The sequence below is a fragment of the Magnolia sinica genome, chromosome 3 (assembly GCF_029962835.1).
Source record: "Magnolia sinica isolate HGM2019 chromosome 3, MsV1, whole genome shotgun sequence".
NCBI lineage: Eukaryota > Viridiplantae > Streptophyta > Magnoliopsida > Magnoliales > Magnoliaceae > Magnolia > Magnolia sinica.
The window spans coordinates 55509158-55581246 of NC_080575.1; the positions used below are offsets into that span (position 1 = coordinate 55509158).

The following is a 72089-nucleotide window of genomic DNA, read 5'->3' on the forward strand; positions in this document are numbered from 1 at the left end:
TCAATTAAGAGAATAAGGGCCTATTTGATTTTTCATGTAACAGTTAATTACCTAGTAAATGGGTAATAATTACTTACCCAGGTAATTACCGCATCAGAAACAATGCAGATGTGACTGTTTAACTTTTGGGCACTAGAACTGAGGATGGTTGCCAAATGAATGTAGGGCCCACTGTGATGTATGTGGCTTATCAACACTGTTCATCCTATATGTCAGCCTCATTTAGGGTATGAACCCCAAAATGAGGCAGATCCAAAGCTCAAGTGGACCACACCACAGGAAATTATGATAAATCATTCACCCACCGTTAAATACTTCTTGAGGCTCCGAGATACTTTGGATGAAGCTGATATTTGTGCTTTCCTCTTATCCATGCCTGTGTGACCTTATGAAGGGTTTAGATGACAGATAAACTCCGATGTGGGCCTGGTGAAAGAAATAGCTTTCAATGGTGGACGTTTCACTGACACTATTTCCTTTGGTGTGGGCCAATTGAGTGTTGGATCCACCTTTGTTTTCAGATGATACCCCAAAATGTTCATCTAAAATGGATGGATGGCATGGATATGTCAAATATATCACAGCGTGACCCACAAATATAAGTCTATTTTTTAGTACGACTTTACAAAGCAGAAATATAGCCTGGTTATTAAACACGTTCAATAGTAATAATTAGTCATTTACTGTGTATTTACCATTACAATGGAAAAATCAAACAGGCCCTAAGTTCATATATCATGTTTTTCCAATGTGCTTAGTGAATTTCAACTTTCTATAAAAGTATTATTATTTCATAATGTTAGCCATGCTCATCACCTCAGGATTACTTGAATAATCAAGTGCTGATTCCGAACTAATCCTCTTTTCATTCTTTTTTCAGTTTTTGATTTTATATTGACAATATCTTTTTATTCATTCTTTTTAGACTTTATATTCTTTTCATTCTTTTTCATTATTTTCCAGTCTTATCACCATACATGACTTTTTTGTCGATCTCACTATTTTTTAACTGGCTCTTTTCATCTTTTAAGGTGGATAAAATTCTCCAGACTTAATTCTCAATATCTTTCAATAATATACATACCAACAATAAGAAATTCTAGTACTATTCATAGAAAGGAAATTGAACGTGTCTTGTGACTTAGATTAATATGATATTCAAACATCCTCTTAATTAATTAAATGCAAGAATTTTTAGACAATAGTTTACTTGGTTAATCAAGCTCCAACAATTCAAAGTTCAATCTCCATCTTATCATCATAGTCCAAGCATTCTTAATTCCACAAATTATCATTTCACAAATATGTTTTTAACTTGAAAATTTAAAAATTTTCACAAATTTTGCTCAAAACTAAGAAAACAATGATTAGTGTACTTAATCCACGCAACCAATCTACATGAATGCATACCTAGAATAGTGTGTGCGGCCCATCATACATAGCGATCATCACAATGTGGAATATAATTGATAGAAAAACCCAGCTTGCCCCGCATCCCATATTATGAAAATTCGTCGGCGTGTCCAATGCTATTGTGGATTTACTTGAATACCTAGAGGCGGCACAACATACGATCGGAAGATTTACGTGACACGATTTGTTCATGAAGCGACTATTTGTGCATCAAATCCTTGAAGTGATGTAACATGCATGGCGGTTTACTTACATCGATTATGAACCACTACTCAAACCTATGCAATTACGTGTCAACTAAGAGGATCACTACTTAGATCGTATTACGTCCACGATAAAATATCTGAATCACTAGATGTGAGACCTCTAACACATCACTTGTATCAATGGGAAAATAAATTAAACCATGTGAGTTTTGAAATTCCAAGACAAATGCCCAAGCCATAAAGGGAGGTAGCACAAGGCTAGCATAATAAAATAGAAGAGTAACATTAGGCTAACTCAACAAAAATAAGGGGAGAGGAGTAAAAACCAACTCAATATAGAGTACAAACACATGTCGCTTTCAAAATAGGCAAAGGGCAAGGATTGTATCCATCGCCCGACCTGAAGTCATAAAAATCATGATAATTAAAATCAAACCTTAAACATAATTCTCATAGGGATAAATATTCATAATGATCCATCAATCAATGATAATAAAATCATAGTAATATGAATGTATGAAAAAATAAGACAAATAATGTATATATCAACCCGAATTAGTGTAAACTTAAAGGAATCCTTCACATTAGCCTTAGATGCAAACCCTATGTAGATCTCGATGTAGGAAAACTTCCATATGAACCGTGGCGTAGCTAGAGCAAGAGGGAGACACCACATGTGTGGAGAAGGAAGAGAAGGAATGAGCATCTATACTTGGATATCTCTCTCTCTCTCTCTTTTTCTACCTTGGACATGAGAAGGTGGTGTGCGTGCCTCGAATTTTGAGTGAGAAGGGACGCATGCCCCATTTTTTAAAGGAGTGGGCATGAGAGAGGAGGTGTGTCACATCCCACTTAAATTGGGTTTCTCAAATTCGTCTTTTTCCAGTGATCTTTCTTTAGATATAACTCATTCACGGTGACGGGGTTGTCGAATAGGGCCAGAGTAAATAATTTTCTTGGTGATTCAAAATTTAGATTGGCTTATCTTGAAAATTCTCGTAGCGGGTGCTAAAATGGACTTGATCCCAATTAATGGTCCACACTTAATGATCAGGGCCCAATTTTGGGAGAAATGTGTAGTCAAGATAAACAAACAATCGGACAAAATTTTTTGGTTGATTGATGGTGGAAAAAGCCTAAATATGAAATTTCACCTTTTGCGCTAAAAGGAAAGAATTAGCTCTAAAGCGGTCAACATTCAACGGTGTAGGATTATAGATCGATGTCCAAATTTTATATGCTTTCGTAGTTAAATGAATCCAAAGTGTGGTCCAAGTTTGAGTTATGATTGACAGTGTGAAGTAGGTAAATCAGAAGGTCCAAATTTAGAAAATGTTTATAAGCCTAAAACGGATAACTTTGTGCCTAAGGAAAGGCCTACCAAGATAGGGTTATCACATTTCACTCTTGGTCCATATGGTGAGCAATCAAAGTCATTCATATGAAGGAAGATATCTATTATGACTACTCACGAGCTTTCTTCACTCGATGAACACCAAAATCAACAGTTAAGGAGTCGATTTATCAATTGGGCTATTTTGCAATGATTTAAGGGCTGAAATTTGAAATTTATGGTTAATTTATGATAAATAGGCATGATATATAATTTCACATAGAACGAATCATGAGAACCATGTGATTTAGAATTCAATAATCTATGTTAATGGCATTTTCGTAAGTATTTCTGATCTTAGAGTTTTAGAAAATTTAATGATTTTACATGGTAATAGGCACATTTCTAAGAAATTCTTATAAAGAAACTCATATATAAATCATTACAAATAAAGATTTATTCACCAAATAAGTTAAAATTATCATTAATTAAGGGGAGGTACATATAATATCAAACAACATAATGGATGGTCAGATGGCATTTTAAGAATAGTAAAACTTGATGGTTAGTATTATGACCATGTATGTAGGTGGATGTACGGTCAATTTCATAAATTGATGAACATGAAGTGATTTTTTTAGAGTGATCATATTGTAGTTCTGAGGATGGTTAAGTATATTCATAGGTGGTGAACAAGATAAAAGGATCAAAATCTCAATTTGATATGTGTACGAGCGGATATAGAGATCTAGTAGTTAGTTTACTATGATCAGATGGTCTAAACTCAAAGTGGATAGTCAAATATCTTTACCTGGCGGTGAATAATTGACTGAACGGTTGTTACAAGGGATAAGTGAGAATACTTGTGTTACAATCTACCCCCCTTAAACAAAATTTTATCCTCAAAATTTATATATATACTTCTACCATGTATACGGATTCATTATGTTGAAGTTTTCATTGTATTCCTCAAGATTTAAATATATATGTCTAGGTGTGCATATAATTAGCTACACGAAATCTGGATGCTTCATGTAGACACCCCACCTAGAAAGAGGAGAAGTCACTCTTTGAACTTTATCTTGACTTCAATAAATTATTTCCTACTGACTTAGAAATTATTGAAAATCCAAATGGGTCAAAGTAGGAGCATACTCGGCACATCCCGGAGACAAGTAATAAACTCGATCGGCTAGCGCCAAATCCAGTAGCGATTTGGTCACTGCTGTGTATCCGAATTCAAAAACCCCAAAAACTCTACCCATAGCAACTGATGTGCGAAAAAGGATAAATGAACTCTCTACCCAAAAATCACTCTCTGTACTACTTACTCTTCCTGAATAATGTTATGTTAAGGAGTGAGAGGTCATATCTTCAAGATTGAGGAAAGTACGGTCGTCCTTGTACACAATGTGGCCATGTTATTATTGAGAGCAAATATTGACCAATCAAGATAATTAATGATTTATTGAAAATGTGCTTAAATGATCTTCCTAACGAACTTAAGTTTTCTCCAATCCGAGTTATAATGAGGAAGATCCGACTTGTTTACTAAAACCATGTATTGTGGAGTGGTCAAAGCTGTAAAAATTCTAGCTGCACTTTAGACTAGTCAAATGGGATCAGATTGAAGTGATTTCAGTTACATTGAAAATCTTATCCAACGACATTTTAAATGAGCCTAAGATCATTAAAAACATACCATTGGTCAAATTACAGACAATCGATTTCATGTACTCATTAGTCGTACTTTCAACGGGTCAAATGAAGTCTGATCGAAGTGATTCTAGTCTTGTTAAGAAGCTTATCTGATTATCTTTCAGACGAGACTAACATTATCAAAAATGCATGGACAACGAATAAGATACAAAAATTTTAAAAATTTGTTAAAAAAAAGTAAAAACTAATCATTACATTTTTTATATATACAATAAATACATATAATAATAATAATAATAATAATAATAAGTAATGATTACTTTATATATATATATATAATTATTATAAAATAAATATATAAAAGTCATCATTATTTTTTACTTATATACATACACACACACACACACACACATATATATATATTATACTATATCTTACGGTTTAAACTACGGGCGTCCACAATGTAACCCGATGAGTTGCGGTCGTTGGCAGTAGAATGTGCCTACCAACACTTATATAAGGAACCCGAGGGACAAAGGACAGAGATAAACAAGGGAAGTATGCCAGAAAGGGAGAAAACAAAAGAGATAGAAACAGAGAGCGAGAGAGGAAAAAAAAAGAGCAGAAAGATAGAAAAATATGGAGAAGGCCCGAGGGTTGGAGTTCACTTGGACGTGCTTCCCAAGGTGCCTTAAAGACTTTCGATATGCTAACATGCTACTCAACATAAATGACAAAAACGGCCATTAAAGAAGTCTTTGAAGTTAAGAGTTTGTCTATCTCTATTTAATTTGCATTCTATTCCATACATTCCATGTGTATCAACTATATCCACATTTTCTTATATCTCATTATGTATTATTCTCACTCTTCCATTTTCTCTACTTTATTTGCCTGCCTAGAATTTTAAATCTTATGAAGCAAGGCTAGTTGACATTTCATTTCAGTCAATGTATTTTTATTTTATTATCCTACCCGGGGCTACTTAGCTCTAAGATGTAAGGCTAGATAGTTTTTTAATTATTTCTGCCTACCCGACCCTCATGGGTTATGCGAAGCACGACCAAATATAAAAAATGCCAAAACTCCGTTAAATTTTCAAATTTTATAAAATCTTATGAAGTAGAGACCGCACATTGTGTGGACGGACAATGATACTTAATCTCTTCCTTTTCCGTCACCAAGGTTCTTACTTAAAATCTACGCTCACGAACCAACCGTTGAATTCGCTTGAGTTAGGGAATTATAAGATTCTACCACATTTAAGCGATTATATAGTTTCTAGCCAGCTATAGATTTTGAGCTTTATTTGGCCTGTGGTGACTCCAAATTAAATTCATTGTTACACATGAGTCAATAACATACTTTGGATACACTAACAAATCAACACCAAAGTCAAGGAAGTGAGGGCACCGTTACGCTCACATGGGGGAGGGGGGATGCATTCACAATGACATTGATAAAATGCATAAATCACAGTGGGCCTCTCAATGTCTTCAAACCATGGTAAACGGTAGTGAGTGCCTCGATACAAAATGAGGCCGGATCCATTACACGCACCTGTGGGTTTTAAGCTAAACATACAAAGGAGTTATTTTATTTTTTCATAAAGAGAAAAAAGGATTTACATGCATCAGGGATTTAAGAGTCTTATTGAGGATTTAAATTGCCACTATTTTGTTCTTTTATTAATGATTTACCCCTGAAATTAGTGGGGCCTTTAGAAGGTTGAAATTTCATTAACCTTGGTGATCGACTTCATCCATCAATTTTACTATCTCTTTTTATATCATTGGCCTAAAAATAGGGATCAGAGAGGTAAGTGGGTCGTAGGTGTAAGTGCTATAGTTTATATCCCTGTCTGTTGTCAAATTTGTGGTGCCAAAATCACTGTTATATATAACTTGCATAAGTGAAGCTCTCTCAAGGATCAACATTCATGAACAAGCTAAGCCCACAACAAGCAAAGCTCACAAGTGCAAGGATCAATCTTGAATGCAAGAACTGCTCACAAGACAAGACTCAAGCTGCAAGACTTCAAGAAGAGTACAAGGCAGTTTGTAAAGAACTCAAGACACTTTCAAGATTGAGCTACATCAAGATTTCAAGATTGAACTACATCAAGACTTCAAGGCTCATACTTCAAGGTCACTAGTTCCTAAAGTTTCAATGTCCTTACTTCATGGTTGAGGTTTGACTGACCATAGGTTGACCTTAGAAGTAGGTCATTTTGGATACATAAGTCGAATGTTATTTTACATAAGTTTGGTCTGTTCTTCGACTAGTCCTAGGCCTTCTTCGACTAGTCCTAGAGTTGCTTCGACTAGTCTAAGAAATTCCTCGACCAGTCGTGAGTTTGTTACAAAAATTGGATAATTTCTGTTAGGCTTCGACTAGTCCAGGAATCTGTTCGACCAGTCGAAGGAACAGTGTCGACTGCATCTTCGACCAGTCGAAAATCTTCGACTCAAAATCCAGCGATGTTTTTCAGGTTCTTCGACCAGTCGAAGGAGACTTACGACCAGTCGAAGGTGACCTACGACCAGTTGAAGGATACCTTCGACCAGTCGTAGAACGGTCAAAGCTTATCGCGCCTGATTTTTCAAATATCTGTTATTGCTTCGACTAGTCGAAGAGCTCCCTAGACCAGTCGAAGACGCGATCTGCTCACCTATAAATAGTGCACGAATCTCAGAAGAAATCATCGAATTAATTAATCCATTCAAGCCAATCTTCGTCGAACTTCTGAGAGACAATTCTGTGCTCCATCTAAGCTAAGTGTGCTTATTTAATATTCTCTTTCCTTAGCTTTATTTAATTGATTTTGTTTCTGCTATTCCAATCTAATTTGATAAGAGGAATTGTTATTCCCTTTCTTTGGAATCAAAATCAATTAAGGCAAGCCCTATTTGGTTTAATTTAAAATCTATTAGAATTAGAACCATTATAATCGAGTACTGGACATTGAACTTGGACATTCAATCATCTACTCGACTTAGTTCTAGTCTGCTACAACGAAGGAGATAATCAGGTATTTTACATTTAATTGTAAATTCCTTTCTGTTTTGGTTTCTTTCAAGATTTGCCAGAAAAATCTTATTGTATTGGTTATCTGAGGAGAGCCAGGAAAACTCAGAAGTGGGGTTTTTTAATTGTGTAAGCCCACAGACAAAGACACAATTGTAAAGGTTTTGGGTGAACCTGGGAAAACCTATTTTGTTAGTGAACACTAATATCTCCTGTGTGAGGATATTAGGAGTGGAGTAGCATTCTGTGTGGCTGTTGTTTAACAGTTGGTGAACACACAGGCGAACCACTATAATCCCTTGTGTTGTGGTTGAATGACTTATACTTATGATCTTTAATTATTCTTTTGTGGGATGTATGTATGATGGTGAATGTTGTAATCATTTAATTCAAGCATTGTGAGAATGTTGTAATAGTTTAGAATTTATTTTCTGCTATTCCTTTATCAGCTTGATATTCAATTTCCTTTAAAAGTTGTTCCAGCAAGGTTGCCCTGCCATTTTTATGGTGTATGGCTGTCCCTAGAACAATACATTTGTGATTACAATTTATTTTAATTCAGTTTGTATTTATTTCTGTATTCCTCTTCGGTTTGAGATTTGATACAAAGATCCTTCTAGAAATAAGGTTGTCCTACCATAAACTCTGGTTTTTGGTGTAAGGTTGTCTTTAGAACAATATTTGTATCAACCTCTCAAGATCTGAATTTTGAGGTTATTTTACTTTCTTGCATTGTGATTTATTTTGGCTATCTTTTTAATTCCGCTGTTATAAGTTTTATTTGGCATTGTCCTATTTACCCCCTCCCTCTAGGACATATAGTTAGGCCTTTTCAAGTGGTATCAGAGCCTAATAGCTCTTTTTTAATTCTTGGATTTAATTCCTGAGCTAACGATTTAAGGTATTTAAGATGTCAAATTTTGATAGCCTTTCAGTCACAAGGCCTCCACCCTTTGATGGCTCCAACTATGCCTATTGGAAAGCAGAATGAGGATCTTCCTCAAATCAATGGATGAAAATATGTGGCAAGCCACAGTGACTGAATGGATACCTCCTATCATGGAAGTTACTGGGGTTGATGGTTCGAAATCTATGAAAATCACACCATATTACCAATGGACCACTCTTCAGAAAAGTGAGAGTAGTGCAAATGCTAAAGCACTAAATGCAATTACTTGCGCACTATCACCGGATGAGTTCAAAAGAATCATTTCCTGTGATACTGCAAAGCAAGCTTGGGATATATTAGAAATGACACACGAGGGTACTACAATTGTCAAAAAATCTAAAGTCCAACTCCTCACAACCAGATTTGAAGAAATTTATATAGAGGAAAATGAAATGTTTATGGACTTTTACACTAGATTAAATGACATTGTAAACTCAATGTGGGGTCTTGGCGATAAAATCCCAGAAAGTAAAGTGTGTGCAAAAATATTACGCTCGCTTCCTGAACGGTTCAATTCTAAAGTAACCGCGATCCAGGAACTTCGTGATACGGATAATATGAGGGTAGAAGAACTAGTTGGTTCTCTACAAACCTACGAGTTAAACTTTAAAGCTCCTAAAGGTAAATCTATCGCACTAAAATCTTCTAAATGTAATTCAGAAGAAAATTCTGATTCAGAAGATGATATGGCTCTTTTAGCTAAGAAATTTTACAAGATTTTTAAAAGCAAGAAAAGGGTTGATTTTCAAAAATCAAATGATAAAAAGAAGTTTAGACCCAAATCTCAAAAATCTTTGAAAGATAGTCAATGTTACAACTGTCAAGAATATGGGCACTTAGCAAATAGATGTCCTAAAAGGGACAAACCCAAGAAGAAGGGTATGTTGGCTACATGGGATGAATCATCTGATTCTGAAGATTCTTCTGAATCAGAAGATTCTGAAACTGAGTCGGGCAATGAGGTTAAAGCTCTTATGACTCTAGCCAAATTCACATTTTCAGATAATGACTCAACAAGTGAAGAAAATCTGAATAGTGAATGTGAAAATGAAGATGATCTTCAAGACGCTTACAATGCCCTATATACGGAAAGTTGTAAAATTGCTGTCAAACTTAAACTTCAAAAAGAAAAGTTTTCTAAACTCAAAAAACGTTTTGAATCACTTGTCTTAGAAAAATCACAAATTTCAGATTGTTTTGAAAAATCAAAATGCGATTTGGAATTCAAAAACTCCCTAATTATTGATTTAAAATCTGAAATTGAGAAACTTAAAACTGAAGTATCTTCTCTTCTGAGTCTAAAGGACACATATAATATGCCCAAGGTGATCCAAAGTTAGAGAAACTTTTATCTGGATCAAGAAAATGTGGCGATCTATCCGGGTTGGGCTATGATAAAAATCTACCTTCTAAACAAAAGTATACTCCTCCTATGTTTGTTAAAGGAGAGTCCTCAAACTCAAAAGAGAAAAGTACTTATCAAGATTTTTCTAGAAATTCAAAAACTTTTCAAAAACCTAAAAGCAGCCATGTCAACTTTAATTAGAAATGAAATCCACTAGCTGAAAAGATAGTTGATTTACTTAAGGAGCTCTTAAAATCTAACTCTATAGGTCATTCCTACAAATATACACAAAAGAAGACCAACTATATTCCTAAACCCAAAACAGTTATGAAATGGGTTCCTAAAGTTACCTGCTTGGTTGCTCACACTGCTTTCAAAGCAACAAGTCATTCAAAGTGGTACCTAGACAGTGGATGCTCCAGGCATATGACAGGTGACAAAGCTTTATTCATGGATCTGAAAGATATGACTGATGGTTCAGTCACATTTGGCGATGATAACAACTGCAAGATTATAGGCCAAGGTACGGTTCAACTTTTTAATCTTCCTGTATTTAAAAATGTTTTATATGTTGAAGGCTTAAAACATAACTTGCTTAGTATATCTTAAATATGTGATAATAACCATAGTGTTCGGTTTTCTAATCAAAGCTGTGAGATACTAAACAATAAGGGTTTTGTAATATTAACTGGACATAGAACGTCTGAAAATTGCTATATTATTAGCGAATCCAGCTCATCTAATCAAACATGTTACATGGTCCATACAGACGAGACTGATTTATGGCACAAACGTCTTGGACATGTACATTATCGAAATTTATATAGATTGAGCAAACGAGAACTTATAAGAGGTTTACCCAAACTTCAGAAATTAGATAAAATATGTGGTGAGTGCCAGATAGGCAAACAAACAAAGAACTCACACAAAAAGGTGAATTCAAATACTACATCAAGACCACTCGAACTTCTCCACATGGATCTGATAGGACCTACCAGAACAGAAAGTCGTGGTGGGAAAAAGTATATCCTGGTAATAGTTGATGACTTTACCAGATTCACTTGGGTAGTCTTCTTAAGGGATAAATCTGAAACCCTTGAAGAAGTAAGAAAAGTTTTCAAAAGGATTCAAACTGAAAAATCTTCTCATATCAGTAAAATTCGTAGTGATCATGGATCTGAATTTGAGAATAGCAATTTTGAGAAGTTCTGTACCGACCAAGGAATATTACATGAATTCTCTACTCCTAAAACTCCACAACAAAATGGAATTGTAGAAAGAAAGAATATGGTGCTTCAAGAAATGGCTAATGTCATGTTGAATAGCATGAAGCTCTCTAAAAATCTTTGGGCTGAAGCAGTCAACATAGCTTGCTATATTATTAACCGAGTCTACACTAGCAAAGATAATAATAAAACGGCTTACGAATTGTGGTTCAATAAAAAGCCTATTGTTAAATACTTTTGAGTTTTTAGCGGCAAGTGCTATATTTTACGTGATCGTGAAAATTTGGGAAAATTCGATACGAAGAGTGATGAAGGTATTTTTCTAGGATATTCCTTAAACAGTCGAGCTTATAGGGTTCTGAACAAAAGGACTGGTGTGATTTAAGAATCCATTAATGTTGTCATTGATGATCATTTAAACACGTCAATTTCTAATTCAGATAATGATGAAGTACTAATCATTGATAAACCTGATACTTCATCGAATCAGACTGATTCTGAGTTGAGGACTGTTAAAGATCATCCAACTACATAAATTCTTGGAAACCCTCTCACCGGTGTTCACACTCGTAGACAACTTGAGGATATATGTAATTATGTATGTTTTACATCCCAAATAGAACCATCTAACGTAAAAGAAGCTCTTGCTGATGAGAACTGGATTGTTGCAATGCAAGAAGAACTCAACCAATTCGTAAGAAATGATGTTTGGTATCTCGTACCAAGACCTAAAGATAAACACATCATTGGAACAAAATGGATTTTCAAAAATAAGTCTGACGAGTGTGGAAATATAATTAGAAACAAGGCTAGACTAGTGGTACAAGGTTATACTCAAATTGAAGGGATTGATTTCGATGAAACTTTTGCACCAGTAGCACGTCTTGAATCTATCAGACTATTTGTATCCATTGCATGTTTTAGAAAGATAAAGATCTATCAGATGGATGTGAAAAGTGCTTTTCTAAATGGCGATTTACATGAAGAAGTCTATGTTGAACAGCCAATGGGTTTTTAAGATTCCAAAAATACTGATTATGTATATCGGCTTAAAAAGGCACTTTATGGATTAAAACAAGCACCTAGGGCATGGTATGAGAAACTAACGAAATTTCTTTTAAGTCATAATTTTCAAATGGGATCTGTTGATAAAACTCTGTTTGTTAAAAAACATAATGATCATATCTTAATGATGCAGATTTATGTTGATGATATCATTTATGGATCAACTTGTACTGACTTGACTACAGAGTTTGCAGATTTGATGAAATCACAGTTTGAAATGAGCATGGTTGGGGAATTAACTTATTTCCTTGGATTGCAAGTAAAGCAACAACCTGAAGGAATATTCATTTCTCAATCTAAGTATGCTTTGAATCTAATCAAGAGATTTGGATTTGAGAATGGTAAGAATTTCGATACTCCTATGAGCACTACCCTGAAACTCTCAAAAGACTCTAATGGTAAAAATGTTGACTCAAAACTTTATCGGAGTATGATTGGTAGTTTGTTATATTTAACTGCTAGTAGACCTGATATTTCTCTAAGTGTTGGTATTTGCGCAAGATATCAATCTGATCCAAAAGAATCTCACTTGATTGCTGTCAAGCGAATTATTAGATATGTCGCAAGTACTGTAAATCTCGGTCTCTGGTATCCTCATGAGAGTGTCCAATTAGCTGGGTACTCGGATGCTGACTGGGCTGGTAAACTAGATGATAGAAAATCAACCAGTGGTGGTTGTTTTTACATTGGAAATTATCTAGTTTCCTGGTTTAGTAAGAAACAAAATTCTATATCACTTTCAACAACTGAAGCTGAGTATATCGCAGCTGGTAATGCATGTACACAACTTGTTTGGATGCAACGAATGCTAAGTGATTATGGAATTAAACAGGATTCTATGTTATTACATTGTGATAATTCCAGTGCGATAAATATTTCAAAAAATCCTATTCAGCATTCTCTTACTAAGCACATTGACATTAGATTTCATTATATAAGGGAATTAGTAGAAGAAAAAGTTATATCTCTGGAATATATTCCTACCGAAGATCAACGAGCTGACATTTTCACAAAACCTCTCGATAAAAGCAGGTTCAAAAAGATGAAATTTGATCTTGGCATGTGCATTTTAAATTGATTATTTATGCCTACTTGTATTATGGTGTATATATTTGCTAGATTGAATTCTAATTTTTGTATAATTTGCAAGAAATATGAATTTTTGGTCATTCTTCGATCTGTCGTGAGTATACTCGACCTGTCGACCTACGACCGGTTGTAGATACCCACGACCAATCATAGAACTCGGGAATCACTTAAAATTGGGGATTTTTGCTTTCTTCCTCATTTCAGTTTTCTTCTCAAAGGAGCCGTGCTTCGACTTGTCGAACCCATCTTTTATGTTCTTCAAGGTTAGTGTTCCAAATCTCGTTTTTCTTGCAGATTTGTGTCTAGATTGTTTTCTTTTCTAGCTTGAAGCTTTCTATTTTGGATTTCATTGAGATTTGGGGTTTGGATTTTGAAAAATCTGTTTTGAGTAAACCCACTTCTCAATCTTTTGCAACTTCTTATTTCCTTGATATCCTTGTTGCAAATGGCTTCTAGAGGTAGAAAAACTACTTCCCGTGGTCCTTCTTCTTCCTCCAGACCGTCCACTATCTCTAAGCATCATCTTCTTGTTCCCAATGATGATCCATCATATGTTAGGGACATTAGATTACGTAATGTTATTGTTGAACATCCTGTTGATGTTAATCATATTGCACCTTTTGACATCCTTCCTATGCTTGAAGCTGTAGGTTGGGTTAACTTATTACATTGGGGTGGGCCTGCATACCGGTCCATTGCCCAATCCATGTTTACATGTATTAGTGCTTTCTCACAGGATAATTTAACTTTTACAATATCTACTAGAGAAGGGCCTTTTGACATTGATCGTCATTTAATTTCAGCCCTTATGGACATTCCTGTGAATGATGAGGGTATTCCTATCCATAACTTAACTGATAAACCCTCAATGTCTGAAAAACGCATGCTCACTAGAGACTTGTGCAACATGGATGTTCAATGGACACAAAAAGGGAATGCGCTTCCCGCAAGGTATTTGTTACCCAAATACAGAATTCTCCACAAAATCTTTGTGTCTAATTTGTATCCTCGTTTGGGTAATAAATCTGACTTGACTTCGTTTATGGTTCGTGTTATCCATGCTATTTCCAATGGTACTCAGATTTGTTTACCATCCTTAATCTGTCATTTCATTCTTCAGTTTAGACTCCATCCTGGTCATAGTGACATTCATTTTGCCTATTTAATGACTGTATTGGCTACACATATGTTAGTCGATATGCCGGTTGATGAGGCACCTATCTATCATCTGATCTTCAACAATACTAATATCAATAAGATGAAGCTGGATCTACTTCCTGAACAAGGAGGTGGTGGTGGTGGTGGTCATAAAGAAGCTGGTGATAACATTAATATGGATGACATTTTTAAGGAACTAGATTCTAACTCAACAAATGATCCAGATTTTGAACCATCTGATGTTGATGCTCGTCTGAGTGCATTAGAGGATAAAGTTGAGAATATAAATGTAAAGTTGGAAAACATGTCTATTGCTCATGATTTACAATTCAAGTACATGCGCAAATATCTTAGGTGATTGAACAAAGGCATGCACCAACTTGATCCCTCTATACCTGCTCCGTCATCAGGTTATGGTTCTGACTAATTTATATGAGACTTCTGGTCTGTAATAACTTTATAACTTAGTACTTGGTTGACTGATTTTGAGTTGGATACTATCTATATTTTATGCTGGATATTTATTCTATGTGAAGCTATGCTGAGTATCTCTATCTCTGTTTTACTATACTCTCATAACTCCTCATGTTTACTCTCATATATCCCTTTATTTAGTTCTCCTTTATTGTTGTTTCCTTTGTCATATTGTGACAAAAAGGGAGAGAATGGTTTGTTCTTCACGATGTGATTGTGAGAGGAGTAGCATTGGTTATGTTACTCAGGGGGAGTACGTTTGAACTAGTTGAATGAAACTGGTTGAATGTTGAATGTTGAATATTGAATATTGATTTGCAGGTAAGCCAGTTGATATGACCTGGTTCATAACTCTTTAACCAGTTGTTTTACTTTATGTTTATCTTGGTTATGTGTTTTGTCACTAATTTGACAAAGGGGGAGATTATAAGTGCTATAGTTTATATCCCTGTCTGTTGTCAAATTTGTGGTGCCAAAATCACTGTTATATATAACTTGCATAAGTGAAGCTCTCTCAAAGATCAACATTCATGAACAAGCTAAGCTCACAACAAGCAAAGCTCATAAGTACAAGGATCAATCTTGAATGCAAGAACTGCTCACAAGACAAGACTCAAGCTGCAAGACTTCAAGAAGAGTACAAGGCAGTTTGTAAAGAACTCAAGATACTTTCAAGATTGAGCTACATCAAGATTTCAAGATTGAACTACATCAAGACTTCAAGGCTCATACTTTAAGGTCACTAGTTCCTAAAGTTTCAATGTCCTTACTTCATGGTTGAGGTTTGACTGACCATAGGTTGACCTTAGAAGTAGGTTATTTTGGATACATAAGTCGAATGTTATTTTACATAAGTTTGGTCTGTTCTTCGACTAGTCCTAGGCCTTCTTCGACTAGTCCTAGAGTTGCTTCGACCAGTCTAAGAAATTCCTCGATCAGTCGTGAGTTTGTTACAAATTTCGGATAAAATCTGTTAGGCTTCGACTAGTCTAGGAATCTGTTCGACCAGTCGAAGGAACAGTGTCGACTGCATCTTCGACCAGTCGAAAATCTTCGACTCAAAATCCAGCGATGTTTTTCAGGTTCTTCGACCAGTCGAAGGAGACCTACGACCAGTCGAAGGAGACCTTCGACCAGTCGTAGAACGGTCAAAGCTTATTGCGCCTGATTTTTCAAATATCTGTTATTGCTTCGACTAGTCGAAGAGCTCCCTAGACCAGTCGAAGACGCGATCTGCTCACCTATAAATAGTGCACGAATCTCAGAAGAAATCATCGAATTAATTAATCCATTCAAGCCAATCTTCATCGAACTTCTGAGAGATAATTCTGTGCTCCATCTAAGCTAAGTGTGCTTATTTAATATTCTCTTTCCTTAGCTTTATTTAATTGATTTTGTTTCTGCTATTCCAATCTAATTTGATAAGAGGAATTGTTATTCCCTTTCTTTGGAATCAAAATCAATTAAGGCAAGCCCTATTTGGTTTAATTTAAAATCTATTAGAATTAGAACCATTGTAATCAAGACTTGGACATTGAACTTGGACATTCAATCATCTACTCGACTTAGTTCCGGGCTGCTACAATGAAGGCGATAATCGGGTATTTTACATTTAATTGTAAATTCTTTCTGTTTTGGTTTCTTTCAAGATTTGCGAGAAAAATCTTATTGTATTGGTTATCCGAGGAGAGCCAGAAAACTCGTAGTGGGGTTTTTAATTGTGTAAGCCCACAGACAAAGACACAATTGTAAAGGTTTTGGGTGAACCTGGGAAAACCTATTTTGTTAGTGAACGCTAATATCCCCTGTGTGAGGATATTAGGAGTGGAGTAGCATTCTGTGTGGCTGTTGTTTAACAGTTGGTGAACACACAGGCGAACTACTATAATCCCTTGTGTTGTGGTTGAATGATTTATACTTCTGATCTTTAATTATTCTTTTGTGGGATGTATGTATGATGGTGAATGTTGTAATCATTTAATTCATGCATTGTGAGAATGTTGTAATAGTTTAGAATTTATTTTCTGCTATTCCTTTATCAGCTTGATATTCAATTTCCTTTAAAAGTTGTTCCAGCAAGGTTGCCCTGCCATTTTTATGGTGTATGGCTGTCCCTAGAATAATACATTTGTGATTACAATTTATTTTAATTCAGTTTGTATTTATTTTTGTATTCCTCTTCGGTTTGAGATTTGATACAAAGATCTTTCTAGAAATAAGGTTGTCCTACCATAAACTTTGGTTTTTGGTGTAAGGTTGTCCTTAGAACAACATTTGTATCAACCTCTCAAGATCTGAATTTTGAGGTTATTTTACTTTCTTGCATTGTGATTTATTTTGGCTATCTTTTTAATTCCGCTGTTATAAGTTTTATTTGGCATTGTCCTATTCACCCACCCTCTAGGGCATATAGCTAAGCCTTTTCAGTAGGAAGTCTCAATAGTTAGCAAACTATAGATCATTAATGGAATCTGACCAATGTGGTCCACTTAATTATTTGATCTCCCTCATTTTTTAGGCATGTCACAGTATAATATTTATATTTGAATGGAAGACATGGATCATTAAGAAAAGAAATAGTGGATCGTTACAGTGGGCACACGTTGATGTGTGAGTAATTCCTGTTGAGACTTAAGAGTTAGGTGAGAACCCCGCCTCACCCAATACCCTACAACCCTTTTCGTGGGGCCCACCTTGCTATATGTACGCTATATCCACGATATCCATCCCTTTTTCCATATCATTTTAGGGTATTATCCCCAAAAATGAAGTGGATCCAATTATTGGGTGGACCATAACATAGGAAACAATGGTTATTGAACGCTTTACCAAAGAATGGTCTTGATCCTAGTCATTTATCTACAAAATGCTGAACCGGAATCTTTGTGTGCTTTAAATAAAAACCAACTCACTAAGAAGATCCACAAGCATCTCCGAAGAAGGCAACCAAGTGGGTTGGACCATTCGTAAAAATATTTTTCAATAAAAAAACCCTCATACAGTATCACTCCCCAGGGTGGAGCAACTTTTAAAAATAGTTTTGAAATAAAGTGTCAGGTGTCTAAGACACTAAGAGGTCTTTCATACCTTTGAGTGGGGGTAGCATAAAATCAAAACAAGATCCGTTGCCTCGTGGTTTCCTTGAAGATATCGGATACATATACATGCAAAGTATGATTGGTCTGAACTCTAGTGTTAGGACGATCATACGAAACGCTCAATGCAATAATGAGTGATAGGCCCAGTCCTCATTGAAAAAAATGTTTGAAATGGTGGAAAAGAGGAGTTATAACCTACGTGCTAAAACCAAAAGATTGCACGAAAAAGAGTCACCCACACATACCTAGTCCTAGATGCTTATGGAACTTGATCGAGTCCAAGTTAGTGTAGTGAGTTCCCCATATGGTTGTGGAAAGCATAGGGAAGCTAACCACTTTGAAAATTAAGAAAAGCAAGTACTCCTAGGGTGATCATGTAAGCAAAGAACATTTTAGATCCAGTCAATAGGGGGATCCCCATAAGGTCGTAGAAAGCACAATGACACTATTTTCTAAATTAATTCCAATGCTAAAACTGATCAGGGGAGAAAGGGTTACGATTAGTTGCCCATAATGCCAAAGAAAGCGTTGGGATAATCGCAACATTGTCCCCAAACCCTCTTGATATGTGTGAGTTTTCTATTTTTGAATAATCAACTGACACAAACACCAAGGCAGGTAACAAATCTGGACCACATCCCAATCTGACTAGTGAGGGTGGGGTGTCCACTCGCTTTGACATTTAATTGGTAGCAACCTATGCTAAAGAGAAGCGTCTATAGACACCTCACTCGAGGCTGAGAAGTTAATCAGAGCATAGCAGGAACCCCCTTAGAAGCCCAAGTCTAAGCCTAGTCCAAGCGCAAGCCAATTAGCATTTAGGATTACAATAAAGCAAATCGAGTGAACCAGGAGGAAATACCATCCCAAGACCACCCCTGCAAAAGATGAGGGCCATCCACGTGGTGGGTGGCACATGATGTGTTGCTCGATAGGTGGACAACCACTATCTTTCACAATGGGGTTAGGTGAGGTGATGCATGCCAACATGTACTCTGTTCATGCTAAAATCTAGGTTACCCTCCACTAAGCCTTGCATGCTCGGAGCGAACCCTGATCCTGCACAAGATAGTAAATAAAGGAGACCCTGGCTCAAGTAGGGGACCCTCCGATGCCAAAGTCAGGCTAGAGAACTGGGTCTGAGTAGTGTAAAGTAGAGTGAGGGTGCTAGATATTACATACCTATTCCTGTAGAAATGATTCGTATTTATACCTTAGGGTCATCTTGAATGTGTCCGATAATCTCGGCATGGTAATTGCCACTACGTGAGAACTACGCGTGTGCGGTCGTTGGCAGTTACCCGGAGATTGTGCACAGAGCATTACTCCTGCCATGCTTTATTGGGTTGTCTATTAATGTTGTCATTGACCAGGTTTTGATCCGAGCCAACCTCATGGCTCGGATCTTACTCGACCACCCAAGCCCATGGATAAGTGGATCGTTGACATGCTAAGTAGAGAGGTTCGGGTTGGAGGTAGGATGAACGGGTGCGTGATGGCTACTGTTCTTCGAGCTTTCGTGAGAGCTCTTGCAAAGGACAGATCGACTCAGACATATTGTCACCGCTCCAAGGTTCTGCTTGTAGAAGGTGTGAATACTTTTTCCTAGTCCCAGGTCAGCGTCGTAGCTCTATAAGAGCCCTCGGGTCGGACGCTCACCTCAAGTCTGAAGCTTATCAGTCCGAGGCCTTGCTCTTTAGTGCCAGAGTTAGCCTCAATGTGGTTCAGTTCAAATTTACCCATAACATACTCCTTAGCAAACGCGCTAGAGTGTAAATGACCCTTATGCCCTCACATTTTTCCAAAATTATGCCCCTTACCACTCTATCTAACCACACATATTGTTGCGCCACATAGCGATCCCATTCCAACAATCAATCCTAGACCTTAAAGCCTTCTTTACCCCCTAGAGTTTTTAGTAATAATGAAAATACCACCAAAATGTCTATAAATACCACATTTCCTTTCATTTCCAAGCATTGAATGTCCTAACATTCACCACATTTGTGAGACCCATATCCTAGCTCGTACTGTTCCATAGGCTTCTGCGGTCCTCCCGGTCGAATTCCGGTGACCTGTGACGTGTAGATAACATTTATGCACAACCTTGAGTCGTACCCTGTCAACCAAAGTCGGCTCGACCCGAGACTTGTATACTTGCGACCGCGCCATCACCGTGGTTCCAACACCGTGTCTTGCATGCCGATTCGATACCCTGGCCAGGTGATGTGGGCCGCATTCGGTTCAAGGAAAACGCCGTGCTTTGCAAAAATTAAGAGAATTTCTATCAAATCAATCAAGTACACATTACCTCTCATGTCAAGTACATATCCCATCCCTCCCTTACCAAAGCAACCCCAAAGTCAAAGCAACACATACATGTCAAGTACACCTATCACTCCATCACCTTTCACCCATCCCTCTCTCCCATCACTTCCCTCCCATCTCCTCTCTCTCTCTCATTCTCTCTCCATTTTTAAGCAACCCCAAGGAGAGGAGAAAACTTCAACGTCCAAGGAAGAGAAGCTAGGTGTGGCCCACTCCCTACCACCCAATCCCCACCATCCAATCTCCATCATCCTCCGTTAAAGCCGAAGCCGAGGAGCTAGGGATTTCATCAGACCAAGAAGAAATGAAAATGGTGGGTGTTTCTGGAGTAGATCTTGACCTTTGGATCTTAGTGGGACCCATTTTGATGTATGTGTTGTAGATCCTAGAGGGGCCCATAATGGCGGGGTCCCTCCACCATCCGATCTCTCTCTCTCTCTCTCTCTCTCTCTCTCTCTCTCCCTTTTTTCTCTTTTTTTTTTATGTTGATGATGCTTGTGGCCCATCTGATGACGTGTTGGGGGCCAGGCCGTCTAAGGCATGGATGTGGCCCACCTTAATGTGAGATCCACACCATCCAGCAAACCTGGATGATGAGACCCACCTTGAAGTATGTATTCCATATCCACCGTCCATCCACCTGTCTGGACAGTGGACCACACCTTAATATATGTGTTGTATTCACACCGTCCATTTCTGGACGGTGTGCCTTATGAGGCCCATGTGTTATATCCACTCCATACGTCTGGTATAGGGACATGGGTTCCACATGATCTATGTGTTTTACCATCTGTCCATTTGGACATAACCCACCTGAGATGTGGATTTCATCCACGCCGTGCATCTATTTTGCTGCAACAGCAACAGCTACTGCTGATGTCAGCAGTTTGTGGGACCCACCTCTCTGATGTGTGAGATCTACACCATCCACTGCTGTGTGGGACCACCATGATGTATGGATCTTACTTGCACCGTCCAGCAGGCCTGGACAGTGGATACCCACTGTGATGTATGATCTTATCTACACTGTCCATCCATTTAACTGGAACGGGCAGGAGCTTTAAATAACCATCATGATTTATGTTTTGTATTCCAACCGTCCATTTGGTGGGACGTGCGGACCTCACCTTGATGTGTGTCTTGTATCCAGGCCATCCAGGGTCTGGACGCTGGATGTTAGTAAAAATTAAAAAAAATATAATAATAATAATAATAATAATAATAATAATAATAATAATAATAATGTAAATATTATATCCATATAATATATTATATATATAATAATTGATGGTGGGCCCCACGTGGGACCCACCTTGTTTGCAAACGGATTGGCTGGTGTGCGCTGACAGCAGCTATATTGTTGCTATCATGACATCAGCAAGTTCTGTGGGATCCCATCGTGATAAATGTGTTGTATCCGGGTCATCCATCTGCTCGACGGCCATCAGCCACGGATATTGCATCATGGCAGTAAGTTCTGTGGGTCCCATCTGGACCGTGGACATCACCATGATGTATTTAATTATTTCATTCACACCGTCTAGAGTGTGCTGGACGGTGCTGGACAATGTTTGAGCAGTGCTGATTTTCATGGACCATGTTTGGGCGGTGTTGATCATCATTAGAGTACCATGTGCCCCATAGAATGATAGTTTACAGTGATACACATGTTGCACCTGCAACTATTGAAATGATTTTAGGTGTAATCAACGCTCCCACTTGAGACCCTTTGTAGTGGATATAAGGCCCACTGGTGTGGCCTATCCATGAGGCCCACCTTGATGTACTTTGTGACCTATTCGAGAGGCCCACTTTGATATACTTATGGCCCATCTGTGAGGCCCACTTTTATGTATTTTGTGGCCCATCCGTCAGGCCCACTTTGATATTTTTTGTGGCCCATTCGAGAGGCCCACTTTGATATATCGTGGCCCATCTATGAGGCCCACCTTGATGTATTTTGTGGCCCATCTATGAAGCCCACCTTGATGTATTTTATGGCCGGTGTGTCAAAGCCCATTGTGATGTATATGCGGCCCATAGTGATGTGTATTAGGCCCTTGTGTGAGGTCAGGGGCCCACGATATATTTGACTCTATGTGGGCCACTCCTTAGGAGCAATGCTGGTTAAATGTCCATATTGATGGGCAATGATGGTTAAATTTTCACATTGATGGGCAATAATGCTAAAATGTCCACATTATGACCTTTCCTTAGGCCCTTTGTTAGACCAATTACCGATTTCGATTGTCGAGGTCGATTGTATAGGCCGATTATCAAGGCCGATTATCGGTGCCGGTTGTCGATATCGATTATGAGTATGTGACAGCATAGCATCATAACACATGACCATACGCATCATCTGCATGTTTATTATTAAATGTGGTTGACCATTGCATACCTCATTGGGCAGGTTGTTATGAGATTCCCTGATAGGCGGAGATTGTCTCACATGAGTGCACGGTATGCGTAGGATTGATGCATGACTGGATTGTATGACTCATACATCTTACATTGTATGTTGTGATTACTATATGCCCTAACGACATAAGGGCTGTAGCCTTCACAAGCATGTCGTGGATGACTAGATGAGATACCGAAAATGTTTGGTTCGAGCATCTGGGTACTTTGGATGTCCTTGGGTGAAAGTCCCTAAACCTCCATGGCTAGGAGACGCTCCAATGTCTGGACTGAGTGGATTACATGAGCACCCGATTGCCAAATGCTAGTAGGCCACATCTCTCACTGTGCCGTGGTCGGTTGGAAGGGGGTGTGGCCTTATCCGCCCGATTCGTAGGTATTGGCTGACTACTGGCCAGCGGATAGTGAGGTCTCTTCCACTCACCTGGTTGTGCACGATGGGGCGACAATCTGGTTTGGAATGTACTACACCTCGGTGATGATTCCAGAGATGTACATTACTGATACATGGATTTATTGAGCAGGAGTTGCATATTCATTCATTCACTATCCACTCTAGCTAGTGGTGCGCAACTAATTGTTGTGTACCTTCTCAATGGCAATGATTTCGGTTGAGGTGCGCGACTAACCTGAGGTCAGGGGTTTACCACATTGAGTCTGGCTATCCAAATTTAGGTGTGAGACAGGTTTGGATAGAAGTCCCTTGTGATGGACCCCATAGCCTGCAATACTACGTACTATCATCCCGACTTCATTCCAGCTTAGTCATTTCATTCGCACCGCATATTGCATTGCATTCATAACATTCAGCATTTTGGGTTACTATGTTTTTGCATTTATATGTCCTAGATATGACGGACAGTATTCGTGAACTCATCAGGAATTATATATTGCATTGCATACTCGGCATTTGATATTTGACTCTTTATGACTCCTCATTTGTATAGTTGATCTATATTGTGTACTCTGATATTGTATGACTCATGGACTTGCCAGTATTTTTGATATTGTATGATTATGGCATTGTACTGAATACTTAGCACTTACCTTGTGCACTTACACCACCCTTCTAAGCTTTCTATAAGCTTATGCATGATAGATGCGTGCAGGTGGCGTTAGGTTGCAGCAACGTTGAGCATGGGGTGCACAATGGTCTTCTGGAGCTTTGATTTCGATATATGTATTTCCCTTTCAGCATTGTATTCAAATGTTTATATTAGTAGATATATGATGATAATGTTGCCTTTGTGATTTGGGTAAACTTGTGGTTATGCTTCTTATGAGACAAATGTACGTTGGAAAATCCTCCTTGTAGGATCCAAGGATCGGAATCTGGCATATGGGCGCTGGGAGCCGAGAATGAGATACTACGGAGGCTGTTGGCACCGGACTCGGTAATCGAGAATTTTGTGAGTCCGATTTCCGGGTTTGGGGCATGACAACATCTTAAGTCTATCCATCCACCAAGGAGAGGGGGAGTGCAAAGAGGAACCTTATCTAGTCTTAGGCCATTCCAGACTAAGTCCTAATCTTAGCACGCGAGCAACCGAGAGGCTAATCTAGCCCACTTGACAAAACCCTTGTGACAAACCCATCCACCCATTCATCCAGCTCTGATAAACCTCATTCATGTTGGAATAGCATCATGTATCATTCTCCCCACTCCAACCCACCTGTTGGTCTAGTCAGTCAAAGTGTATGCTCTATGGCTTGCCGGTATACCGGATCTTGTTCATTAAAAACTCAGATTGACTAGGCTTCGACCGCTTCTTCAAGTGGGTGAGCTAGGAGGGTAGACTTGAGTAACCCAGGCCATTGCTTGTTAAAGGCACTGCATCGTCGCACTGCATTGTGCACACATTTACATCATTTATGCACAAGAACTATTCTAATTCTTGATAAGTCTTGTGAAGTAGAGACTATAGACTTATAACAACTTCTCTCTTTATAACCATGGTGCCTTACTTAGAATTTTTTATTATAGATTAGGAGTCATTTTACAATAGAAAATCTAACGATTCCTTCTCCTAAGGTATCTATAAGGTCTAGCTAACTGTGGAAATCAGAGTAATTGGCTAGTGGTGATTCCAGGCCATATATATTGTATCCCGAGCCACAAATATACCACGATATCCTTGAAAAGGCACCCGTGAGTGCGATCCACTCACGATCCATTGTCCACAGCATAAACATGATTTTTGAATCCCTCATGATAGCATTTAATCATTATTGATCATGGGTCCAATATTGATAAAATCCGTTATCAATAGTGATGATCGGATCCATATATTCAAGAATGATCATCCACACTAACGATCGAATCCATCATCAATAGTGATGATTGGTTTGACTTATAAGATTAACATTACGTTTTCATCGATTGGTGTAGTAGATAATTATGAGAACTATAATTGTCTTGATTTCTTTAAATCATTGCAACTAAATTATGCTTATGCTTACACACATGATACAGGGTTACGTATAGGTTATGCAAATATATTGTAGCAAAAACATCTTCTTCATCTTAATTTGAATCTTAGCAAGGATAATGGCAGTTAAAAGAAACAATATGAGCTCTTCAATTTGACAGGGTCTAATCCATCCAGGCCTGCTACTGTGACTCTCTTTGGAAAGCCATTAGCACATACTACTGCTACATTTGAGAATTCCCTAATTGTTATAGTATAGATAAAATTTGAATCTTAGCGAGGATAATGACAGTTAAAAGAGACAATAAGAGCTTGTCAATTTGACGAGGACGAATAATCCATCCAGGCCTGCTGCTGACTGTCTGACACTCTTTCGATAGCCATTAGCACATACTACTGCTACATTTGAGGACAGGATTTAGCCCCACATAGCCGCCCCCTAAAGAAAAAAAAAGACCAAGTTAAAATCCTTACGTTTTAGTACGTCCAAAACCAATCCATGTCAAGCTAAGCTGTAATGTCCCATTTTCTAAGACAAGCCAAAAGGTATGGGGTGAAGTTATCAAAGAAAACAACGAATAATTCAGCCTTGGTTTTAAATTATGATAGTTTTAAATTGGATAATCCCAATGCCTTCTGCCCAATCAAATCGCTTCTTCTATTTGTACCTTTGCGCAATGATGCATGTCCTGTTGCATGGCTGATTGGGATTCACGTAAGGGTGGGAAGAAAAACGCAAGAATATAAAAATGTGGGTCCCCTACCCAACAACGACAGCCTTGGAGGCCTTCCGTCAGAGCTAGGTTGGGCCATCGTAATGTTTATGAGAAATCCACCCCGTTCATCTGTTTTTCCATCTCATGGTAGGACACAAGCCCAAAATTGAAACAGATCCAAAACTCAAGTGGACCACCTGAAAGGAAACAGTGAGGGGCCACAGAAGTTTTGAATCAGGATAATACTTCAGTTCATCCCTGTAGGATTGACATTATGAACGGTCATATAAACATCTGGTGGACCTCAGTGAGGTTTCAACGGTAGCCATTTCCATTAACACTTTTTTCCCGTCGTGCGGCCCAGTTGAGTTTTGGATCTTACTCAATTTTAGGCTCGTGTCTAAACAAGGGCTGTAAAAAACAGATGGACGGGATGGTTCTCACAAACATCATGGTGGCCCGACCTAGCTTCCGACAGCAGCAACTCTGTCGCAGGCAATCCACGTGCGAGAATCTTTCCAAGGTCCGCAAATGCAAACCGAAGGAAACCCAATTCTACGGCGACACATGTTGTCACGCCGAATATGACACGTGTAATGCTAGAGTATCTCAAAAAAAATAAAAAATCAAAGGCTAACAGCCAAGGTGTCATATTCGTATATGCATCGGAATCAAAGGTAGAGAATTTGAGAGAAGATGCACTTGTTGGTCCCACTCAATATATACATATAGACTGAATCCTGCATGGCCATGGCTAAAACACCTTAAAATAAATAAAAATGGAAGTGCTCAAGGAGGAAGTGAAAGGAGATTCCGCCACAAAGCTCGGAGAAAATGAAAAATCCAAAAAGACCCAAGTATCATTTCGACGGATCTTTAGATATTCGGATTTCCACGACACGTGTTTAATGTTTCTTGGAACGGTGGGTTGCGCCGCTGAGGGGGCATCGACGCCTCTAATAATGCTTGTTCTGAGCAAGGTGATGAACACCTACGCGCTCCAGTCTTCATTTACACTTGACAACATTAATCAGGTTAGTTTGATATTCACTAGTTTAGTGCTCTCCGTTTCTCTGTTTTTTTTTTTCCTTTTTAATCTTTTGAGATGGCATGGCAAGTTGCAAGTTGCAAGCTACAAATTCATTTTAGAAACTCATTTTAGTTGAAGCCAATCTTGTTCGTTGCTGCTTCAAAATGATTTCATCTCATTTCATTATGTATTGCTGGTTTTGTTAGGGATAAAAATAATCTTGATTACATATATGTGTTTAGTTTCACCAAATATCATGAAATTTCTTTGTTCATTTTATATCAAGCCACAATGATGTAAATCCGAGCTAACAACAAACCGGATCAAACCCTTGGTATTAGAAATTCAAATCTAACACCACTACCAATATGTGCGCTTTGAGTAAGCGCAATAAATGAAGATAGAACAATATAATAATAAAGGATAAGCAAACTAAAAGCATACAATTCATATACACACGATATTTAACATGAAAAATTCTTGTGGGAAAAAACGATAATGGAGATCAATTATAATCAAAATTTTAAGTTGTACAGACTTACATTCTTCTATTACAGATGTACCTGATCTCTCCTTGCAAAACGCACTTCTTCAAACATTGTAGTGACTCACAGTCAACCGTCCTGTGTCCCGCAAAATGCAAGGCATTTGCACAACATTCTTTATATTTGGAAATACCAAACACGTGTCATTTTATTTTCATGAGCTTGAATGAAGCCACATGATCTGTGCCATTTGATTCATGAATTCTAAGCAATGGAATGAGTTGGTGATTTGCTCCAATCATCGTAACTCAACAGATGTGAATGGGCCATATCTAATTTAAGGTTCCGATCATGTGATTACGAATAGCACTTATCTAATGTAGGACGATTTGTAGTCTACAGATCATGTGCTAAAGTAACTGTTATGAATATTTGCTTCATTGGATTGTCTATAGATCTGGTACTAAAGTATAAATGCACATAAGAAGTGAGAATCATGCATCATACAGTTCTCAATATTATGATAGAAATTCCATTCAGCTCCTTGCATGGTTTTCTGGTCTGCTCCTTAAGCTGCATGAAGTACGACTCCTACTTCAAATCACACTTTAGACTCTCGCTCCCACTTAATTTCTTTCAGTTTATACTTGAAACCATTTTGAAATGAATGTTTCCAACTCCCGACCGGAATTTGTTGGCATTCCGTTTATGCTTCATGCAACTATAGTTCTCACTCAATTCCGTTTATGCTTCATGCAACTGAAAAGTAAGAATAATGGTAGATCAGGTTGGATAATAGCCCATGGGGTCCAATTGTCGAAAACCACTAGTAGATGGGTCCTAATTGTTTTTTCTCTTTGAAATTTCTCTTTTAGTTTCTTTATTATTATTATTATTATTATTATTATTATTCTCAGAATTCAAAATTGAATTTCAGATTCAAACGACAAGAGAATTGGGACAAGACAGAGAAAACAGATGAGACTGGGATAACCCTCACCTTATTCAAAACTCCTCCCATATTCCCTCATAAAATGCAATCTCAATTGAAAGAATATATAAGAGAAAAAAAAAAAAAAGGAGAGAGAGAGAGAAAAATAATACCACTGTGTATCAGGTGGGCCCCACTATAATGTGTTTCGAAAATTCACTTCCATCATCAAGTATGCGCCAGTTGAGAGGGGGTCACCTACCCTTGATTCTTTACGCGGCCCACTATGACCTTTAAGTAAAATCTGCCCGGATCATCAGTGTCATCCATTTTTAGGTCCAGGGCCCAAAAATCAGGCTGAACAGTGATTCCAGTCAGCCACACCCAAGGGATCAGTTGGGAGAGGGACGTCCACCATCAGGCTTTTTTTTTTTTTTTTTTTTATACCGGGCCTACAAGATAATTATGTGAAATCCATTCCTACCACCAGCTGCTTCACGGAAATTTATAAATGGAGTCACTGTGACTAGGCCTGTCTGTGATTTATTTGGGCCATACCAAGGAAACAGTTTGGGAGGTGGGTGTGCCTTACACACTATTTCCACTCATGTGGTCAGTTTGAATGATTGATGTGTCTAATTTTTTAGCCTTGAGCATAACATAGCTTCACGCATCTTATGATGGGAGTGGATTTCACATACACAATATGGTGTGGCAAGGCAAGATCACGCATGCACACACACATGCACATGCATATGTACACAAACACACGTGACATGTATGTAGAGGTGGGCATCGAGTTGAATTGGACCAGATTGAGTCCAACTCGACTTGGTCCAAAATTTTCAATGAACAAACCCGAACTCGATCTGATCCGGGACCGAGTCCGGGTCATTTAACTTGATCCGATCCGTTGCACTGCTGGCCTGACCCGAATCGAGTTCGACTTGGTCAGAGAAACTGAGTCGGATCGGGTTGGGTATAGTTCAGATCGAGTCTTTTGTTTTATTCAAAATTGAAGAAATCAACCCATAGAACACGAATCTAGAGCATAAATCCAGGAATTGAAGATTCTTAGCCCTAAATCCAGGGTTTCTGATAGCAGAAATTGTTACATTTCTACTCAAAATCCACAAAGAAACACATGCATTGCAGCGATTTGAACCAATAAAGATTGGAGAGATGACGGGATTTGAAGCATTACCGTGAGATCCAAGCCATCGATTGGTGAGATTTTGCAATCGAAAAGTGCGATGAGATTCAAATATCTTTCCCGTTGTTTGGGGATATTTCACTCTCTGGCCTTGGTCGGAACGAGATCTCTTGAAATTGTAAGTGGGTTTAAACTTCAAGTAGTTTTCTCTACATCGGACTGACAGAAATGGAGTCGCGGGGCGATAGACACTTAGAACCGTCGGATTCCAGACATGTGTGAGCGGTTTAACGATTTCGTGTGAAAATGTTCCCGCCGAGTGTAGCGCTTTTGCCTCCAACTTTTTATTTTTTCAAAAATTTAATATATATATGATTTTCACTATTAAAAAATTCGTAGGGCCCACCACAACATTTATTTTCCATCCAATTAGTTAATAAGGTCACAACTACATGGATGAAGAGGAAAAATAAATTTCATATTAATCCGAAACTTCTGTGATCCCTAAAAGAGTTTCAATGGTAGATGTTCAACTGCCACTGCTTTTTGCAGTGTGGTCCACTTGATCTTTAAATTTGTCTTATTTTTTGGCTCAAGCCTTAAGACGAGCCCGCAAAATGGATGGACGGTTTGGATATAACACATACCTCATAAGACCCATAGAACTTGCTGACGTCAATGCACCAATTGGTGCATGGTACACCTGCCCATCCGCTTCCTCACGTCTATTAGGAGTCAGACTTAGAAGTCAGAGGAAGTAGATTGCGTACTGAGTAACTCAGTACCATAGGTGTACTGAGTAAACTATGTGGGACCCACCATGATGTATTTATTTTATCCACTCCTTCCATACATTTTTGTAATTTTATTTTATTTTCAAGTACTAAAAATCAAACATATACAAAGCTCAAATGGGCCACACCACAGGAAACATTGTGAATTGAACATCTACCGTTGAAAAATTCTTTGCGGGTGACAGAAGTTTGGGATCAAGCTGATATTTGTATTTTCCCTTCATTCCTGTCCTTTTGATATTATGATTAGGTCGGATGACAAATAAATGTCACTGTGTGCCCTAGGAAGGTTTCAACGGTGGAAATCATTATTCCCACTATTTCCTGTGGCATGGCCCACTTGAGTTTTAGATATGTTTCAATTTTGGTCTCAACCGCTAAAATGAGATAGAAAAGTGGATGGACGATGTGGATAAACAACATAAATTCATGGTGGGCCCAACATAGTTTACTCAGTATGTTCACACCTCAAGTATAGGGTTGTGATGTAGTAATAAACTCGGTAAGATCGAGGTCGAATCCACAAGGACTGAACCTTGTACGTAATCTTAAAATAACTCGAACTAGAACTAGGATAAGATGAAATCTAAATCAGGTAAAAGGAAGGGAATAATTGTGAATTTATTTAATTAAAACTCATGAAATTCAAAGGTAGGAAACTAGGGTGCCAAGGATCCACTTGTAAAGATCAGGAAGATTTATGCTTGATTCACGAACACAACTAGAATCAGAGTCCTATCTTCATCCAATTGGAAGATATTTCATTAGAAACCAATCTTAACATCTTTTGATCCAGTTTTCAAGAGATGAGAAGTATGAGAATTAGAATAGATTCCATCACAAAACCATGCCCACGAGACAAAGCAAACAACAGAACTTTAACCAATCCACATCCAATCTAAGGAATTTATGAACATTAGGAAGGGTTCCATCATCCAACCATGCCCATGAGACGATAGTGAACAACAGGGCTCCCATGTTCATAATCCCTATAATGCAAAGAACATACCCGAAGCTATTGCATATCCATTGTAATTTAAGTCACACCAAACCATTAGAAACTGAAAGCATTCCTATTAATCAAATTAGAATAAAAAGAGAGTTTAATTAAAACATGAATCCAAGCCATATGCACAACCCATCATGCTACAAGCTTCACCTCTTAGCCCTAGCTAAGAGGTTTAGCCAGTCATAATCATGAACTAAATCTCAAAAAAATCAAAGAGGGAAAAAGGAAGAAAAATCTATGAAGTCGGCCTGCTCCACGCCTCCACGGCTGCCCGTCTCCTCACGTGCAAAGATGCCCCACACGTCCGAGCTTGGATGCCGTCCCCTCTCTCTCTTTTCTCCTTTTATAAGTAAAAGGCAAGGCAGTGTTGGAGTCTTTACGCACGACAGGCGGTGGGGTCGTTTACATAGCAACAACACAAACTAGTTTGCGTTGGGAATGAGTTTTGACGGTTGGCTATCCAAAAACTTCCGTTTAGCCTTCATGGATGGGGTTGGTCCCACCTTTTGGAGCTTTTGTATGGATTAGATCATGGATCCGATCACCACCATGGACACACAATGGCCCACACATGTAACGGCATCCGGTCGCACGTCCGTGCGTAAAGCCTGCGAAAATCTGATTTTGCGACGTCAGTGGGGCCATGATCGATGTCATTAAAGAAATCCACCCCGTCCATTGGATTCCTGGCGAAAAACTTAGTAATAGGTACTTTTGATCAAGTTTGGTGTGACCCACTGTATCAACTCACCTCACTGTTCATCCTGCATTTTCTGGCGATCCACGTGTGTACGGATGCAAGGGACCAAAATTATACTTTGGTGATGGTTACTCCCCCCTATGGACATAATGGACGGTCCAGATCATCGAAACGAGTGAAGAGTGGGGCCCACTAGCAAGAACCGACGGTCGGACGTTCGTCGGCTGGAGGTTTTACAAATTCTAAAAAGAAATCTTCGGTCAGCGTGGCGACTGTGCATACACACCATGTGTACGCTCGCATTGGTGTAGGGCCCACTGTGATGTATTTGAGAAATCCGTTCCATTAATCCATTTTTTCACCCTGTTTAAGGGGTTGAGACCGAATTTGAAGCATATCCAAATATCAGCCTGACCTCATATTAGGATTTTAGGGCCTGATCTGTCCGTTGGGACACTTCCATAGAGATCAAATGGATAAAATTTGACATGTACGGTTAATTTATGGTCCTCAGGCCATATATAAAGTTTCGAGCCAAACGGATGATGAGAAACTTGTAATCTTGCATTCTGGATGATTTACAGGCCCGTTTAACGTGAGTGGCGTGATTTTCTCGGATCTCTGGCATATAAATTCTTTGATTTCGGTCCCCTAGGGTCTTTCCCTTACCTTGGTGATTCTAGAGCATCAAATCCATGCTTTTAGTACCCTTTTTCAGTCCCGACTCCTAAATTCACCTTGCATCATAAACACGATTAAAATAGGACGTTAAACCGTATCATGTTCATAAAATCAGGTAATAACTGGGGTCTGATATGTAATATTTAACTCTCAATACAATCCCCAACCAACATTTTGCTAGTCTTAAGCAAAGTATGCGAAAAATAAGTTGAGAACTACAGGATCATTTCAATAAACTCGAATGATTTTTGAACAACAATATAGTCAATAGAATTCTAGGATTTATGAATGTTGGGCATTACTTTCTCCTAGAATCAAGTGCATAGTAAACTTCATAGTCAAATTCAAGGTATTAATCCATCCATTAAAAAAAGTCTAAACAATGAGTTCCATGTGTATATCGTGAAACCTAAACTTATCACAATCAAAGAATCAATTCTTTATTTTCATGATAACATTGATAATCACAAGAGCATTCAGGATAACCGTAACGTAAACCAAAACTTGCCTTACAGTTCAACTTTTCATTCTTCCAGCTTTTGATTTTTTTCATCGATGGCTTTCACGCTATGTCAACCTTTTAAAAGTAAATCCAAGGAGGGGAATCGAACCCTCACCTATAGGAAGTAAACCCATGGTGACCATTCGCCCAACCCTTTTTGAAGACAATTATTTTTTTAGCTAGCTAGGTATTATTTTTTTCTTTGAACATGATGGAAAAATTCCCAGGTTGGCTCCTTCCATGTTTAGTGACTACCAGGTTAGCAATTCAATATCGAACTCAAGCCTTAATGTATAAGCTAGGTGTGACATGTGAAATCATGACTCAATCAATGTTTAAAACTTCTAATCATGGATTAACAATTTGACTTAACTATGAAATCTAACAGATAACTAAATCCAAGAATCATAAATTACCAACATTACGTATCTTATATGTTTAAATCAAAGATGGCCGTTAAAATCACATCGAATTCACACAAATTTTCAGAAAAATGTTAAAAATTTTGCTCAAGACTGAGAAAACACTGATTAGGTAACTTAATCTCCCATCCCCAACCTAAAATCTACATTGTCCTCAATGTAAAGGAAATAAGCATACAATGCACATGAGACAACAAAAGTAAAAGAGGAGTGATGGAAAGATGGTACCTGACGAAAAAATTGAACGGCCTTTCCAAAGATATATCAGCATCAGAGCGGTTCAACACAAGAGTGAAACCAACGAAAACAACCTATCCTAAAAAAACATAGAAAGTAAACTAACCTAATGGCATAAAGCTGACTATCCTAGAACGGCATAAAGCAAGCTACCCTAGTCCTATGAAAGTAAGGGAAAAACTACTTAGTCATGCTGTAAGGTTCCTCTTCCGCCAATATTTGGATAAATTTCTTAGTAGGTTTTTCAACAAGATCATCCAAAAGCCCTTTTTGTAATAGGCTTGGATGCCCTGGAGCATGAATGTCTAGAGAAATTTGTGGACCTCATAAAAATTTTTTCGTTGATTCGCTTGATGTATCCAAAGTATATATGATTCACTTGTGACAGAGAAAGTTTCAAAGTTAGTATCCCATGGTGAATCAAAGACTACAAGTAGATAATATTCAAATTTTTTTTTAAGAAGTGATGTAGTCTCAGCACGCTCAGAAGTTTCAGACTTTGGTTCAACTTCCAGCTCTCCCTCCTGTGATAGTAAACATTCAGAATCTATGGAGGGAAGGGTTTCAGAATAGGGGTTATCTTGGTCAGTAACAGCTACCGAGGTGTTGTCATGCAAGACGTTCACTATGTCTTTTATCATGGGATCGTTTGAATCTGCAAAGTATGTCAAGTAATCATCCAAGGAGTTGGGGAATGCAGTTGAGAGTGACTTATTTTCTACATTGAAGTTCGTGATGATCTGCTTAAGAAATCCATCATCTTTGAAAGTAGATGGATGCATGCTCTCTTGTTCTTGCTCTGCACAGACAAATTGAAAATCAATAGGGGAAACATCGATGTGAACACTCTATTCATTGAAGCTGCTCAATAGAGACATTGAATCGTCAAAAGTGTACAGCTCAGATGGTGGCCTCAACTGAGTGGTTTCAAATTCCAGAGTCATATCGAGTAACTCGTCCTTCTTCTGAATCATATCATCATTTAATTTAGGGAAGTGGTCTAAATATGTCTTTCAAGAGTTAGAAGGGTCGGTTGTAAGGGGCTCATCCTTCACATTTAAATCAGGCATGTTAGATGAGTGGAGTAGATCCTTATGACCGATCACTTCGTGTACTTCTTGCTCACTGACCTGGACTCTACTTGAGATTGATTACAGAGGAATTTGGGCTGCACATTCATAATCGTCATCCCAATACTCATCATCATCTAATGTCGTGCAGTGCATACTTGGGATGGGTCACACTCCTCACATTCTATTCCTAGATTGAGTTGAGATTCGAATAAACTAACCTCTACCTCATCATTGTAATCATGTGTATCATATGAGTGAAGTGTGTCACTATCATTATATTTGAAAGGCACCCACGTTTCTTGATCATTTTTTTGGACAGTCATCAAGATCGACTCGTCAGGATATTGAACCATATGCTCATTAATGGAATCCAACTCCTCATTTGTAATTTCAGTTTCTTCTACAAGCGAGTTATGATTACTTTCTTCACATTGTGCTTCTAAATTGGGTCAAGGCTGGGATAACCTAGACTCTGCCTCCTCCATAAGGTGTGATTGAATTCTTTGAATTGAGGGTTTAAGCAATTTACATAATTGTATGACAATTTGATTGAACCGCTCTTGTGCATTGATGAGTTTCTGAAGTAAATCCTTTTGGATTGTTTCTGATTGGGTTTCAAAGGTAGAGGACCTAAGAGAATTATCACTATGATATATTGCTGGTTCATCTTCCCAACATTGATGTTTCCACTTAGTCATACGGATCATAGGTGGGAGATTCTGATGGTTAGTAATACATATTATCACTCATAATATAATCACGCATTGTTTTCTTTTTATCTGATGAGTGATAATAGTCCTCACTCTCATAATTATGATAACCCCAACATTCACGTACTATCTGTGGGGTGTAATTGTTTTCCCATATATGATCGCGTAAGGACTTCTTAACTGATGGAGTGTTATATTCCGATCGGTTCTCGATGATGGTTTTAAAAAAATTCTGAGACATAGGTTGATTTCTATCATAATCATCATACATCTCTTCCTAGTGTCTCTTAGCTATTTCTGCATATTGATGTTCCCATTCTTGCTTATGCATGGTAAAACCCTAACTCTGAATTTAATCCAAAGAAAAATAAAAGAAAAGATCCTACAACAGTATGAAAAGTAAGAAGAGGGAATAAGTTAGAAAGAAGTTACCAAATTAGAAGTTTTTATGTTAAGTTCCTGTAAAAGAAAACAAAAGAAATTAGTTTCTAAATATAGAAATTCCAAAGTTAGAAAGTTTCTAAAAACAAAAATAGAAAGTTAGTTTCTAAAAAAGAAAGTTTCTAAACCTAGAAATAGAAAGCTAAGTTAGTTTCTGAAAGAAAACCTAGAATTAGAAAGTTTTTAAAAATAAACTAGTTCCTAAAAATAGAAAAATCCTAGAATTAGAAAATTTCTAAAAAGAGAAAATAAAACCTAAAATTAGAGAGTTTCTAAAAATAATTAGGAAAGTCCTAAATCTAAAGTTAAAGCATAGGTTAGTTTCTAAAAATGAAATCTTAAAATTAAAGTTAGAAAACCCTAATCTTAACATAATTCTAAAACTAGTTAATCTCAGAAAAATATAACCGTCAATCCCTGGCAACGGTGCCAAAAACTTGTTTACACCCCAAGTATAGGGTTGTGATGTGATAATAAACTTGGTAAGATCGAGGTCGAATCCACAGGGACTGAACCTTGTACGTAATCTGAAAATAACTCGAACTAGAACTAGGATAAGATGAAATCTAAATCAAGTAAAAGGAAGGGAATAATTGTGAATTTATTTAATTAAAACTCGTGAAATTCAAAGGTAGGAAACTTGGGTGCCAAGGATCCACTTGTAAAGATCAAGAAAATCTATGCTTGATTCATGAACACAACTAGAATCAGAGTCCCATCTTCATCCAATTGGAAGATATTTCATTAGAAACCAATCTGAACATCCTTTGATCCAGTTTTCAAGAGATGAGAGGTATGAGAATTAGAATAGATTCCATCACAAAACCATGCCCATGAGACAAAGCAAACAACAGAGCTTTAACCAATCCACATCCAATCTAAGGAATTTATGAACATTAGGAAGGGTTCCATCATCCAACCATGCCCATGAGACGATGACGAACAACAGGGCTCTCATGTTCACAATCCCTATAATGCAAAGAATATACCTGAAGCTATCGCAGATCCATTGTAATTTAAGTCATAACAAACCATTAAAAACTAAAAGCATTCCTATTAATCAAATTAGAATCAAAAGAGAGTTGAATTAAAACATGAATCGACGCCATAGGCACAACCCATCACGCTACAAGTTTTACCTCTTAGCCCTAGCTACGAGGTTTAGCCAGTCATAATCATGATTAACTGAATCTTAGAAAAAAAAAAAAGAAAAAAAACTAAAGAAGGAAAAAGGAAGAAAACTCTATGAAGTCGGCCCGCTCCACGCCTCCACGGCTGCCTGTCTCCTCAGGTGCAAAGATGCCCCCACACGTCCAAGCTTGGATGCTGTCCCCTCTCTCTCTTTTCTCCTTTTATAAGCAAAAGGTAGGGCAGTGCTAGAGTCTTTACGCACGAGAGGCGGTGGGGTCGTTTACGCAGCAACAACACAAACTAGTTTGCGTTGGGAACGAGTTTTGAAGGCTGGCCATCCAAAAACTTCCGTTTAGCCTTCATGGATGGGGTTGGTCCCACCTTTTGGAGCTTGTGGATGGATCAGATCGTGGATTTGATCACCACCATGGACACACAATGGCCCATAGCACGTAACGGCGTCTGGTCGCTCGTCCGTGCGTAAAGCCTACGAAAATCTGATTTTGCAGTGTCAGTGGGGCCCATGATAGATGTCACCAGAGAAATCCACCCCGTCCATTGGATTCCTGGCGAAAAACTAGTTAGGAATAAGTACTTTTTATCGAGTTTGGTGTGGCCCACTGTATCAACTCACCTTGACGTTCATCCTGCATTTTCTGGCGATCCACGTGTGTACGAATGCAATGGACTAAAAGTCTGGTCACACCCCCCATATGGACATAATGGACGGTCCAGATCACCGAAATGAGTGAATAGTGGGGCCCACTAGCAAGAACCGACGGTCGGACGTTCGTCTACATATTCTAAAAAGAAATCGTCGGTCAGCATGTTTTGACCGGATTTCTCCGGTCCGGTGTATTGCGACCGTGCACACACCATGTGTACGCTCACATTGGTGTAGGGCCAATGTGATGTATTTGAGAAATTTGCTCCATCAATCCATTTTTTCACCCTATTTAAGGGGTTGAGATCGAATCTGAAGTATATCCAGATATCACGCGGGTCTCAAATCAGGATTTTAGGGTCTGATCTATCCGTTGGGACACTTCCATAGAGATCAAATGGCTTAAATTTATTGTGTATGGTTAATTTATGGTCCTCAGGCCATATATAAAGTTTCGAACCAAACAGATGATCGGAACCTTATGATCTTGCATTCTGGACGATTCATAGGCCCGTTTAACATGAGTGATGTGATTTTCTTGGATCTCTAGCGTGTAAATTCTTCGATCACGGTCCCTTGGGGTCCTTCCCTTGCCTTAGTGATTCTGGAGCGTCAAATTCATGCTTTTAGTACCCTTTTTTAGTCCAGGCTCCTAAATTCACCTTGCATCATAAACACGATTAAAATAGGACGTTAAACCGTATCATGTTCATAAAATCAAGTAATAATTGAGGTCTGATATGCAATATTTGATCCTCAACACAGTACAATAAAAGCGTAAATGAGTAACTCAATCCGATTTCGAAGTCAGAACGGTGCTCGAGGCGCCGGTTGAGATGACTGAGAAGACGGATTAGCTACTCTCAGTTTTCTGTGGACCCATCATGATATATTTATTTCATCCATGCCGTCTATCTATTTTTCTAGATCAGTTTATTATATTAAACAAAAAATGAGGTATATCCCAATCTCAAGTAGACAACATTACAGGAAACAGTGTTAAATGAACATTGTGCGGATCGGATCGGACTGGATCCCGGATCAAATCGGTCCGGATTGATCATTGATCCGAACTCGACTCGATTTACGATCGAATCTAAGTGGGCCTACTCAATCCGACCAGATCCTAGCCTTCGGATCGGATCAAGTCGAATTCTGCCCAACTCTGAGTGTATATGTGTGCATATATAGAGAGAGGAATGCTCACGTGCACACCTTCTTACGTGAGTACCTATGTGCACATTTGCACACGTGTATTGGGTACAAAATCTGAATGGTCCACATGTTGGGGCACCCCTTGAAACCTCACTATCCCAAATTTCAGCCTGATACAAAACTTTGATGGGCTATAGAAAAAGGAAACAGTTTCCTCCCCTGATTTGCATTTCTCTTTGCCATGGGCCACTAGAGTTTTGGATCAGGTTGAAAATTGGGCCTATGAACTTTCAGGGGGTGCTGCATCGCATGGACTGTTCAGATTCTGTGTGCAAGGAATGTGTGCAAAGGTGCGCACGGGTGATCACATAAGAAGGTGCGCAGGTGAGCATTCCTCTCTCTCTCTCTTTATATATATATATATATATATATATATATATATATATAGGAGCGCAGGTCCCATAGAGCTTTCGAGTTGCACATGGTGCGGGTGATGTTTGCTACACTACCCGAGCCTAGGTGAACAATAGCTTGTGGTCCAACCAATTTGTACTTTGAGAAATATTTTTGTGAAAATATCACCGTCTGGCGGAACAGTTGGGAAACAGACACTCACCGTTGATCTTTGATGAGTGTGATATATGATATCCATTTTGCAGTGGATGAGTCCTTGAAAATGGGGCCACCTTGATGTATGTATTGTACATCCATTTTGTTAGCTCATTTTAAGGCATGTGCCTAAAAATGAAGCAGATATCTCAGATGGACCACACCACTGGAAACACTGGTCATTGAACGCCTACCACTATAAACACCTTATCAAAGGGTTGGATGGTAAACAAACATTACAGGGGACCTTAGGAAATTTTTAATGATAGGTGTTCAGTGACCACTGTTTCCTATCATGCAGTCCACTTGAGATTTGGATCAAGTTTCATTTTTAAGAGAAATTTACGACTGTGGACCCCACCTTTTATCCATTGGATATTCTTGAAGCAATACAAACTTAACATACGCACTTGGACCTCCTTGTACGGATGAAAAATTTTAGGACGAAAATACCCCTCCTTTTCACATAAATGGACTAGGTACTCCGCCTGCCACCTGCCAATGGCGGATCGTCGGTGGTCTGTGGGCCCCACCATGATGTATGCTTTTCATCCATGCCGTCCATATATTTTCCACATCATTTTATGGTATGAAACAAAAAATGAGGTATATGAAAATCTCAAGTGTACCACATTATAGGAAATAGTGTTGAATGAGCGTCAACCATTAAAAACTTTTTGGGGGCCCACTATGATGTTTGTGAGAAATCCTCCCCGTATAAGTTCATTTATAGGGTTACAAAGACCTGGATGAAGTGGAAAAATAAATTTCATAATGATCCAAAACTTCTGTTACCCCTAAAAGGGTTTCAATGGTAGACATTCAATTCCCCACTGCCTTTTACAGTGTGGTCCACTTGATAGCTAGATCTATCTTATTTTTCACCTCAAGCCTTAATACGAGTTCGCCAAATAGATGGACGGTTTGGATATAACACATACCTCATAATGGGACCCATAAAAATCGAAGGGGATTACATAAGAAAAAGAAAAAAGAAAAAACGAAAATGAAGCCAGCAAGTTGGGGTCGACCGGGTCAGAGAACAAAAAAAATAAAAATAAAAATGCAGCCAGCGAGTTGGGGTCGACCGGGCTGGGACCTGGTCGACCGGGTCAGAGCTTGGCCTATCGCTACGGATTATAACCGTAGCCATAATTGTAGTGCTATGCACTTTTTTCTCTCTTTTTTTTTTTAATTTTTTAATTTTTTTTTTACATGGAGAGCATTCTCCCCCTTACATTTTTCTATAATACATAATTATGTAAATATGTATATATAAGTATATAAAAATATTTTTCTATCTTTTAATTCATTTCTTTGTCTATTTATTTAACAAGCATATCTCCTAAACTAGAATGATTTACTTAACTTACCACATATGATTTTGGAGTAGGAGAAGCTAATTTAGCCAACCAACCTAGTTATTTTCCAAGATTCAATCGGGTCGATGGTCAAAAATCTATTTCATTCAATTCGTGGTCAATTTCAATCACTTCGCGATCGGGTTGGTTCGGGTTAAAAGTCGGGTGGGTTGGGTCGGGTTGATGCTCAACCCTAACCCAACCCAAGGTTCCTATACCTAAACCTTGACCCAACCCAACCCAATCTTGGGTTGGGAATTCTCAACCCAAGCCCAACCCAAGAGGGCTCGACGGGTTGATTGGGTTGGTCGGGTGTATACGTGCTAATATTTTTGTTATTACATTAGTTTATTAATTTTAATATAGGACTTATTTTTTGTATCTATGATTTTATTAATTATATATGTGATTATTCATCATAAAGAACTTCATTTTTTTCTTTTAAAAACCAAGCTAAAACATAGGACTACTCCTTTAAAAAGTCATGTAGCATAGCACGCAATCTATTTGGGAGAGAGAAATCCGGCATATCTTGTTAGCGTGAGTACTTGGAAATGATGTGGACAAATGAGACCCGATATCACTAGTGTACCTTCTACACAAACAATCCACACTCAATTATAATTTAAATATAACTAATATATTGATCGGGTTCGGGTTGGGTCGGGCAACCTGAGACCTCAACCCAAGCCCAACCCAAGTTTTATCGGGTTGGTGTTTGTATAGCCCAAGCTTGAGATCGGACCCGATATATCCTGCCCGAGCCCAACCCAATGTCGGGTCGGTCGGGTTGAACCCGCCCAACTTTCAGCCGTACATGAAATTGAGTAGGGGAAATTAGAAAATCAGCGGGGCGGGCAAACTAGAAAATCAACGGGGCAAATTAGGAAATCAGCGGGGCAAACTAAAAAATCAGCGGGGCAAACTAGAAAATCAGCGAGGCAAACTAGGAAATCAGCTGGGGAAACTAGAAAATTAGCGGGTCAAACTAGAAAATCAGCGGGGCAAACTAGGAAATCAGCGGGGAAAACTAGAAAATCAGTGCGGCAAACATGAAATTGAGCAGGAAAAACTAGAAAATCAGCGAGGCAAACTAGAAAATCAGCGGGGCAAACTAAGAAATTAGCGAGGTAAACTAAGAAATCAGCAGGGCAAACTAGGAAATCGGCAGGGCAAACATGAAATTGAGTGGGGCAAACATGAAATTCAGCGGGGCAAACTAGACAATTAGCGGGGCAAACTTAACAGATAATTTCATGGCTTGAACTGATCAATCTAAACGTATCCAATGTTCAAATGGACCACACTCATTTTCATGCTTGCCCCTCTCATTTTCATGCTTGCCCCGCTCATTTTCATGTTTGCCTCATTCTTTTTCATGTTTGCCTCGCTCTTTTTCATGCTTGCCCCGCTTATTTTCATGTTGTGGGCAATCTGCATCCCTTTGGATTATAGGAAATTCATCTAACCCTAGGTTACAGGCAAGTTGCATAACTTTTAGACAATTTAGTTTGCATATGGCTCAATTGAGTTTCAAAACTCCCTATTTGAGTAACTTAGTTAGAGTTGAACAGCCTCTAAAAGAGGTTTTTGGCAAATTGTGTTCAAGCCCCACCAATTCATGTAAATACCCTTGTTGAATAATTAACAAAGCTCATGAGGAAAAAAAAATGCTAACGAGTTCGGTGACCTTTTCTTCATGACAAACGTTAAATCAAAATAAATAAGGTTTATTTTTCATAAATGGAAATGCAAAATGTCCAGAGATACGGGCCCTATCCAACAGTGTAGGCTATTCTTATTGTTAAGAAACTTTTAGATGTCACACCCCTCGCACATGTAGGTAGCCCTTCACGTGTCATTAGTGGCCCTTTTTACTATGTAGAGCATCCGAATTACAGAGTCCTTTACATGTCTCTAATACATAATTATGTAAATATGTATATATAAGTATACAAAAATATTTTTCTATCTTTTAATTCATTTCTTTGTCTATTTATTTAACAAGCATATCTCCTAAACTAGAATGATTAACCTAACTTACCACATATGATTTTGGGTAGGAGAAGCTAATTTAGCCAACCAACCTAGTTATTTTCCAATATTCCATCGGATTAGAAAACCTCTTTTAACTCTTCTTTTTAACTATAAACAATGGAATTCTCTAATGCAATATATAAAAAACAATCGCTTTGAGAAAACATTGAGTGGGGCAAATTAGAAAATTGATCGAGGGAAACATGAAATGTAGCAGGAGAAACATGAACACACACCCCCACACACTCACACTAGTGGAATTTCACCACCTACGGATTCTCGAACGCTTGACCAGGTGTTGAAACTCCTAAGAGTCTACCACCCGAGCAGGGCAAACTGAAATGAGCGGGGCAAACTGCATTATGAGCGGGGCAAACTAGAAAAACAGTGGGGCAAACTGTATTATGAGCAGGGCAAACTAGAAAAACAGCGGGAAAAACTGATATATGAGCCGGGCAAGCTAGAAAAACAGCAGGGAAAACTAAAATATGAGCGGGGCAAACTAAAAAAATAGCAGGGCAAACTGAAATATGAACGGGGCAAACTTAAGTATGAGCGGGGCAAACTAAAAAAATAGCGGGGCAAACTGAATTATGAGCGAGGCAAACTAGAAAAACAGCGGGGCAAAACGAAATTTTCGAATACCCAGACCCACTGTTTTGACTCGAAGAGCACGCATAACGTCCCCAAATTTTCAAATACCTAGACCGCATTCATGGAATGGTACACAGATTTTTTTCCAACTGATCCAATGTCTCTTGTTTCCTTGCTCAGAAGCACCCCAAAAAAAAAAAATTACAAGCGCGCGGTTGATAGATTTGACAACTGCTTTCGGAATGTTCATTGCTGACAGGATGTGAAATTCCACTAGTGTGAGTGTGTGTTCATGTTTCCACTGTTAAATTTCATGTGTCCCTCGATCAATTTTCTAATTTGCCCCACTCAATGTTTTCTCAAAGCAATCATTTTTTATATATCGAAATGGAGAATTCCATCGTTTATAGTTAAAAAGAAGAGTCAAAAGAGGTTTTCCAATCCAATGGAATATTGGAAAATAACTAGATTGGTTGGCTAAATTAGCTTCTCCTACCCTAAAATCATATGTGGTAAGTTAAGTAAATCATTCTAGTTTAGGAGATATGCTTGTTAAATAAATAGACAAAGAAATGAATTAAAAGATAGAAAAATATTTTTATATACTTATATATACATATTTACATAATTATGTATTAGAGAAAAATGTAAAGGGGGAAAAAGTTCTCCATGTAAAAAATAATAATAATAATAATAATTCTGCCAGACAGCCGCGGCACTGCTGCGGTAGTGCCAGGCCCAGCTATGACCCGGTCGTCGGGTCCCAACCCGGTCGACCCCAACTCGCTGGTTCCTTTTTTTTTTTTTTTTTTTTTTCTTTCTTTCTTTCTTTCTTCCCTGTTGTGATTCCCACCGATTTTGTGGGTCCCATTATGAGGTATGTGTTATATCCAAACCGTCCATCTATTTGGCGAACTCGTATTAAGGCTTGAGATGAAAAATAAGACAGATCTAGCTATCAAGTGGACCACACTGTAAATGGCAGTGGGTAATTGAACGTCTACCATTGAAACCCTTTTAGGGGTTACAAAAGTTTTGGATCATTATGAAATTTGTTTTTCCTCTTCATCCAGGTCTTTGTGACCCTATGAATGGACTTAGACGGGGAGGATTTCTCACAAACATCACAGTGGCCCCCACCTGAGTTCTCCATCGCCGGACCGTCCGTCAGCGCTCGTCTCTACACGCCAGCCAGAGGAAGGCAGGGGTATTTTCGTCCTCAAATTCGGTGGCCGTACGAGGAGGTCTAAGTACGTACGTTAAGTTTGTATTGCTTTCTAAAAACCACGGGATAAAAGGTGGGGTCCACAGTCGTAAATTTCTCCATTTTTAAGCACATACCTTAAAATGAGCTGGCAAAATGGATGAACGGTGTGGATATACAGCACGTACATCAAGGTGGGCCCATGGTCAGGGAATTTGAACAGTCTATGTGATGCAGCACCCCCTGACACTTTACGGGCCCAATTTTTGACCTGATCCAAAACTCTAGTGGCCCATGGCAAAGAGAAATGCAAATCAAGGGAGGAAACTGTTTCCTTTTTCCATAGCTTATCAGAGTTTTGTAGCAGGCTGAAATTTGGGATGGTGAGGTTTTAAGGGGTGCCCCAACATGTGGACCATTCAGATTTTGCACCCAAGACACGTGTGCAAATGTGCACACAAGTACTCACGTAAGAAGGTGTGCACGTGAGCATTCCTCTCTCTATATATCCACACATATACACTCAGAGCTGGCAGAATTCGACTTGATCCGATCCGAAGGCTAGGATTGGGTCAGATTGAGTATGCCCACTTAGATTCGACCGTAAATCGAGTCGAGTTCGGATCAATGACCAATCCGGACCGATTTGATCCGGGATCCAGTCCGATCCAATCCGCACAATGTTCATTTAACACTGTTTCCTGTAATGTTGTCCACTTGAGATTGGGATATACCTCATTTTTTGTTTAATACAATAAACTGATCTAGAAAAATAGATAGACGGCATGGATGAAATAAATACATCATGGTGGGTCCACAAAAAACCGACCACCGGCCATTGGCTGGTGGTAGCGAGAGTAGCTAATCCGTCTCCTCAGTCAACTCAACCGGCGACTCGAGCGCCGTTCTGATTTCGAGAGACTTCATACTTTTTTTTTTGTTTGTTTGTTTTTGTTTTTTTAAATGAAAAACCAATCTCCCAATGCAAGTGACTTAGTTCTGAGTCAAGACTCGTCCAATTTCCGAGCCGAGTCCCTGAGTTTTGGAACCATGCCAAAATCATGACCATGAATCCAGATGATGAAGGAGAAGAAACAATCAAAAGAAACTGACAACTGGTATTCATTCACTTAAGAGAAATACAAACATAAACGAGGAATAAAAGAAGGCTTCATAAAGACATGACATTTTATTACTAAACGACCTTTCAAATGAAATACACATTAATAGATGCAAGTATGCAATCATCAAAGAACAAACTCTCTAAATACCGAAAGAAGAAGAATGAATGCAGAGAATTTGCAACAGAAAATCCTCCAACAATGTATACAACTCCGACATGGTAATTTGCAACAGAAAATCCTCCAGCCACGTATACAACTCCAACATGGTTCTTTCCAATGAAAGAACCTTTCAACGAGCTACAATTAACCCAAAGAGAAAATTACTAGATGAAATTGAATGCAGCTAGTTCTTTTTCTTCTTTTTTTTTTTCGCATTCTTTTTTAATTGTATACGGACTATATATCCCTCCAAATATTCTCATTTTGATGCATCAGGACTTTTAGGCCATGTTTGTACACAAATTAGTTTTTAAGTTATTACCTTTTTAATTTATTTTCTTCTTACATTTATAAGTAAATAATGCATTCAATTTCAAATGCAATATAAATTCTCTTTGAAGGCCATACTAAAAAGAGACCTTTGTTTTGACCTTAGTTCAAAAACCCGATAACTAAACCAGACTTGATGTTCAACTGGGTTGGTTTGACATGAAGACTAACCTGCTGACTTGCTGTTTAATTAGAATAAATTGAAAATACTAGAATTGTTAATAAATATTTTTAGATCTCATTTAAGTGATATAAATAGTATCTTAAATCAACAACATTTTTGCCACCTCATTGGTTAAGGTTGCTTATTCTGTAAGAGATGTTGGGTTTCAAATATCTTTGTTTACCCAAAAATCTATCTATACATGAATTAGTGGAAAAATCCATAGGAAACGATCATTTGATTTATGTGTACCAGTGTTTGAGGTTCGTCCAACACACAAAAAACAAGATAAAAGGACTAAAATATGCCTAAGGACAATGGTGTCATTGATAGTAATTAATCCATGAATTGGATAAACATATCAAATACTCTCCCTATCATTTTCTTTTGTGTATATAATCTGACATGTTTAATTTAATTTTCCTTTTGTAGGATGCTTTGTCTTTAATCTACTTGGCTTTTGCAGTCGGGTTTGGTGCATTTCTAGGTACTGGAGCTTTCTTTCTTTCATCCCTCTTTCTCCCACAAATGTTTTTCCTCCTACAAAGCTTTTAGGAAAACGGTAATAATTGCTTGGAATGACAATGTAATTTGGCAAGAAGCACACATATCAACAAACTTCAGTCTACATAAGTATTACATAACAGGTTTACATATGTTTTCTCATAAATAAAAAGAATGGAAACAACGCAACTAGTAATACAGTTAGATCATTGACTAACCATGACTCAAAGAAACCGATCCCAAATATCTGGGACAAGGTTATGATGATGATGACCATGTTTGAAACATTGTCCGAAATCACTTGCGTTGCACCCAATACATCCTGGTGTTGCCCATGAACAATATGGCTGTATCGACCTGTGTCGGCCTGAAACAGGGGCGATTCAACACTGTATTGTGGTGAACGATACAGCACACCAACACTGAGTTGTAAACCATGACCATGATGACAACATGTGATGACTTAATGATTATCAGTGACTTTTCAGAGGTTCCCTCCTTTCTTTTCAAGTACACATTTGGCACTCATAAGCTTGAACATAATTTAGATATATAACAATTTTACCATAGTTATAGATGCATTTTTTTATATTCACATTAGATTGTTTTACCCTTATTTACAATCATGTACACATGATTGTAACAAATAACTTTGTATTTTTTGAAAATTGAACCCAACCTCTAATCCCCCCTACAACCTTGTGGTAGCCTTGTAACATTGCCTTCGCATTGTAATACATATTTGAGAAACATGTTTCTTATGACAATGTAAAGAAAATTATTTATTGGTAGTTATTAATCCAAATTGATTTCATCCTCATCATTTATATCACAACAATCCACCAAAAAACAGAAGAATCCATCCTCATCACTGGCAAGTGTTCACTATATATGATATCTACAATAAGCATATCTTACAATATTATATAATGCTAGCAAACTTGAAATGCTCTACACTAATTTATGAATGTATAATACAGTATAGCATAATATTAGATGGTGAGTGAAGGCTCTTTAAGGCATGACATGTCATGGGGCTTCAAAAGCAAGTGAAGACTCTTTGGAGGCTATATTTGTTGGCTGCCCTTTGGGTGATTTGGGGAGAAAGAAAGTGACGTGCTTTCATAACAAAAGCAACTGAGTGGAGAGGGTCACAAGTAGGGGGATATTATATGTTGTGGAGTGGGCCTCTTGCATAAATGTTTTGAAAGATTGTATTTTTCCTTTCTAGGGTCGTAACATTTGTACCATCTCGGTGCTCGTTTTTTATAAAATATCCGTCTCCTTTCACTCACTCACTCACACACACGCACGGACGCGCGTGCGCGCGCACACACACACACACACACATATATATAAGTAGATAGTGAGAAGATTGTGCTTCTCTCTTGATAATACATACATTCCTTTCATGTGAAAATATACTAAAAATATCTTAATGTTAGTAACTCAAAATTTGGATATGTAACTACAAGATTAGCAAATTTATTAAGACCAAGTACAATCAACTAGTGTAACCTATAAATTGATTAACTAATAATAATAATAAAAAAAAAAAAAAAACCATGACTCTATCAATACCAATTTACAACTAGACGTGTAAGGATTGTGTAGAATCAGACTAGTCATGTCTGCAAGTGATATCGATTTGCAAAACTTTTACAATAAAAAGCCTGAGTTTGTTGATTCAGAACCATAGATGTATTAAGTCGAGTGGGAATCTACCAAGACAGGAGAGTGAATCTGTTAAGAAGGTGAAACTTTCAAGATGAGAATGTGAATTTGTCATGTTCAAAATCCCAAAGTATAGATTATCAAGAGCAGGACTGAGTCTTAGGTAGAATAATCTAGATTCTGAGAGATATCCAACAAATAGAATAACTTTTGTGCTACTTTTGCAAAGAAGGAAGAAATACGACTGAGCTAGAACAAAGAAACCAACGTGTAAAGATTCACTTGAATTCCTCACTCCCTAAAGCTCTCAATCTTACTTATAACCATGTACTGTTTCGGTTGGGGAAGAAGTTCAGTTTCTTCTTTCTTATTTATTTCTCTCATAATTTAGTTTATGGAAGAAAGATACAGACAATGACAGGGAGCTTCATATGCTAATCAATAAAGGGAAAGTTGAAATCTGGCAAGCCATACATCAATAGGATTTTGCAAATCATCTAGACCATACAATGTAGTGGGACATGGAGAGAGAGAATAGACTACCTAAATCCAATAGGGGAGAGATCTCTAAAAAATGAGAAACAAAAATAAGCTTACTGATCAAAAGTCCATTTACAAAATCCTTTCATATGACTTATATAAGCCATGAACCCTGAATTTGTAACTTTCTCGAAATAGTAAATTTAATAAAAATAGTAAAAGACTTCTAAATTGATAAAGACTCTCTCCCATGACTCAAATAAGGAATTCCGGGACTCTCTAAACCCTAAAATACCCTATTAGCAAAACCTGAATTTAGTAAAAATAATAATTTTTAACTGAAAACCATAATTTACCCCTAAAACGATTGAATATTTTGAAATTGTTTGGGAGCCAGGAATTATGGATAGTTGGCCAGGGCATAGAGCTTGTCGATAGCTTTCCAACGGTATATTGTACTCACGAAAGATGAAACAGATACTGCTCACAAGGTTATGGCCAAAGGAAGCTATAATCCACGTTTATACCCTTTTTGCCTGATTGGGCACCTCTGCCTTAAGTTTGTGCAATCTTGGATATCCATTGAGTCTTCCTCACCTCGTTCTACATCAAAATCAAACTAGATGATCCAAACCATTGATGAGCAACACATGGGTGATTGAAAAACAAAATGATCAGCACTACAAATCCTTTGGGGCAATATCATATGGCCAAATATCATCTAACCATTGATCATCATCCACCTAATATATGTTTACCAAACACCGCCCATGTGCCAACAAAATCATGCTCAAAACTGCGTTTTAGGCCACCCCAAAAGGAGGAATTTGCAAACAGTTAAGGTTTAGAGCATGCAAAATCAAACAAGTTCCTTCTGCAACAAAACATCATGGCCTTCCTCTCTACCACTTCTATCCCTCCCAAATTTTTTCTCAAAGAGCATTACGAAGTGTGAACCCATTACGTTCATCACTACTGGTCATTATTTTCCATTACTAAACAAACATAAGGAAACCCAAGAAGTGGAGGTTTCTAATTCCATAAGATTCACATAGACTCTAGTCTCTAGATTCCCACACAATTTGCAATTTGCCCCAATTCATGCCCATTCGCTCTCAATTAACCTAATTATCTACTGCAATTCAAATAAATAATACATCTACGGTAGCCTAAGAAGCACCAGAAGTTCTCAAATTCAAAGGCATCTAACCTCTAGAAGGCAAAGTATTTGGGTGGAAAATACTTTCCAACAAAATGAGACATTTTTCCTGATTGGAGTTCCATTTTTTGTGGAAAACATTTTCCAAGAATGTGTTTTCAAAAAAATTAAAAATAAATTATAATTCTCTCCAAATGCTTTCTTGGAAAATAACATTCAAAGAAAATGTCACTTCCTCTCCTTTTATTTTACAAGCTCCCAAACAGGCCTTAGGATTTATTTTTTATTTTTATTTTTTTCCTTCTTTACGCTGCTGTTGAAATCACAAAGCACCATATATCCATTAGTCAAAATGCCTACTGAGATGGGATCAAGCCCATAGTTCAATGGGCTGCACGTTTCGCTTCAATTTTGAGATATCAGGTTAGAACTAGCTTCCATACCAAAAAGAAAAGATATCAAGTAGATCACCATCAAGTTAAAGTTCTAGCCTTAATATACTCAGAGTGCTAAATGTGACTGTTCTTTGTCTTCATCATTTGGTGATTGTTGAAACAACAGAAGGGTTCTGTTGGGCTCGGACTGCAGAGAGACAAACTTCTCGTCTTCGAAAGAAATACTTATGGGCGTTGTTGAGGCAAGAAGTCAGTTTCTTTGACACACGGGGTGGCACTTCGACAACATATCAAGTGGTTTCCAGTATTTCGACCGATACACTCACCATACAGGATGTTCTCAGTGAAAAGGTATCCTCTTCATCCTCTTTCATAGATACACTTGCTTATTACTTACATGGCAATGCCATTTTCTCAGCATCATGGCTGCACTATAGGTGCAATACATGGAGAGAAATGAAAACTGCAAGGATCAAAGTTCCTACTATCATTGCATGTGTGATATGCAACTTGTTCATGCGGTGGGGTGCATGGTGTATGTTCCATGACTTGGAATTCAGGCTGGTCCAATCATTAGGCAGGTCAGTTGTATGAGGAATATGAATGGTTAGAAATGGTCCAGAGTTGATGCACATGGTTGGACACCTGATTATTGAACTTCCTGATTTGTAGGCAACAACATATGTGGTAGCCCACCTAATGAATGTCCCCAGTCTCACACACACATGGAGAGAGTAGAATTCAGAATCCTCTTCTCGCAAGCAAGTGAAGAATGGTTCAATTCATAAAAAACTTTTTATTACTTCTATCCATTGTTTTGACAGCCCCCTGTTGCAGATGCCAAATTTCCTTATGAACGTGGCAACATTCCTCACTTCTCAGATGGTTGCCTTGTTTCTCTGCTGGAGACTGGCTGTTGTAACCATTCCAACATTGTCTTTGTTGATTGTTCCGGGAATAGTATATGGAAAATTGCTTATGGAAGTTGGAAGGAAAATACAAGAAGCTTATGGGGTCGCGGGAGGTATTGCCGAGCAGGCATTGTCTTCGATTAGAACTGTGTTCTCTTATGTCGGAGAGCGTCAAGTGGAAGAAAACTTCTCAGCTGCATTGGAAGAAAGCTTAAAGCTTGGGCTCAAACAAGGACTGATGAAGGGTATCGCAATTGGAAGTGTTGGTATTGGCTTTGCTGTCTGGGCATTTCAGGCATGGTATGGAAGTGTTCTAGTCACGGAGAAGGGTGCCCAAGGTGGAGATGTCTTTAACGCAGGCGTCTGCATTGTTGTTGGAGGGCTGTAAGTTGAAATATCATTGACTTATTAGATTTAACTTTAAAAAGTGGATATATTGTTTTATTAAGTTGCATGATCCTTGACACAGGAATATAAATAGAATCCTCAGATAAAAGTGGGGCCCATGGTTCAGTGATCTAGAACATTGATTTGATTGGGCACCACGATTGGTCCTGATGCAAACTACGGGGATTATCTTTACAAACCAGACCACAAATCACAAGATCTCTCAAGCAATCCCACAAACAATAATCAAACCAATTAGACAAGATCAAAATACCATTCGATCAACTGTCGTATGGACCCATTTTTCATGCCTTGTCAATCTCTGTTTCCACTTTTTCTCTCGAGGACAGTGGATATTTTCGAGGGCCAAAATGTTGTAGAAATGGTTCATATCTTAAGTTAGCCTGCAAAAGATCGTAGGTGATATATTGCGTTGGAAGCCTTTCTTTGGAAACAAACACAAGAAAAAAGAAGAAGAAGAGCATGTCTCAAATAACTTGCAGCAGAAGATTATTGATACCATAGAAATAAACATCCACTTACATTGCATATAATAAACCCCAAAACAAACAAAAGCCTAATCTGAACTCTTATCTCTTGATCTAAAACTAATATAGGCCCTCAAGTAGTCATAGAACTGTCCTACTTACTCCTATTCAAATATAAAGAGAAGATGCAAAGACCTTCCAACAAAAAATATGGAATCTACCAAAAAGCCACCAGAACTCTTCCAAAAAGTTCAAGTAAAAAATAATTAAAAACTTCCTAAATAATGTCCACACCAACCTCTTTTTCTATTAAACTAAACTCCATAAGTTCCCAAATACATGATTAAGAAATAATACAAAAATGGTCCACCGGGCAAAAATTGTATGGCTATGATCTTCCAATCTAGAAGATCTTTGGTGCATTCTCTTCCACGGTGGGGTCCTTGAGATGAATGGTCATGGTAATTGAAGCATGGCAATAGATGCACAAACTCAAGGTGCGAGCATACTAATTAAATTTGATGGTTGGAGAATATATAATTCTTCACTATTAGCAGTACTTCAAGAAGTAGATATACGTTAATTCATGCATTTAATAGATAATATTGATATGTAAACAAAAAATAAAGACTACTAACTTGTAATGTTGCAGTTCACTTGGGGGTGCTCTTGCGAATATGAAGTACCTTACTGAAGCATCTGTGGCAGCTTCTCAGATATTTGAAATAACTGAAAGGGTCCCGAGCATAGATTCTGATGATCAACGTGGGAAAATCATGGCGGATACGAAAGGAGAATTGGAGTTCAAGGATGTCGATTTTGCTTATCTCTCAAGACCGGAGAGCATGGTACTACGGAAATTCAATCTAAGAGTCATGGCCTGTCAGACTGTAGGCTTGGTGGGCAGTAGCGGTTCTGGTAAATCCACGATAATCTCATTGATCGAAAGGTTCTATGATCCACTTGGAGGAGAAGTCCTCCTAGATGGAAAGAACACGAAGACCCTCCAATTGAAATGGTTGCGACATCAAATTGGCCTCGTTGGTCAGGAGCCCATACTTTTTGCAATGTCTATCAAGGAGAATATTATGTTCGGGAAACAGGGCGCTTCGGAGGAGGAAGTTATCAATGCAGCTAAAGTGGCCAATGCACACACCTTCATCAATCAATTACCCAATGGATATGATACCCAAGTAAGAAATATGCACCAAGACAATCTTGATGTTTGTAGAATTGATTTTCACTTCTACCACAGCTGCCACAGTCACTGCCATCTACCAACTTGTGCTGCTATTGCCTTTTCCTTTGTATCTAATAATCATAACTGGGTCTTCGTTACAGGTTGGACAATTTGGATTTCAGATGTCTGGAGGGCAGAAACAAAGGATTGCCATTGCGAGGGCTTTGCTCAAGGATCCAAAAATCCTCCTCCTTGATGAAGCGACTAGTGCATTGGATTCACAGTCGGAGAAAGCTGTGCAGGATGCTTTAGATCAAGCCTCTATCGGACGAACAACCGTCATTGTTGCCCATCGCCTCTCAACCCTCTGCAATGCTGACTTGATCGCTGTTCTTCAGTCGGGCGAGGTAGTGGAATCTGGTTCTCATGATCAACTTATTCAGAATGAGCATGGCCCATACTCGACAATGGTGCGACTGCAGAAAACGTCAATGAAAGATGGACCTTCTTCGACACCAAAAGAAACTGACAGTAGCGGTAATCACTCTACTGCTACAAATATTAACGATGATGCTCAGATATTGAACAAATCAGGGCCATCCCTATCTCTTGATCATGAGAATCAGACTAACCAGCTTGAAGAAGATAGTTACAGTAGTCCATCTCTATGGTATCTGTTGCAAATGACAGCTCCTGAGTGGAAGGAGACTGTATTCGGTTGCATAGGTGCTATTGGTTTTGGAGTGATACAGCCGGTGCATTCTTTTTGCATGGGAGCAGTCCTCTCTGCTTACTTTCTCAATGATCACGATGAGATCAGGTCAAAGACAAGATTATATTGTTTTATTTTCCTGAGCTATGCTACCCTTGCCTTCATCACCAATGTCGTGCAGCATTACAATTTCAGTTACATGGGAGAGCACTTGATGAAAAGAGCAAGGGAGATGATGCTAGCAAAGGTTTTGACATTCGAAATCGAATGGTTCGATAATGAGAACAACACAAGTGGGGCCATATGTTCAAGGCTCGCCAGAGAAGCAAGCATCATGAGGTCACTCATTTGTGATCGTTTATCGTTGTTGGCTCAGGTTCTATCAGCAGCCACCTTAGCTGTTGCCTTGGGGATGGCATTAGCCTGGCGGCTTGCAGTCGTGATTATTGCTTTGCAACCACTAATCATTGGTTCTTTCTATGGAAGAGGTGTCCTGATGAAGAGCATGTCGAAGAAAGTCATGAAAGCACAAAACAAGAGCAGTGAATTAGCAAGCGAGGTTGTTGTGAACCATAGAACCATCACTGCCTTTTGTTCTCAAGAAAAGATCATGGAACTGTTTGAGGATTCTCTAAAAGGCCCACGAAATGAGAGCCAAAAGCAGTCATGGTATGCTGGTTTTGGTCTCTTTGTATCACAGTTTCTAACTTCTGCCAATGTAGGCCTCATATTTTGGTATGGTGGGAGATTGCTATACCATGAAAAGATCACTTACAAGCACCTCTTCCAGACATTTTTCATCTTGGTGACAACAGGAAGAGTTATAGCAGAGGCTGGCAGCATGACATCTGATTTATCAAAGGGCTTTGATGCCATAAAATCAATTTTCATGGTTCTGGATAGGAAGAGCAAGATGGAAACCAATGACCCAGATGCGATCAAGCCAAACAAGATAAATGGAGATGTCGAACTCAAAGAAGTGGACTTTGCTTATCCGACGAGACCTAAACAAATGATATTCATCCGTCTAAGCCTCAAGGTTGAAGCTGGAAAGACCATTGCATTGGTTGGACAAAGCGGGTCTGGAAAATCCACTATCATTGGACTAATTGAAAGATTCTATGACCCATTAAAAGGATCAGTCGAAATAGATGGTGTAGACATCAAGATGTATAATTTGAGAGCACTACGGTCTCACATTGCCTTAGTCAGTCAGGAACCAGCTCTTTTTGCAGGTACAATCCATGATAACATCATCTATGGAAAGAAGAATGCAACTGAAGCTGAAATCATTGAAGCTGCAACTCTCGCCAATGCTCATGATTTTATAAGGTATTTACAGAACACCAAGCAAATATGATTATGAATACATGTACATCAATGACATTTATTTTGTTATTCTGACAAAAACTAATATTGTGCTTGTGGTTTGTTGATGACTTTGATGAGAACAGCTGCATGGATGATGGCTACAAGACCTTTTGTGGAGAAAGAGGGGTTCAGTTATCAGGACGGCAGAAGCAAAGGATAGTTCTTGCTAGAGCTATCTTGAAAAATCCAGCAATATTGCTCTTGGATGAAGCAACAAGCGCATTGGATTACAGATCTGAGAGTCATGTTCAAGAGGCAATTGAGAAGATGATGGTGGGTAGGACATGCATAATTGTAGCACATAGGCTAACCACAATAGAAAAAACAGACTCCATAGCTGTGATTGAGAATGGGAAGATCGTCGAACAGGGATCACATGGTGAGCTACTTGCCAAAAGCGAGGAGGGTGCATACGCTTCTCTTGTGAGACTTCAACGGAATTTTAGTTTTGAAATAAGGAGTCCCCAAACTGATGTGTGAAAAAGCATGGGACATCAACAGACAAGGCCCAGGCAGGAGTTAGGCACTGAGCAACTATTTAGCATTCATGATTTCTTGGGCCCAACATCTGTCAGAATCATATTCAGTGCATTGTGAAACTAAAATCAACCACAAATTAATGCCTTTGCTATCTTTTGATGCAAGGACTATGACTTGAATCACCCAAAATACGAAATGCTAACTTGGAACCATCAATATCAACCAACTCAATGGTAATAAAATGAAAATCAAAGTAATTCCATTTCAGCGCATGTGTATCCTATCAACCATATGATCCAATCAAAAGCAGGTGGCAACGTTGGTGTGTAAGCCCGTGGGATTTTATAGTAAATGTATGATTTCAGGACCTTCGCACAAAGCCAAAGATGGACGATCTAGGTCCAGCGGTCTGCCTAACCATTACCAGAGCAGAAAAAATCTCATCATCCCTCTGATTCTACAGTTAAGATGGCCCCAAAATTAAGATTAGTAGCTTAGATAATCTAGAGGGAAGCCTGATGGACAAATGGATATTATTTTTTCTCTTTTCTCTCCAGGATATTCCCATGATTTGGGATGCTTTGAACGAGGGAATCCCTCCCCCTTTTATAAAGGGAGGAATCAGGAGATATGGGAGTTTGGACAGGGGAATCCTCCTACATCTCATCCGATGTCTCCCTCATCCCAATCTGTTCTTGTTGAATTTGAAATTCAGTTGTGAATCTCCAAGAGAAAATTGAAAGAGTAATTTTGAAGGGAAAAATGTGTGGGATCCTCGTACTGGTGGTTGCCCACAAGTGGGCCCCATGCGCCCATATCCAACAAAACCAGTGTAGTCACATTTCAACTCATGTGTACTATCTTATGAACTATCTGATCCAATTAAAACTAGTGTAGTTAAAGTCATTAGGCACACCTACCCCTAGAGTACCTGAAACGTCCAGGTGCACTCTTGGAGATTCCTATATATATATATATATATATATATATATATATATATATAAAGCATATCATAAATAGAATATTTAATTATTCATAGATATAAGTTGAGTTTTTTTACTATATATATATATGGGAAAAGGTACTATACGCTCGACCTTACTGTAGCATTCTGTAAGGTCGAGCATAGGCATACTGTTGGCCGTCGGATGCTGCAATTTTAAATCTACGAAGATCCTCGAGATGGGATTTGAAGGAGAGAGACCGGTCATTCCGGTTACCGCAACGTCCCTAGCTGTGCAACCATCTCTCTCTCCCTCTCAATCCCTACTAGGAACCGCACCCCATGCAGCGCACTCTCTCCCTCAATCCCTACTACCGGCCACGTCCGCGTGCAGCCCTCCCTCAATCCCGACTACTAGCCACGTTCGCCTCCACCTCTCTCTCTCTCCCTCAATCCCGACCACCAGCCACGTTTTTTTTTTTTTTTCCAGATTGAGATGCTTGGATCCAGGTTTTTTTTTCCCCAAGATGATGATCTCATCCATCACTTGGGATGGTTACGAATGGTAGAAAGTTTGGAATTGGATTCTTGTTTTGATCTCTATCTCTTCCCTTCATCTGGTGGGCCGCACTGTATATTTTTGTGGTTCGGACACCAGGCCAATATGGTTGCTATATTTCTGTTTTTTGGTTTTTTAGGTTTTATTTATTTATTATTTATTTTTTGTATCTGTATTTGTTTTTGTTTTTGTTATTCTTTTAGAAACAAAAACAAATACAAATGGGTTTGCAAGTGGGGCAGTGTATGTTTGGGGGTAGCTTTTGTGTTTTAGTGCGCGGATGACGGCTCATCATCCAGAATTTTCTTGATAAACTGTATATTTATTGAATTTCTTAAATGCATTATTTTTCAATTCAAAAGTTCGTGGGGCCACAGATATGACTAGTGCAATCTACATCGTATCCATTTAGCCATGGCCCACATCGTTATGCTCTTTCTGATCAAGCAGTTGGGGAACTGATAGAAATGAATGGTGTAAGTATAAGATCTAGAAGTCCAAATAGGGAGCCAAAACCAACCATAAATTAGTATTCAGTCATATATACTTTTGGCTGAGGTTCAGCTGCAGAAAAAGAACAGAGGGGTAACTTGTTTCGCTCTCAAGTGAAACAGAGTCAACTTGGTTACAGGAGCTTTGGTTCCATGTTCAAAAAAGAAAAAGTAAAAAAACAAAAGTCAACTTGGTTACAGGAGCTTTGGTTCCATGTTCAAAACAAAAAAAGTAACAAACAAAAAAAAGTCCATATACATATGTCAGTCCCTTGAACTGTAAGGGAACTACAACACTTAAAAGCTGCTTTTATAGGGAATTTGATAACACCACCAGAAGCTACTTCTTGCAGCTTCTCTTACAGAGTAGAAGGTATTCTAAAGTATAGAATGGCTTTTGCTTTGAAAAAAGAAGCTGCCACCAAATGCACTTTTAGCCTAAAAACTTTGAAATCTAGAAATCCTTCCTAGACTCAAAAAATAGCACTGGAATCAACTAAGACTCCCTAAGAATGTCATAAAATAACATTACTTATTGAAAATTAAGAACAGTTGACCCTATGAATTCTTTATCCCACCAGAAGTGGGATGACCCCACTGTGATGTCAGCATCATTTCATGGAAACCTCATCAGATCATGAGTCTTGGTGACCCCATCCTTTGGCCTTGTTTCTTCTTTCAGTGTTCTACTTTCCCATGAGAAGCTGTAATTCTACTTTTTTTTTTTTTTTAAATAATTAGTAATTACTTTATTAATCTGGTAGCTATCTCTATCATGATATCATGATATATCAGTATGTATCAATAATATTATTTTTGATATGTTAGATTCTATTACTCTAGGACAGTATTGTATTGCTAACCGGCAATATTGAACATGTTGGGTGATATCAACAATACATAGAACACTGAATTTACCATTTCTCTGTGATGGACAGTATTGTATTGTGTTGCAAGTTTCTTCTGCATGACACACCTACTTTGAATTAGTTGGGTGTTCAGAGCCATGACTGGTAGGTAGCCTGATGGTGTTAGAGAGGAATTATATGATCTGTGGGTGGGCCTTATCTACCATATGTGGATCCCACAATATGGTAATCCAGATTGTTGATCTGATGGGCTTCACTGTAGATAGCCTGCAAGTTCGGGAGTGGGAAAATCAAAAAAAGGACCCAATTCAGATATAACTGGAGACAGGGCACAAGAACACTGGTGACACTTGACTCTTGTGGTAATCAGTTTTCCCAGTTCCCAACACAAGTGGAAGAAAAAGTGAAGGATGGGTTGTTATGGATAATTGGAGCAAGTAAATTGAGTGCTGTTCAAAGTATCTCTAATGCTGAAAGAAATGAATATATACATGATTGCTCTTCGCGCTCACCAACTAACAAAGTTAAAATCCCACCTTTGACCATAGTTCAAAAACTCACGGATTCGACTTGAAACCCAGCCGAGTCAACTCAACTTGGTGAGATTTCGAGCCAAGTCTTTAGGAAATTCGGTTCTGGCACCGAGTTGGCCCTGACTTAGGAAAATTCATCGAGTCAACTTAAAACTTGGTCGATTCGACATGACTCATGGAGACTTGGCGAGTCACTCATCCTATTAAGCTAGTTTATAATAATAATAATAAAGATTAAAATAAACTAATATGAGGAACATGGAAATTGAACCCGCCAACTTTATATATCAGGAAGACACTCCCTACTAGCAACCTTATTATGACTTTCATTTCTTATTTCAAAATTTTCAATACTTACATGATATGTAATTATTTAAAATATTCCTTAGTATTTCTAGAATTTTTTATTTATATTTATTAACTATTGAGTCGAGTCAAGTCGAGTCTTTGAGTCAACTTGACCCAGATGAATATGGAGTCAAGTTTTTGGGTGATTCTATCAACAATGGTTGACTTTGTTTTCCATTTCTTTGTGATGATCTAGAATCCGAGCAAGGAATATTTGAACAGGTTTTGAATGGGGACCTTGACTTTTCATCCGACCCATGGCCTAGTATCTTTGAGAGTGCAAAAGATGGAGAATGCTTATTAGAGACCCAAAAAAGCGGCTGACCGCCCATCAAGTTCTGTGTGAGTGTTTATTATTATTATTATTATTTTTTTATAGGTATATCATGTTTTATAATTTAGAGATCTTGAAAGTGGTGAAATATTTATGGTTTTGTTTATTAGTGCAGAAATACTTCTCAATTCTCATTTTGTTTTGTTATCTTCCAATGATGGACATGCTTCTCACTGTCCATAATCTAGAAAATTCAGTGGTCTTCAGAAATTTCCTTTAGTTGGCACACTATTTAAGGATAATGAAACCTTATAACTTATAAGCCCTGGTCTACAACTAGTTGAAGGCGAACTTAACCTACAACCCATTTTTACAAGCATTTTGCCCTTGAAAAGCGAATTCAGTAGCATAAGAAGAAATGAGTCCCATTTTTATTTTCTTTGATCAATCTGAATTTTATTAGAAAAGGAGTCAGTGATCTCCACCATCATAGCCTTGTTTCAGCTTTCATCTTTTTAGATTTTGCTTTTATGGATCTAAAAGGAAATATATTACAATAAATGTTATCTTGTTATTGTATGGATATGTCACTGTTATGTTTCCACAGTGAACATGTTTGACCGCATATTTATACAGATCTCTAGGGTCCTATGTCTCTCTGGTGTTGGGTATGGTCTATCAGGTCATGTACCAGCAATGGTAAAAGTACTACTATTATATAAATTTTTAACATAGGAAATAGCTATGGATTTTGGCCATGGCTATCTATATTATAGCCGTAGCCCTAGTTCTAGTTTTAGTTGCAAATGTATATCTTTGGAACCTATGGCTACAGTACTAATTTCTACGAATTATAACCGTAGCTGTAGGTGACAGTGCACTCCTTCAGGGCTGGCCACCCAGAAGCATGTGTTTTATGATCCACACCATCCATCTTCTTGTTCCATCGCACAACGAAGTGTGATCCACTGCTGAAATAGCGGAAAAAATGGCTGCAAAACAGTGAAACAGAAAACATGTAGTAAAAAATTTTTAATTTTTTTTGCTACAAAAAATTGAAGCTACGGGCCACAAAAGGACAATCTGTGCATTCTGTAACTCGTCCTGCTTCTTTAAACAAGAGTGCTCCAGTTGCTTCAGAGCGGTATCATGGTCTGGAGCCTAGTCAACATTCCTATCTTGTATTGTCAATGGGACCTGATAGCTTTGGTGCAGAAGCAGCAAATGAAATTATAGCACCAGAAGAAGAAGGTTAAGTTTCCTCACCTAGACTCTCTACTAGTGAAGATGGTATCTTTCCCTGTAAATGTTCCTTGAAAGTTATAGGAGTAGTAGGATAAACAGTAAAGAAAGAAAAAAGAAAGAGTTAGAACTTTTGAGATAAGGTGTAGGAGGACATTGGTTTTCTAGGAACAGCCAAAACCTCCTTGACTATTCAGACACATAGCATTTTTTGCACCTTATCCTTTTGAAAAACACAAACATTCATGAATCTCAAGTTGCCATGCACCTCCTTTTAAGTAATGAATTACATGGTCACTTAACTGTTTGGTGTGTTTACCACTACGAATGTACTGCATGTTACCTACTTGATATGTTTGTCTTGCCTGACATGACAACTCGAGAAGAAAGTACTATCTTCTTTAAACAACTAAATGTCTACATGTATATTCACGTATAGCAGTACAGGCATGACTTGATACTTGCTATAAACTAAACCTTTCTCAGCCATCTGACATCCTGTTCAAGGAATTCTGTACCGTCTGTAATACAGTGCTCTTTTCCTCTCTTCACCAACATGCATGCACAAACAATTAAAAATCCTTTTCAAAGGAAAATTGTTTGTTAGCAAAAATTCTTGAAACTCATTCTATTTTCTTTAAACAACTATATGTCTACACGCGTGCACATGCATGATTTGATACTTTGCGGTAATCTAAACTTTTCTCGTCCATCTGAGATCCTATTCAAGGAATTCTGTAGCTCTTGTAAAACAATCTCGAAATTTCATCAATGGGTCATGCTGTGAGCTTGAATCTTAATTTAGCAAGAACATTCCACAGGACCATCACGAGGTTCATACTGACAATACTTTTTTTTTTGCATCCAATAATGAAAATTTGGTGACTCTCTTATAGGCAAAGTAAAGTAAAAAACATAAATTAAAAAGCCCAACCAACCCATTTGGAAAGATCTCAGTTCCCTCTAAAGTGTTGTTTTCATCCCATCAAGAAGAACACAGAACCATAAAGAAAGAAAAAGAAATCCCAGATATGGGAAGGGCTCCTTGCTGTGACAAGGCAAATGTGAAAAAAGGGTCATGGTCTCCGGAAGAAGACTGCAAGCTCAAAGATTTCATTGAGAAACATGGCACAGGTGGGAATTGGATTGCTCTCCCTCACAAAGCTGGTCTGAAGAGATGTGGGAACAGTTGCAAATTGAGATGGTTTAACTATCTGAGGCCCAACATTAAACATGGAGAATTCACTGATGATGAAGATCGAATCATCCGCAACCTCTTTGCTACCATTGGAAGCAGGTGGTCCATCATACCTGCTCAGTTGCCAGGCATTACTAACAATGATATCAAGAACTACCGGAACACCAAGCTAAAGAAGAGATTGATTGGGACTCTTCCCTCTCAAAGAAAACCATAGCAGCAACCACCCTTCCCATCTCCTTATGAAGGTTTCTCACCCCTTTAAAAATCTCCCACAAGCCTTACAGGGATGCCTGCCCCACCAGACCTTTTCAATGCTACCAGCTGCATCTTACAAACCCATGAGAGCTTTCCCATACATCACCACCACCACCACCATCATCCACACCATTCATATCAAATGAAAGATGAAGCCTACATGCTTGGAGGGGAGAATAGCTGCAGCTCTTCTGATGGGAGCTGCAGCCAGATCAGCTATAGCAAGGAGAATGGTCTACAATATGGTGGAGGTGTACAAATGGGGGTGAATGATAGCTATTTCTACGGTGGGTTGTATGAAACATTATTCATGACTTATTCTATAGCCGATCGTTCTAGTTTTGGGACAGGGCCTTATGGGCTTGCTGCTTGATATCTTCCCAAATCACTGCCCAAACCCAAAACCTGGATTCGGAGCCAGAGTCTGATCCATGCCCAGACCCAGAACCTGATCCAGAGCACTCAATCTGAAAAGAAAACCCAAAAAACAGAGGCCTTACTTATAACCACCCCAAGTGATGAAGGGAAGAGATAGAGATCAAAACAAGAATCCAATTCCAAACTTTCTACCGTTCGTAACCATCCCAAGTGATGGATGAGATCATCATCTTAGGGAAAAAAAACTTGGATCTAGAGCATCTCAATCTGAAAAAAAACATGGCTGGTGGTCGGGATTGAGGGAGAGAGAGAGAGAGAGAGAGAGAGAGAGAGAGAGAGAGAGAGAGAGAGAGAGGTGGAGGCGAACGTGGCTGGTGGTTGGGATCGAGGGAGAGAGAGGGCTACACGCGAGCATGGCTGGTGGTAAGGATTGAGGGAGAGAGAGGGCTGCACGGGGTGGCGGTTCCTGGTAGGGATTGACGGGGAGAGAGAGATGTCTGCATGGCTAGGGACGTTGCGGTAACCGGAACGATCGGTCTCTCTCCTTCAAATCCCGTCTCGAGGATCTCCATAGATTTAAAATTGTGGCATCCGACGACCAGTAGTATGCCAACGCTCGACCTTACGGAATGCTACCGTAAGGTCGAGCGTATAGTACCTTTTCCCTATATATATATATAATCTATCGAATTACTTTATGTCCTCAATTTTTGAGAAAACTCCCTGAATCTAAATCCTAATTTTTCAATTTTCAAAAATCCTTACCTTAAATTTCCCATTTTCCTCAACTCCCCTAAATTCACCAATCCAAAATCCCTAAGGGCCTATTTGGCTGGGGCGAATCCCATGGGATTAGGAGGGATGGGATGGATTTTAAGGTAATGATAGTGGTGTCAGTGGATTGGTTTAAGATCCCTGGGATTGCTATATCCCGGTACAGATTCACTGGGTCTGTTTGGCACGCCCGGCATATACTAGGATTTTACTTGCCGATCCATCCAACCAAGGGAAGGGATCAATTTTAAGGTAATGATGGTGATGTCAGTGGATTGTTTTAAGATCCATGGGATTGCTTATATCCCGGGGCAAGTTCACTGGGTCTGTTTGGCCCGTCATGCATATCCTGGGGTATCGCAATCCCATCCCTCCTAATACCGTGGGATCGGTCCCGCCAAACGGGCCCTAAAATTTCTAAACCTTGAAATCCAATTATCGAAATCCTAAAATCCTACCTAAATTTTCTAATTCCTGCAAAATTCCCAATTCATCTTCAAATTTTTTTTTTTGGCACCAACAAGGTAATCAACAAAAAGAGATCTCATAAGTTTATGGAAGAGGTAAGAAATTTGGGAGAAGATCCCAAGCTTTGATCTAAAAAGACGGGAGAAAAATCACTGAAAGAGGGCTCAGAAGCCCCTTCTTAAAAGTTACCACTCTTTTAGGGTGATTAAAAAATAATAATAATCCGCTCTTGAGATATCCATAAGGATAACTCACATGAAAACCCTACTACGCAGGCACACCTATGGGCCCCAACGCACAAGGGGCGACTGTCCCAAAATTCCTTGGTGTGTGCCTGGAATGCTTTTGACAACACTGATTGAAATCAAGCATTTCGTAATGCAAAAGAATGGCATTATACATTATGGACCATGTTGTCATCATAGACTCATGATGAATTTTACATCTTACCTTAAATAATTATGAAATTATGCGTTCGTAACTATGGTTATTACTGAATGTTGGGGTTCATGCTCTGAAATTTTGCTGAAATGATTTAGCAATAACATTCACGAAATCAATTCGTTGCAAATAGTTGCAAGCTCATACTGAGGGACTGAATTACACACAGCCAGTTTGGTTTTTATTTTATTTTATTTTATTTATTTATTTATTTATTTATTTTTGAGAAAAGAAAAGCAAAACAAAACCTAATACTGCTAATTAATGTGGTGCAGCACTCTAACAAATACACTGATATTGGCAGCACTGCAAATTTATGCGGGTGAAGCTGTATGAAAAACCTATCTGATGCAACACAACATTAGGGCTTGTGCCACTTGAACTGATGGAAGAGAATTCTCAGTATGTCTCAGCATAGCTTTGGTATTGTTTGGTTGCACCAACTATCATGATATTTTGCACCAAATTAGATAGATTAATCAAGAAATTTCATGACATTTGGTGCAACCAACTGCGCTCTTACCCAAAAAACCAAAAATAAAAAATAAAAATAGACATAAATTTTCTTTAAAAATAAATTTAAAATAAAAATAAAAATTCACAACTCTAAGGCCGTGTTTGGTAGATGCCAAAAAATGAGAAGATATCATTTTCATTAACAGTAGTTATGTATTAGAGATCTTGGTCTCTAGTACATAACGAGTTCATGTTAACAGTGATTATATCTTAGAGATCAAGATCTCCAATACATAATTACAATTAACTAAATGAGATCAACTCATTTTTAGGCATTTGCCAAACAGGGCCGAAGTTGTTACAACTTGGAAAATCAGCAATGATGATGAGACCCATCATGCTCATTTGCATATTGTTTCATTTTTTTTTTATCAACAGAAGCTAGGGCTATCCCAGCCAGCTTCAGGAATATGGAAGATAAGGTCAGTGCCCCACAGTCCTCTTTACCTTGACATATATAAACAGACATCATAATCTCCCGCGCAATAGAGTGGTCATCCATTCAGATGCATGAACAACTCTAATAAATAAATAAAACTTCTAAAGATTACATTTCGAATAGATTGTGCAAGTTTCCTTTCCACTTTCCAGCTAGGGAGCGTGGATTTGGAACCCCTTTAATTTGAAATCCTCGATTCAGAATTAACTTTAATCCAAAACTAGCTATGCATAGTATACTTACAAGGGTTTGAATTTAATTACCAAATTAACTTTAATATCTCTAATTAGTGAACCTATATAATGTTTAACACAATGGTTGCAATAAGCCTACTGAAATATATACTTTGACCGAAAATGATGAAATTCCAAGTCTCGAATGGGCCACAAGCACAAGATCAAGTTCGAGTGACTAACAAACAATTTTTAACCGTCAATTTACATGGACAATGTTTGGATGGTGCTAACTATCATATTAAAGTAATTATAGTGATGCATTGATAATCTAATTATTTTGGGATATTATTAGTGGGCCATGTGCCCAATAGATTAATAGTCTAGTGATACACATGTTATACATGCAACTCTTGGAAAGATTTTAAAATGTAATCCAAGCTTTCACTGTGGATTTCAAACTCCCTGTTTGAGAGGATTTGAAACCCCCTCAAATCTCCCCAAATCCATGGTGCCAAACGACCCCTAATAGTTTCCTTCAGGATAGAAAGAGAGAGATCCCACAACCCAAGGTTCATATCACCATGATCCAGGCAAATGGACTGTCCGTTCATGCCAAAGCAAAAAAGCATTGTACCTGCTGTATGTAATGTTGGTTTTGATGTAATGACCTACCTGCAGATTCCAAGCTATTATGGTTTTGAACTAATTTATGGTACCCTCATACATTATATTAACCTGCAAGTGTAATCCAGAATATTGTAGCAGATTCTTCTTGCCATGGCCGCAGCCAGCCAATCAGATACAGAGAAACTATAATTGAATGAAGTATGGTGTAACATGATCAACTAGATGCTCGTATGTTTTATTAGTTGTAAAGAGTTTACAGGTAACTCACTTACAAGTTGTTCACAACCCCAAGTGTAGGGTTGTGATGTAGTAATAACTTAGTGAGACCAGGTTGAATCCATATGGACTAAACTTGTACGTATTCTGAAAATAACTAGAACTAGAATTAGAAGAAAAAGATTTAAATCTAAATTTGGAATAAAAGAGAGTAATTGTGAATAAAGTTGATTGAAACTTGTGAATTTAAAGGTGAGAACTATGGTGCCAAGGATCCACTTGTAGCTATCAGGATGCTACCTTGCTTAATTCAAGGAACATAATTGGAATTGGCATCCCATCTTATCCAATTGGAAGATAAAGCAATTAAATTAAATATGAACTTTGATTGACCTAATTCTCAATGGAAGAGAATGATGGGGTTTTCCTCCTCAGTTCAGAGGAGAGGTAGTGCAGCCCATTGTAAAACGGATGTCTTAAATCTTGCTTCACCGCACTGCTCGACCGATCGATTGGGCTGCTCGACCAGTCGAGGCTCACTCGACTCAAAGTCCAACAACGATATATTTTTAGAGTTCCATGTTGCTCGACCAGTCGAGGGGGCTGCTCGATCGGTCGAGGGTGCTGTTTAACCAGTCGAGGCCCTGGCTCGACTAGTCGAGGGTTATGCAGCCCACGCACGGACTGCGTAAATTTGAGGAGGTTTTCGGAATTTTTCAAAGGAGGTGCATAAGTAGAGTTTCCTAAACTATAAATAGGAGTCCCTTAGGGTTATTTGGGGGCATGCTAAGGCTTCCTAAAGTAATTCAATTAAGGCGTTTTCACGTCCAAGGTGAGAGAGAGAGAAAAAAAGAGGAAGAGAGAGAGAGAGAGGAAGCTTGTGGAAGGGACGATTCTATTCGTAGAGGTGATCTACTGCGCAGTCGATGTCTCAGTGCTTCTACGTCCTCTTGATTGGTGAGATCTCTCCATTTTCATTATTCTCTTATTGTTCATCCACTCCTACGTGAGTGAAGAAGGTTTGATCCAAGCGGTGTATACTTATGATCGGTTGCAACGTTCTACTTTATAGTGAATTGTTACTCTGGACTAGGTCCCGTGGTTTTTACCTCTTCAAGGGTTTTCCACGTAAAATCTCTTGTGTCGTGTGGTTTGTGCTTTGATTTATTTCATTGCTTTATATTATCCCATAATTCTAGTGTTTTGGGAGGCAATATCCCAAGGTTTTTTGTGTAACGCTTCTAACCAAGTGTTATCAGAGAGTTTAGGTTGGTTGAACGGAGTGGGATTAATTCTGAATTATGGAAGGTGGTTCATCAAGGATGATCAGTCTCAATGGTTCTAATTGGACCATATGGAAGGCTAAGATGGAGGACTTGCTTTATTGCAAAGACTTGTATGCTTCAAGTCTAGGCATATCAGCAAAGACAAAGGATATGTTAGATGATGATTGGATGAAGTTGGACTGGAAGGCGGTGGGGTTTATTAGACAATGGCTGGACGATTCCGTATTCCACCACGTGTCTAAGGAGACCTCAACCGCTAGCCTATGGCTGAAATTGCAAGGGTTGTATGAGAGGAAGATAGCTGACAATAAGATTTTTTTGATAAGACGACTTGTGAATCTCAAGTTCAAAGATGGTGGTTCTGTGGCTGAGCACATGAATGAGGTTAGTAACATATTGAACCAGCTCTCCACTATGAAGATGGTCTTGGACGATGAACTATAGGCTTTGCTATTGTCTAGCTCATTGCATGATAGTTGGGAGACATTGGTGGGGTCTCTGAGTAACTCCGCACCAGATGGAAAGGTGTCCATGGAACAGGTAACTAGTTGTCTCTTCAATGAGGAGATAAGGAGGAAGTCTCAGGGTTCTACTCAACAAGAGGCCCTTGTGACACAAGATCAGGGGAGAGGAAAAAACAAAAAGGGCGGGAAGGCCCGAGATAAATCAATAGGCAAGTCGAGTATCAGGAAGGATGTTGAATACTGGAATTGTGGTAAGAAGGGCCACTACAAGCATGAATGCCATAAGAAGAATAATGATAAGAAAGGAAAAGGAAAGGAGAAGGAAGATGAATCAGACTCCACTGCGGTCGCTTTAGATGGTGACATTGTAGTTATTCTTTCGATAGATCATGATGTTTATCTTATGGCTATGAGTCAGGACGCTGACTGGGTGTAGACTCAGGAGCCTTGTTTCATGTTACTCCACGTAGGGATTTCTTCACAAGCTACAAGTCAAGTGACTTTGGGGCCGTGAAGATGGGAAATTCTGGCATATCGAAGATCGTAGGGGTCAGTGATATTTGTGTGAAGACCGATGTTGGTTGCACATTGGTTCTCAGGGATGTGAGGCACATTCCAGACCTTCACCTCAACTTGATGTCGACGGGAAGGTTGGATGATGATGGCTATGAAAGCCGATTTGTTGGTGGGCGATGGAAGCTCATCAAAGGATCGTAGCTAGAGGGAAAAAATGTTTCACCCTTTACAAGGTAAGTGTCAGTGTGTGCAAGGGTAGGTTAAACACAATGGAAGATTCAGCTACTAACATGTGGCACAAGCGTCTAGGCCACATAGTGAAAAAGGGCTTCAGCCTCTAGCAAAGAAGTGGCTCCTTCCAGAAGTGAAAGGTATACTTCTCAAAACTTGTATTAACTGTTTATCAGGGAAATAACATAGAGTTTTATTTGTTAAATCTGCTTCCCATGTTAGTAAAATACATGCATTAGATTTGGTTTATTCTGATGTTTGTGGTCCTATGAGGATAAAAAACTTTAGGTGAGGCATTGTATTTTGTCACTTTTATATATGATGCATCTAGGAGGGTTTGGGTTTATGCTTTGAAATCTAAGGACAAGGTCTTTGATGTGTTTAAAATGTTTCGTACTATGGTCGAGAGAGAGACATGTAGATCATTAAAGTGCATCCGCATTGACAATGGTGGTGAATACATTGGTGACTTCTATGAGTATTGTAAGTCTCTGGGTATATGGTATGAACAGATGGTTCCCAAGACCCCCAGCATAATGGTGTGGCTGAGCGAATGAATCGCACCATTGTAGAGAGAATCAGATGCATGTTATCCCATGCAAAGTTGCCCAAGATGTTCTGGGGAGAAGCAATGCACATGGAAGTGCATTTGATAAATAAGTCTCCACCAGTCCCGTTGAATGGAGAAGTACCTGAGAAGGTGTGAACTAGACAAGATCCATCGTACAGTCATCTTAGGATATTTGGATGCAGGGCATCCATTCACGTACCAAAGGACGAGAGGTCTAAGCTTGATACGCAGATCAGACAATGTGTGTTCTTGGGGTACGGTGATGAAAAGTTCGGCTACATATTATGGGATTCGACCGAGAAGAAGCTTATTATTAGCAGAGATGTGGCATTCTTTGAAGATCAATGTATAGAAGACATTTGTAAGCCAGAGAAGACCCAACCTAGTTTAGGTGAGCTAGATAACATGAATCCGGTTACTCCTCCTGTGGTGCCTGATGACGGGGGAGTACAACAAGGTGCAGAGGATGAGGGAGTTCATACAAAAGATGAACTGGGGGAGCAGTCCCCACTTGATCCACCTGTTGAGCCACAAGTGAAGAGGACATCTAGGGACAGACACCCATCCAAGAAGTACTCGTTGTATGAGTACATTATCCTCACTGATGGGGAGAGCCAGAAGATTATTCTGAGGCCCTAACCGACGAGTATAAGAGAGAGTGGTTGAAAGCTATGCAAGAGGAGATGAAATCCTTGCATAAGAACTACACCTATGATATGGTGAAATTACCTAAGGGCAAGAAAGCTCTGAGCAACAAATGGGTATTTAAAAAAAAAGAATGAGCAGAAGAATTTACAAATGAGGTTCAAAGCCAGACTTGTGGTGAAAGGGTTTGGTCAGATGAAAGGTATAGACTTCGAGGAGATATTCTCATCATTGGTGAAGATGACATCCATATGAGTGTTACTTGGGTTGGCGGCTAGCATGGATATGGAAATAGAGCAGTTAGATGTTAAAACTGTCTTTCTCCATGGTGACCTGGAAGAAGAGATCTATATACACTAACCAGAGGGGTTCGAAGTCAAGGGTAAAAAGTATATGGTGTACAGGCTTAGGAAGAGCTTGTATGGGCTAAAATAAGCTCCAAGGCAATGGTACAAGAAGTTCAACTCGTTATGTTAAAGCATGGATATGACAGAATGAAGTCGGGCAACTGTGTGTTCACGCGTTTAGTTCTTAGATAGTGATTTCTTACTTCTGCTGTTATACGTTGATGACATGCTCATCATGGGTAAGGACATCAAGAAGATTGACAGGCTAAAATAAGAGTTGGGCAAGTAGTTTACAATGAAAGACTCGGGCCCGGCTAAACATATCTTAGGAATGGAGATAACCCATGATAGAAGCAGCAGAAAGCGTTGGTTGTTACAAGAGCGGTATATTGAGAAAGTCCTAGAGTGGTTCAATATGAATGCAGTGAAGCCAGACAGTACTCTACTGAATGGTCACTTTAAATTGAGCGACAAGCAGTGTCCAAAGATGAAGGTAGAGGTGGATGAGATGAGGAAGATACCCTACGCGTCAGTGGTAGGAAGTTTGATGTATGCTACGGTGTGTACGCGCTTAAACATAGCATATGTGGTTGGTGTTGTCAACCGGTATCTTGTCAATCCTGGCAAAGAACATTAGGCAGCAGTGAAATGAATACTACAGTATCTAAGAGGCTCATCCAGGTTGAGCTTATACTATGGTGACGGAAAACCTGTGTTAGAAGGCTACACAGATGCAGATATGGAGGTGACATAGACTCCAGGAAGTCTACATCAGGGTTCATGTTCACTTTTACAGGGGAGCGGTCTCTTGGCAGAGTAAGCTACAGAAGGTCGTAGCATTGTCGACGATAGAGACCGAGTACATTGCGGTCACAGAGGCATGCAAACAGATGCTTTAGATGA

General features: G+C 38.7%; 2 protein-coding genes across 2 annotated transcripts; both read left to right on the top strand.

The window, feature by feature from the left end:
* The first annotated feature begins 26715 nt into the window (after positions 1 to 26715).
* On the top strand, positions 26716 to 56376 carry LOC131238886 (putative multidrug resistance protein). Its single transcript, XM_058236475.1, has 7 exons — positions 26716 to 26970; positions 47068 to 47165; positions 50958 to 51198; positions 51685 to 52142; positions 53286 to 53826; positions 53975 to 55857; positions 55980 to 56376. The coding sequence occupies exons 1-7, from the start codon at positions 26716 to 26718 to the stop codon at positions 56374 to 56376; spliced, it is 3873 nt and encodes a 1290-aa protein (XP_058092458.1).
* Positions 56377 to 62578: 6202 nt separating this feature from the next.
* LOC131238503 (transcription factor RAX2-like) lies at positions 62579 to 63352 on the top strand. Its single transcript, XM_058236207.1, has one exon. The coding sequence runs from the start codon at positions 62667 to 62669 to the stop codon at positions 63048 to 63050; it is 384 nt and encodes a 127-aa protein (XP_058092190.1). The 5' UTR covers positions 62579 to 62666; the 3' UTR covers positions 63051 to 63352.
* The last annotated feature ends 8737 nt before the right edge of the window (positions 63353 to 72089 follow it).

What these genes read in the sequence shown, in the direction of transcription:
- LOC131238503 (XM_058236207.1), top strand. Translation starts at nt 62,667, where the DNA reads ATGGGAAGGGCTCCTTGCTGTGACAAGGCAAATGTGAAAAAAGGGTCA.
- LOC131238886 (XM_058236475.1), top strand. Translation starts at nt 26,716, where the DNA reads ATGGAAGTGCTCAAGGAGGAAGTGAAAGGAGATTCCGCCACAAAGCTC. An exon ending in CCAATGGATATGATACCCAA is followed by an intron (nt 53,827 to 53,974) that starts GTAAGAAATATG and finishes TCTTCGTTACAG; the next exon opens with GTTGGACAATTTGGATTTCA. An exon ending in AATGCTCATGATTTTATAAG is followed by an intron (nt 55,858 to 55,979) that starts GTATTTACAGAA and finishes TGATGAGAACAG; the next exon opens with CTGCATGGATGATGGCTACA.